Genomic DNA, 72,089 nt, shown 5'->3' on the forward strand with positions numbered 1-72,089 from the left:
ATGATGATAATGATGAAGATGATGATGATGATGATGATGATGATGATGATGATGATGATGATGATGATGATGATGATGATGATGATGATGATGATGATGATGATGATGATGATGGTGATGATGATGATGATGGTAGTGATGATAAGGAGGAGGAGGGAGGTGATGATGATGAGGAGGAGGAGGAGGAGGAGGAGGGGGAGGAGGAGGAGGATAAGACTAAACAAAATTTTAAACTCTGCTGATAGTATCAACCGAGTTTTAAATTTTGTTTAACCTTATTTTATTATTATTATTATTATTATTATTATTATTATTATTATTATCATTATTATTATTATTATTATTATTATAATTATTATTATTACAAATTAAAGGAGGAGAAACTGGGAGGAGGAGTCGCCTGTCTTCTCAGAGTTTTCATCTTCTACTCAAAGAGCCGATCCTCAACCCGATCGAGGCAAACCAAGAAGAAGATTCGCTTTCTCTAACGAACGAGATAATAGACGTGGACCCCTATCTTTTGCCAATTTAAGGTAAGATGTCTATTTTTAACCGAGTATTGTGCTATTCCATTTAAAATCCACACTCCCCTGTGGAAGATTTATCTAAAGTCTTCCCCAAAGAGAGTATGCATTTTGAACAGAATAGACAATTAGGTAACTTCCATTTTAAATACTCCTCCAGTTGTGGAAAATGATTAACTCTAACCAATTATATTTGAAAAACATACTCCCCCTGTGGAAGATATTTCCTAAATCTTCCACAGGAGTAGTGTGGATTTCAACTGGAATAGCCCATTATGTCCGTATCGTATGATCGGTATATTGCTATTTTTAACATAATGTGTTATGTTCACGTTTGAAATGACATCATTTATTCATGTGCAACATTGGCGTAACCAGCCTTCCGTAATCGAAGGGCATCAGGGGAAAATGAAGGTGGCGAAATCTGACCCTTCTTTATTGACGAATATCTAAACTGTCCGTTTTTAAAGGATTCAAAATGGAATTCGGTCCTGGCTACAGGGCGGCTTAAACTGGCGGTCCTTTCCCTCTCTTGTTCCACCTATCTGAGACCCATGTCAAATGGGAAAACGCGGTAAATCACACATTATTTGCAGAATCTCTGCTCGTTTCCCGTCATTTTGTAGATTTTAAGCTTTTTACTTACGATTTTGTGGTGATTCTAGCGATTTTAGCTTTTTTGAGCGATTTCGCTCATTTTACCGCGTTTTCCCTTGGGGCCTATATGTGTACGTCTAATGACACACGTGAGCGGATTGCCCCAGATAAAATCTTTTAATACATCAAATTATATTCAGGATCAGTGAGCTAATGAAGGCAGTTGAATCCCAGGATTAACATATATTCACTTCCTGACCAAACTGACGAATATAGGTTTGATAATGTACTCTGTTGACATCAAGAAATGTATGCCAGGGCGGGGTGGGGAAATGACAAACTTCTTTAATGAGTGAGGTTGTAAGTTAATGTTATTTCATTAGATCAAGAGCAACGGCTGTCTTTGATTTAAAAAAAAAGGTGTACAAGTCAACATGTCAAAGAAGAAATGGCAAGTCTGATAAAAATATTGGGTGAATGAAGAGGTTGGATGTCACCATCCAGCTCCTTAACCGCAACCAATTTCTTGTGGCCACATTCCGGAGCCACGTCATGAGTGTTGCGCCTTTATCCAAGAAAGCCATCACTTTAGGTCAACATGCAAGATGCTTCAACGGACCCTTTACAGGTAAATGTTCACCCTTTTAGTCAAATGTTAATTCTGGCATTCTGACAACTCATTTCTCCTCCCTAGTGATTTTACCATTTTGAAACAACTGCTGATTAAAAAGTTCAAAGAACCTCATTTATGTCCAAATTAATTCCAACGAATCATTATTTTGCACTGAATGATGGTTGCATGGGTGACCAAGGGATTAGCGACAGAAAGGTGATGGAAACCAAACAATTAAATCAATCATTTAACATTGATATCGAAAATGTTTTGTACATTAGATGTACGCGGGATATTGAAAAGTGCAACTTTTTTTAAAGCACCATTTTTTGGCAAATGTAATTATTTTTTTACCAAAACAGGGAGAATGGATAACGTTGGGAGTGTAGGGAACTGATTTTCCAAATCACCGAAATGAATGTCAAGTTATGCAAAGTTGTTTTGACATTTTGGGGGAGAGTTATTTTATTTGAACCCTGTATTTGATGGTGTGATGGTATAATGGTAGTATTTTTCCCTTTGTAATTATTTCTGTTGCTTGTTTCTTATGTGTTGCAATTGCCAATAATGCACAATATATAAATTATGCTAAGAGATAATTTCATATTTGGAAAGTTGAATATCACAAGAGACCTCAAATATGTATACGTCTAATGACACACGTGAGCGGATTGCCCCAGATAAAATCTTTTAATACACCAAATTATATTCAGGATGAGTGAGCTAATGAAGGCAGTTGAATCCTAGGATTAACACATATTCGCTTCTTGACCAACCTGACGAATATAGGTTTGATAATGTACTCTGTTGACATCAAGAAAAGTATGTCAGGGCGGGGTGGGGAATGAAATGACAAGCCTTCTTTAATGAGTGACGTTGTAAGTTAATATTATTTCCTTACAGAAAATTGATTTCAATTCCAATCCAATTCATTTCTTCTTTGCTCACAATTATTTCAATTCCAGTTCAATTGAATTCATGTCCAAGCCAAATATTTTTTTATTTCCAATTCAATTTCAATGCATTGAAATGACAATCACTCAACATTCATTTCAATTCAATTTAAATTTCAATGCATTGAATTAACATTAGTGGTAATGCTGTGTCCGGCAGTAAAATTCGTAGTAGTTAGTGGTAATCGCTTCTGACCCACTTATTGTTACATAAAGCCATAGTGTCTTTGTCGTCTAAACTTAAGTTGGGCTTCCCAAAATAATATGATATTAAAGGCAAAAGCTGATGAATACGGCAACGATATAACTCCAGCGATATATCTTGGCCCTGACACGAAGTACATTTCGCAAAACAATTGGATATTCTGTCGGTCCGTGTCACGTCACTTCCGGTTGATGATGTTCGAGTGAAAACAAGTCCCTGATTCGATTTTTGTTGATGATTTCTGTCATTGGTGTTATGTAAATTTCGATCGCAAATATTCAGTAGAATCAAACAACCGTTTCTAAGTCTTCAGAGTGAAAGAAACTTACTTGATTTACCGTTTATATACTGACAAACTTAAAATTAAATTCCATGGTCGAGTGTCGTTTTTTCCCGAAATTGAATGCCACTCCAGCAACATCGCTATGTAGCCTCCTTCACAGCCGGTTTCTGTTGTTCACAACAAACCGTGAGCCACATGCAGTTTGGGCCCGAGACTAGAGATAGCCCGGATGTTCGACCGACAGAATTATCTGCTAATATCTTACATTGAACAGTATTCCCGGGCAGATACTCAGCATAGTGGCGTATGTGAGTATGCTAAGCCCTTTTGCCCTCCATTTTTCAGATATATGAGTAGATCCCTTTTTTTAAACATTGGATCGATCTTTAATACTCTGCATGCTAGCCATAGGTTTCAACATAAAAAGTCCAAGTTTTGAGATATTTTCTCAAAATATCACAAGCTGTCTTAAGAACAATTGAACCAATACTAGGCTTGTTTGTACTCATTTTAATGCATTTTTCATGCTGATTCCAAATATTGTCATGAAAATTTACATTTCTGAAATTTTTGAATTTTTAAAAAAATTTTGAAACTTGTCGTCTGCAGTCGACACCCGCGTGAAGAGAGTTAAGACCCCCCTTATCAGCGTGGTCTGTAACAATTTCAATTCAGAATTCGACGTTTCTTACAGATAATAAGTAACCCCGGATAATATTCTACTTTTACTGTTTTAGTTAATATGTTGTTATTGGTTTTCATTGTTGTTCATTAATTGTTTTCCATCCTTCAACAGCTGTCTATAATATCGAATTGATTAATTCGAATTAAACAATTCATTGATGTTAGCACTGGGTAGTAGCCATTACTGCCAGTAGACAGGAAGTCTAGAAAGTTGACCTCAACGCTGTAGGTGGTCTTCCTGTACTTTTGAATGGGACAGCAGTAACCTTGGACATGTTTTAGACCAAAATTTAGGATTTTTCAGATTTTTTTCCAAGTTTGTGAGAGCATAACAAGACTATCCGTCGATGGATTTTTATTTCCGTCGGTAGATATTTTTAAAATTAAGTTTTTCATAACATATTAAAAAGGCTGAGACCCTTGATGTATACTAAATTAGCTAGGTAAGTTTTGAGTAACCTTGATGAAAATTATCAAAAAAGTGCCTATTCAATTGTGTGGGTACGGTCCATCACCTGTCACTTGGTAGTCTTGTAACATGTCTAATGGCGCTGCCCATGGCCACTTGATGAATTGTTTAATTCGAATTAATCAATTCGATATTATAGACTGAACAGTGAATACAAGTCCTCAGATCGAAATGAAGAGATCACGATATATTTGATGGTTGTAATGGTATAATGACAGTATTTTCCCCTTTGTATTATTTCTGTTGCTTGTTTCTTATGTGTTGCAATTGCCTATATAAATTATGCCGAGAGATAATTTCATATTTGGAAAATTGAATATCACAAGAGACCTCAAATTTGTGTACGTCTAATGACACACGTGAGCGGATTGCCCCAGATAAAATCTTTTAATACACCAAATTATATTCAGGATGAGTGAGCTAATGAAGGCAGTTGAATCCCAGGATTAACATATATTCGCTTCCTGACCAACCTGATGGATATAGGTTTGATAATGTACTCTGTTGACATCAAGAAATGTATGTCAGGGCGGGGGTGGGGAAATGACAAACTCTTCTTTAATGAAGAAAATATAATTAGTAGCAGTGAGGTTGTAGATAATGTTATTTCACTCCAGAAAATTGATTTCAAATTCCAATCTAATTCAATTCTTCATTGATCACAATAATTTCACATTGCTGACAATAATCAATTTATGCCCAAGCCAAATATTTTTATTTCATTAAAATGAAAATCACCCAAAATTTATTTTCAATTCGATTCAAATTTCAATGCATTGAATTAACATTAAGGAGAATGTCGGCAACTGAGGGTGTTCTATACATCAAACATACTAGAAATTTCGCCCACATGAAAAGAAAAGATCCGTCTATTTTATCTCAGATTACATTGTATTTCTCCTTTTTTATAAATAATTGGAAAGATCTTTTTGCATCCCCATTTTCCCCTGAGAACAAGTTTTTTTGACTCACGCATTTCCAAAGAACAGATCTTTTTGCCTTCAATAAGCAAAATCGGGCGGGGAACCTCTGCCAAAAAAAATTGATGTACCCCCGGGTAATAGACTACTTTTGCTATGTTTTAGTTATGTTGTTATTGGTTGTTTTCATTGCTATTCATTATTGTTTTCCATCCTTCAACACTGAATAAAAAAAGTCCCATAACAAGCTTGCATATTAGACATGCAGACACATTTTCATAGATGTTTTTAGGTTTAAAGCTTTTTTACTGTTTCCGGCGTATCAAATCTTTATTTTTTTTGGTTCTGAAGTCACCAACATAAAGCCGGAAAAGGTATCAATATAATACTAGTACGTTGTTGCCCTCATTTGTAAGTGACATTCAGGGGCGTAGCCAGCTTTCTTGGTCAGGGGGGGCAAAATAAATTTTTGGGGGCACAGACGAAAAAAATTGCAGTTGCATCATACAATACATAGAGACTGTATGTCTTCGAGCTTCCCGAAAAGGGCCTTATTGGGATGATGTGCGCGCGTAGCGCTAAAAAATGGTATTTTACACTATTTTCGCCCATTATCCGGCTAAAAAGGGCCTAATTGTTACAATGTGCGCGCGTAGCGCGGAAAATTTTTGTATTTTATACTATTTTGGCCCTGAATTTTGCTAGAAAAGGACTCCTTGCCCTTTTCTTTTCCTTTGCCCTCCTGATTTTCTCTTTCATTTTTTTTTGTCAGAGGGCACTTTTTCTTTCATTTTTTTACGCTACTCGTGACATTCCAGTGTACAATCATGCTGAGTTTGAAGAAGCTACATTTTACCATGCATGCATGTCACAGAGCCAGAGTGTCACAGAACGAAAGTTATAAGAACGGAGGCAGAACGTATTGAATGATCCTCATACTATTACAATGTGTATTCTCAATCGTCTGGAGAAAGTTCAAATCGTAATCAACCAGAAAATTTATTTTTGACAAGATTGAATCACCTCACCGACATTTAAACCAAAAGTTTTGATCTTCAACTCAGTTGATGGCCAGGTTTTAGGCTCAACTTCGATGATTTCATGTGGCCAAAAATCGAGTTTTTTTGTTTACCAAATTAAATTAATCCCAATCTGGGACATATTTAAATATAATACGGGATTGTTGTTGGGGTTTAGGTGTGTTGGGGGAATTGTTGTAAGTCTTACTGACAGTAAGACCAACTTTGTTGAACAGTTTTATGCATTTACTTTATAACTAACTTATTATTGCAGATCCTATATGACTCTCGAAGGAGCAAAATTACCGGAGAAAGATTTTACTGAGGACTTTACTGAAGCCAGTGGTAAACTTATGATAATTAAACATTGTATCACTTATAAAACAATTGGATCGTATGACATTGTACATCCTAGAAATATCGATGACAGAGGAACTAGGAAAACAAGAAAGAGGAATTAAACAGTGCGATCCAATTGGTATTTTTGTTATTGCTTTTGTTATTATTTTTGTTGTTGTTGCTGTTGTTATCGTTGCTGTTGTTGTAGTCGTCGTCGTTGTTGTTGTTGTTGTTATTGTTGTTGTAATTTCCCTGGGTGTACATTTATAACCTTAAGAATGATGCTCACCGACATCACCTGGCTAATAATTACTTGGTGCATCAGAGATACTAAAATCAATACCCGGGATCGATACACGTGAATGTGCTATGCACGAGTTTGATATGAGACGAAAATCTTTGGATACCGGGGTAGAAAATGATGAATATCTCCCGTAAATGATTTCGTCTAAAGAAGCCAGATGTGGTTCCTTGCAATTGAATATGTGTTTTGAATAGATATGATAGTCGTTAGCTAGCGTCTTGAGAAAGAAGCGTGCGTCTTGAACTCAAAAACTGACAATAATTCTGATTTTATATGTGCCGACTATATATAGCGCAGTGTATAGGCCAATCGTGGAGATAGTCTAAAAGCAGATGACATATGGCGTACCATGGTCACTCACACACTAGCGAGGTCAGTCACCCATGGTCACCGGGCTATTGTCAGTAGCCTTAGTCAGATGTCCTTCGGCCCATTATGCGACTCCAAACTATTAAACAGGTCGGAACAAAATGGCCATGCGTGGCGGTGGATTCAACCTACCATGGCGATTTCTGCCATGAAGATATCGGGGCGATGACACTGTGTGATGTTCATGGGGTTTTTTCCTTCGGACATTCTTCATGCATCAAAGTAAATCTAAATTATTCAGATAGCGATCTATATCTTGAAGCTTATCCGTAGTTTCCGGCCGTTAATGACCAGTAGACATTCCCATAGGCATAGCTGGATATCAGGCGGTCTTTGATGACCTTGACGTGGTTAATAAACTTATCCTCAAACCAGGGATGATTATTCAGAAGCACAGACATAATATCATCATAAAATACTGCTTCGACTCAATTACTTTTGCTACATGCTATCATCAGGAGACCAACATTTTTTAAAGTGTCCTATCACCAACAAGAATCATTATTATGTTTTGATGATCCAAGTGTGTAAAAATATTGGATCAAAAACAAATATAATGATAAAATTGGATGCTTTATACGCCCAATTATTGGTCTCGATCAATTCTGTATCAAAGTAGAACAGCGTGCGACCCCTAGGGGTAACAAAGACCTCGCAGTCAGTTCTGTATTGTTGTTTAATGGTTTATAGAATGATGTGGCTCGTAGTGGTCAGCGACAATCCCCTTTTTTGTAATTAAGTAAAACGTGTATTTGTGCAAATGATGCTCAATCAAATATATTTTGTAAATTCAACAGAAGCCAATGACTCCGATTCTGACCATTCAACAAATATGGCTACCAATTCCAAAACCAAAGACAAGTTAGGGGCAGATTCGGTTGAATGTTTTGAAGCAGAGCCGATAAAACCTAAAATATGTGTAAGTATGTTGTTTCTTGTCAAAAATGTTCAACAATTTCGTTTGGTTTTTACCACTACGCCGAAAAGTAGACCCACGTTAAGTTTGAAATATGTGACCTGCTTGGTCTATATTGTGCGTGTTAAATAAAGTAGACAAAGTATAGGACTTCAATTAATAAGTTGTGATGCTTCTGGCGAGATGTCACAGTGCGATTCTCAAAATAAAATATATTGATATTAATCCGCGATGACATAAGGCCCGCCGATTACGAGCTGATCAAACTATAGACATCTGGAAGCTTGTGTTTCAATCCCGGTGTTCAATACCACAGGTTTCAATGGAAAAAGAGGTAATTTCAAGCACGATTTTCTCATACATGCATGGAACGCTCACAGTGAAAAGACATTATTATCAATTAAGAGTAGAAGGCTGAATCCTCAAATGACCAAAAAAATTGGATGACCGTGAGAGACTTTTTTTTCTTTGTTTTAAAGCATTGAAGTGCAAGGGCCATACTTTTACAGTGCGCCCTCCTTTTTGGTGAATTGGAGTCCACTGGTTGAGTGCGAAAATCGATATACAGCGGATGAATTTGGGGGGAATTTTTCATCAAAACTGTAAAATAATGGTAGAAAACATGCCATTTCTGCATATTACTCGGAAATTTGCACATTTTTGTCTATACAGCTTTGTATTTTTTAGTGATTTTTAAGCACTTTTTTCAGATGCCATGCAAGAAAATAGTCCCTCTCTTTTTGAAAGCACTGCCCAGCTCTAATCAGTGGTATTTAGCACATGGCTGATTAGATAGGGTATATAGGGTTTTAATATCTTATTTTGTCATAAACATGATAAATATCTTTTCAACTTTGCTCATAACGTTAAAATACCAAGTTATAATGGAGAAAAGAAAAGATAAACATACGATTGTTATATATTTCTTATAGTAGGTTATTATTATTGGCATAACCAAAATAGATTTGACAACATGTGAATTTTATTATTGGGAAATTTACTTAAGAAAGAAATAAACATGAACATATTAAGATAATAGTGAATACATACACGAGACATTTTTGAGCTGCAACATTATTGTCATTTTATAGCTCATTGAAAACAAGAAATGTCTTTAAAAAAGACAATGCCTCCAAGATACCAGTGGGCACCTTTTGTTATTAGTTAAGGAGACACTTATAATTCTAGCTTTAAGGTAACGCTATTGGATATAGATTTTTGTCTGATTGAAATATGTGAGTCCATTCTCTCCTGATTACAAGACTGAAAATTTTATTTTAATCGGATATTCGGTTACCAAAATATATGGCCTGTCAAAATGGCGCGAAACCAAGAAGTTGGCAACAAATTTCTTTTATTTTTGTTATGCAATGATGTCAGGTAGGCCTTATTTTCTAATTATATATGCAAAAATTGTACAAAGTAGAATGTTCAGATCGGCTACAAAATAAGATATAAAACCCATGAATGCCTTTTTTCCATGCAAATTTCCATTTGCATAATTAATTAGGGCCCTAATCAACTTTTCTAATAGGCCTAAGTGGCCCAAATTAATTATGCAAATTGAAATTTGCCAAAACGCAACCGTAATTTTGTAGTAGGTCTACAGTGTGTGTTCTACCCATGTACCATGCCTCAGTAGGCCTACTATAGCTCTTTTAATTGTAGGCCTATCTGAAATCTTTACTTTGCATAATTCATACATGTAATTAGAAAATCATCTGGCAACTGGACTTGCCAAAAATCTAGAAAATAAAAAGAAAGTTGTTGCCAATTTTTTTTTTTTTTTTCGCACCATTTTGACAGGCCATATCTCAAGAACCGAATGTAATCTACAGGGCATAAGCTTTAACATATTATTTAAATAGCAAGAAAATCTAAATTTGTGCATTAGCCAATAGGACCACGGTCACCTAAAGCCATCTTGCAATCTTGCAGATAATTCTGATGTATGAAATAAGACCTTCAAACTTTCAGATATGAAGAGTTCCAGATGCAGGCAGCCGTTTCTGTTTTTAAATGCATATATGCCCAAGTTGTATCAAGAGTCATTTCTCGTGGATTTTTTGACTGAAAATTACGATTGTAACGTTTCAGAGTAACAAATTTTCGTATCAGATTTTTCATGCTTGTTTATTATATTTTGTATTCAGGACTAAAATAATATTAATATTATTATATTTAGGGGGTCTTTTTATAGGCCATTACTCTTTTGTATGTGTAATTGAATACAAAATTAAAAACATTATTGTTTTGTTTTGTTTCCTTCATTTGTGCTTTGTCTTGCATCGAAAGGGCCAATATCAACACCTTGTTTGTAAGAAGTATTGTGTGGGGAAAGATGATTATTTTATTTTTATTTTTATCCTAACAAACAAAAAGCAAATTTCTCAGTCAAAGTCTTGAAACGGTCATGGGTATGCATGCAAAAATATTGCAACAGTACTCAGTAGAACATAAAACACAACCACGCATGGGAATTTGGGAAGCAAATACTTTAAAACGAATTATTCCGAATTATATCAACGCAATAAAATTGCAATACGTTAGTACATGTATTTGAACAGCAATGCCCGGGCAGCAATGAAGCCGGCCATAGGCGCGGCTAGGCGTATCATACCATACATTGCAGTTCAAATGCATCGGATCATGATTGTGGCCTAGTCGAGCCTAGCATGCATGCCAGTCGGTCTGCTGACTCGCCGCGGCACAAAAATACCTCCAATTTTGCACAAAACAATCCATGATGTCAAATTATCATATCCAAAGTGTCGCCATGAACGTCAGCTTCAACTTCTCCAGCCAAAGTTTTGCATTAATAATCAGGTTTCATGTAATCATGAAATTAAACCTTGTTTGATGTGTATTCCCATTGCCACAGCATAACGGTTTTCCAACTTGTCTTCAACGATAAAGCTGCTGATCACACCGAAGGCATTGAGGTGGTGTGGCTGCTGATGAGCGCTGAGGCTACAACCTATAATTAAAGACCGAATTTTAAAAAAAGACTAGTTTGCGTCTGACGTCATGACAAAGGCGCGCCGTGATTGGTTGCTGACCTGCGCAGTATGGCATTTTTGGTTTGGTTTACAGGACGGCATACGCAAGCTAGTCTTTTTTAATTCGGTCTTCAATTATACAACATATGAGTTTGAAAATATTCTAATGCATAATTCATTAACTTGATAGACCCACGCCATTGGCGCCACGTGCTATGTGTTTCTAGAATCCCTATAGAATAAGATTAATTTTAATGCTAATTTATTGCACATGCTGAGGAAGCGTGATTACCTTTTTGAACATTCGGAAATGGCGATAGGCGAATTTATGTATGGCGCAGAGAGGTGGGGATATATATTGGGCTCTCAATATTGGGCGGAAATTAGAGTACTTGTCAGAATATAAATTTGTATAATCGGCCTACATGCCGCGCAATGTGCGGCATTTTAGGTGTCAATTTCAAAGCAAACTACCTCCTGCGGAGGCAGGAGGCAGAAAAATACGGTGTTTTATCCGTTGACATGCAACTTACATTTCCGGCTTAAAGCATGCAACAAGATACATTCCAAAATCGGGTGAATCCATAAGCTTCCATGAGGCTTATGTGGGTGCATGTTCATGGGAATTAAGGAGTGGGCAATGTTTAAGCTTATGAGTGCGTGTAGGTGGCGAATTCTCCAATGTCCATATGGATTCAATTCCTATGTAAATTAATTCTCTGTCTTAAAAACCCCTCCCATGTAAATCTGTGTGATCATGTCAGTGCCCAGACTGTATAAAATTGTATAACATTTCTTATCTCATTTTTTTTTTCAGCCGAGAGAACATTTTGTATACATCGTACGGCGGGTGATGCGCATTATACGAGTGATGCTATGTATGATCAGGTCTTCTAAAGAATATACTGTTGCTAACTTTATGGCGCAGTTACATTTCTTCAATGCTATGGTAGTTGATGACGAGCCCTCATCGTTCCGCAAGGAACGTTTCTCCAGATCAATATCCGTAAGCAGATTTTTTTAGTTCCCTATTTCTCCATTACCTAGGCACAGCATCTTTTTTGGTCCTGTAGCGCTATCGGGTGCCCGAAGAGGTACCGGTGACACTTTTTATCGTACGCTGATCATTTGTACAGTGCATTTGTTTTTTATTTGGCGGAAAAACAATAACACTATGCAACTGTTAATTATTATGCTTGATCCAATTTATTACATCTCCAGGGAGTGGTGTTAAGAGACCTAATCTGGCACCGATAGTTCTACAAGACCAACTTGGATGCCTATACTGCACTGCGCACAGAAAGTATACGAATACTTATCGTAAAACAAACCCATATTTAGGTAATTTTTCTCATCTTGCACATTATGACACTGTATTGAATCCAATGCGACCTCTAGAAGCAAAGTTACAAGCATGTGAATGGACGAAGGTCCAATTTTAAAAGTGACAAGGAGAAAATATTCTAATCGAGAGCATGCGACGACGTTGAAAAGCCGTTGTAGACAATATTGTGGTCACACAAAATATTGATGGAAGCAAATGAACTGAAACAAAAGGAACTAAAGGAACTAAAGGAACTAAAGGAAACTGAAACAAAAGAATTAAAAACTACAATAAAAGTTGTGAAAAAGAAACAAGCAAGAGAAAAAATAATTGCTTCAAATAAAGCTTGCCTGAAGAAAATGTGTTGTCTCTTTGTTGCGCTGTTTGGTTGGAATATGTTTTCCTTGTATAGGCCAAAGTGTCACTTTTAAAATGGGGCCTTCGTATATTCATACGCTTGTAACTTTGCTTCTAGAGGTCGCATTCGATTCAATACAGCGTCATAATGTGCAGGATGAGATTAAATTATGATTTTGTGCATCTGTGTGTGTTCGGATACTTTCTGTGCGCAGTATATTTTTAAATGTTTGCTTGACACTTCTTTCTTTTCAAATGTCATTTGTTTAATTTTTACCAAACGGAACAAGCATTCTTTTTGCCGAAAGAATCGTTTTCATTTTTACAGTCGCGATAACATCATTATTTTGTTAAGTTTCTTGCAAACAAATCCAAGTAAAGTTTGGGTAATGATGTTAAACAAACCTAAAATGACGTTTCGTGCTACATCGTAGGATTTTCTCAAATTAACTGACCAATTCTCCTAATTCTCCTCGTCTGTTTCCTGTTAGAGCTTGACGTTGATGGTGCTGTTTTGGGCTATAGGAGCTGGTCATAGATATGTGGCAGGCAATGATTTCCTTCATCTCAGTTTAGGGAGTGATCGTTATTTACGACAAGGGGATGGGCATTTTGAGGGGGGAATCCAAAATTTTGTTTGGGTCTTGAAGGGGAATGCGAAATATTTCCTTGAACCAGGAGGGGGATTATTATATTTTAAATGGAGAAATTTGGGAAAACAAGGGGGAATCCGAAAAATTTAAGCGGACGCGAGGGGGGAACGCGGATTTTAGTCGATATTTTTTCTAAAACGCCCATTCCCCCCACCGTAAATAACGATCCCTTAGTGTATTGGTCCCTTTTGCCGTATCCAAATTACTTCTTTTATCTGTTTTGGAGCTTCACGTTGGTGGTGCTGTTTGGGCTTTAGGAGCTGGTCATAGATATGCGACAGGAAGTGATTTCCTTCATCTCGGTTTAGTGTGTTGGCCCCCTTTTGTCGTATCCGAAGCGCTTCTTTTATGTGTTTTATGTTTTTGGAATACGGAAAAAGGAGACCAAACCACAAAAAAATTCCATTTTGTCTCTTTAATCTGATTGATTTCGCAGAAGCTGCACGTTCCAACCTGGCTTCGGGAGAATAGCCAGGAAGGCGCCTTTTGACCGGACACCAGACGAGATTATTCGTATGTACACCGTGATGAAGAACATGAAGGCTTTCGAAAGGTTCTCACATAGAATGCGAATGGAGATAAGCAAAACTGCCAGATACAGTTGGTAAACGATACTTGTATTTATGTTACTTTTACGTTATGAGTTCGGTAAATGCCAGAGGATGATTTAAGTACTATACCCAACAGCCACTGGGGGTTAACTTGCGGTTAGCATAGCTGTGTGAGTGAATATGACACCACTGCTCGCCCGCTGCATAGACGTGCATGGTTAAATTTGAACTTGGACAGATATATTTAAGTACAATAAAACACATTCAAAATGTTGGTCGATTTCACATTTTATGTTATCTACAGAAGGTGTGATTTATCCTTCATGCATACATCACTTTTATTCTGAAATCGACCAAGTAATAATGACACACACACAATTCTAAAATAACATCTTTTGCACAGAATTCAATGGGATTTGAAAAGTAAAGTAGCAGTTGAAACTCTGGTGATAACACTTTTACAGTGCATGATGGGGCGTCCTTAAATCATCCTCTGGGTAAATGCCAAATAGCTATTCGTGTCTTTGTTAAAGGAAATCTCCGGCAATCACAACATTAAGCCTTATTATGTTAGAAATCACATGGTTTTTTTTTTTTTAAACGCCTCATATTGACCATAAAAAGGAATAAAAACAACCGACTCTCAACACGCGATATTCAAAATTACTGCGCCGAAATTGTCTAAGGCTGTCTGTGCTCAATTGTCGTCAGCCTTCATTGTATTACTGGGACGTCATTGCCCCAGACAATTTCGGTGCCGGGGAATTTTGAATATCGCGTGTTGAGAGACGCCTGTTTTATTCGTTTTATGGTTAATATGAGCACTGCAAAACAACAGCGCAACACTTGGACACTTAATGGTCTAAGGTTTGTACAGCAAATGTATAGGGGTGTTAATTTATAAACACTTAAACACGTACGTAAAATATAAGAAGATGTTAATGTTTTTAACACAAGATAGTGTTAAAAAGCACACTTTTGGGAAAAGGTAAAATTTGAGGAAAAATTGAGGGCGTCAGTCTGAAGCAAATTAAGTTGGAAATCACAGAATTGAAAATACATATCTATACCAATGTATCGTCCCAAAACATTTGAAATAACGGTTTTGGTTTCTTACAATTATCATTTATCATCAGCTGTGAGAAAGGCCGAGTAATACTGCGGCAGGGTCATGTGGGACACAACTTTTATTTCATTTATTCGGGCTCTGTGTTCGTGCAAGTTGATGTAGAAGATGACAACACAGGTGTACTTACAGCAGGAACTACACTAGTTATGGAGAAAGGTGCATGTTTTGGGGTAAGTAGCACCAGGCACTATGAACCACAATGGCCTCATCCCAATGGCACAGTTCAATAACCTCAATTAAACACTCAGAGTGCAAAATTTGACCTCAAATTGCAGAGTTTGAGTTTTTGTACCCAAACTTTCTAACGTCATTCAATGAATGTACAAATGTATTGGGGTTAAAGAACTGTGCCCTGATAGATGAACATGTTGTGGATCCTAGTGAGGGGTGACACTAAAATTCACGGTTTTTATAACATACGCAAATCTATAACAAATCCCGTTGGTTCGCGAGCGAGAACTTGGACACATGAATGCTATTTTCAGTGTCGCAGCTTCCAGTGTTGATATTCCTTGGTTTCACTCACCGTCTGTGACAATGCACTTATAATTATAAAAAATTTTACTCTTTAAGTTGCTCCATGTAGAATGTACTTGTGTCAAATACAGACACAAGCAAATACGTACCCAGGAGTTGGTAATCTACTTATTTTAAATAATCAACGAGGTTCGTTCTGGTTTCGTTTTGTTATATTATTTTTTAATAACTTATCTGAAATCGATTGAAACAATTGCAACACCCTTTGCATGGTTTCGGACTTTTGGTACACTCTCAAAAATTTGCCCAGCGTTGGTTAAGGAGATTACAGCCCTAAGTTGGGTAATGTTTTGTCCAATGTTGGGTAATGTTTTACCTAATATTGGGTTTGGCTAAGGAATTTACACAACATTGGGCAAAACATTACACAACATTGGGCAAAACATTACACAACTTTGTGCTGTAATTCCTTAACCAACGTTGGGCAAACTGTTCTGAGAGTGTAGATGCAAATAATAATATTAAACATAACCCAAAATTGCAATGTTGTTGAATCGGTTTGTTTACTAAAACCGTTTTCATTCACATTGAGCAAATACGAGTATTTAATATTGTACTGTATTATTTTGTGCTTCCTTGAGGTACTCAAACCGTGCAGACGGATGACGTTACGAAACAAAAACGAAGGTGATTTACTCACGTTTTAGTGACGTTTCACCACTACACTAGTGGCTTCATCAGACTGGCAACTCATCACATCTGACTGCTTGCTTTTATAGGCAACAGGATGCACCGTAGAGGGCGTGATGAGTTGGTCAAAGATGTTGTCGAGTGCGTAGGCCCCTCGTCCTCGTGGTTATGTTTGTTTATTCCATTGAATTTCATTTACAAACAGTTTGTGTAACGCTGTTTTTTGTACTTTGTTTTTCGTTGTCTGCTTAACTACTTCCTGTTTGTTAACCTGTTGTTTATTATTTTCTTCTTCTTTATCATTTACCCTCCTTCCAGGAATTAGCTCTTCTGGTACCAGGTGGAAAGCGCACAGCTTCAATAATATGTCGTGAAACTACAGAGCTTTTCGAAATTGAAAAAGAAACTTTCCTTGAAGTTTGCCCGGACATATTTGAGAGAGAACTAAGTGAAAAGATGGACGCTGTTTTGTAAGTGAATTATCTGGGCGTATTGGGCTATTCCATTTAAAATCCACACCACCCCTGTGGAAGATTTTGGAAATATCTGACACAGGGGGAGTATTAATTTCAAATGGAATGAATACATTAGGCAGCTCCATTTGAATTCCATACACCCTCTGAGAAAGATTCAACCTGAATCTTCCACAAAGGGAGGATGACTTTCAAATGGAACTGCTAATGTGTTGATTTCATATGAAATTTATACTCCCCCTGTGGGAGATATTTCCAAAATCTTCCACAGGGGTGGTGTGGATTTTAAATGGAATAGCCCATTACAGGTATTATCAGACAGTTTCTGTCAAATGTATTGGTCCAAATGCTTCACCTCAATAGGTGGAAAGTGTACACTATCCAAATTATACATACGTTAACAAAGTCATATGTAAAGGACATCCTGGATGTGGAAAGTCCACACTACCTCGTCATACATAGTTAACAAAGTCGTATCTATATGACATCCTGGATGTGGAAAGTGTACACTATCCTAATCATACATAAGTTAACAAAGTCATATGTATAGGACATCCTGGATGTGGGAAGTGCACACTACCTCGTCAAACGTAACTTAACAAAGTCGTGTGTAAAGGACATCCTGAATGTGGAAAGTGTACGCTATCCTAATCATAGGCCTACATAAGTTAACAAAGTCATATGTATAGGACATCCTGGATGTGGAAAGCGTACGCTATCATCATCATACATAAGTTAACAAAGTCATATGTAAAGGACACCCTGGATGTGGAAAGTGTACGCTCTCCTCATCATACATAAGTTAACAAAGTCGTGTGTAAATGACATTCTGGATGTGGAAAGTGTACGCTATCATCATCATACATAAGTTAACAAAGTCATATGTATAGGACATCCTGGATGTGGAAAGTGTACACTATCATCATCATACATAAGTTTAAAAAGTCATATGTAAAGTACATCCTGGATGTGGAAAGTGTACGCTATCATCATCATACATAAGTTAACAAAGTCACATGTATATGACATCCTGGATGTGGAAAGTGTACGCTATCATCATCATACATAAGTTAACAAAGTCATATGTATATGACATCCTGGATGTGGAAAGTGTACGCTATCATCATCATACATAAGTTAACAAAGTCACATGTATATGACATCCTGGATGTGGAAAATGTACGCTATCCTCATCATACATAAGTTAAGAAAGTCATAGGTAGGCCTATATGACATCCTGGATGTGGAAAGTGTACACTATCCTAATCATACATAAGTTAACAAAGTCTTATGTATATGACATCCTGGATGTGGAAAGTGTACGCTATCGTCATCATACATAAGTTAACAAAGTCATATATATGACATCCTGGATGTGGAAAGTGCACACTATCGTCATCATACACAAGTTAACAAAGTCATATGTATAGGACATCCTGGATGTGGAAAGTGTACGCTACCTCGTCATACATAAGTTAACAAAGTCACATGTATATAACATCCTGGATGTGGAAAGTGTACACCACCCAAATCATACATAAGTTAAGAAAGTCATATAGGTATAGGACTATAGGACATCCTGGATGTGGAAAGTGTACGCTATCCTAATCATACATAAGTTAACAAAGTCATATGTATATGACATTCTGGATGTGGAAAATTTACACGCCATCCTAATCATACATAAGCTAACAAAGTCATTTATATGTAAAGGACATTCTGGATGTGGAGAGTATACGCTATCCTCATCATACATAAGTTTTTTTTATCTTTCAATTCATCATATAAGTTAACAAAGTCATATGCACATGACATCCTGTGGAAAGTGTACACTGCCCTCGTCATAGGCTACATTAGTAAACAAAGTCATATAAAGGACATAGGCCTCTAGATGTGGAGCGTATACGCTATCCTCATCATGCGTAAGTTAACAAAGTCATAAAAAATTATGTAAAGCTGAGACGAATATACCTATTCGTCTCAGCTGTAAAGGACATCCTGGATGTGGAAAGTATGTCCACAGAATGTTTTCACTGTTGTCATTTATATAATTATGTGGAGAGTTAAACGCATTTCATATAAGAAGCTCCTATGTTTTATAGAAACAATGACTATACTTTTAATGTATGTCCCTATCTTATAGGCAACACGAATTCTTCCAACAATGGCCGAAAGACCGACTAGAAAGACTATGCTTTGAATCTCGTATTGAGGAAGTTATGCATGGACGCGTCATCGACCCAGATACAGCCAATACGGATACATTATATTTTGTGCTAAGGGTTTGTATTATTGTTTGTCTGTTTTGACTATTTCGTTGTCTTGGATTTTAAGGTTAAAAACTACGACGTATTTTAAAGTGTTGCGATTTGGTAGTGAGCTTTGGCAAAATTGCATTGATCATTTCATAGCGAGTGTGTAGAAGAATTCAAATAGCACAGATATACTTTTGTAGGTCCTGTGGTTCTTGAGTTATGTTGTAAAGAGGACTGAAACAACAACACTTTGTTCCGAATATAATTCTAACCATGTTCTATGGGCGCGACAGACCCAGATTTTCAGCTGATTTTGTCAAAAGTATAGTATTAACTTATTTGCAAATTGGCACATATTTGGATGATTGGAAGGTTATTCAGACCTTTGAAAAAAATCCTGCCCTGCCCGAAAGGTCCAAGTGTCTGTAAAACAGGGGTTATTCCGTCGCCTTATTAATACTTTTTAAGGCACATTTTATTGTTAAAAAGAGTAAGACTTTGAAGCAAACGTTTGGGTTTGTTTCATTTGAAAGAAAAAAGATCACGTCTTAGAAGTTAATAGCGCCCTCCTATCATATGATTTGTTTTAACACAAATATTATTTGTGATGGCAGCAAATAAAAACACGCGCTTTTCTCACTTTTAGATCACGAATCATTTGAATAGAAGTTGGGAATAATTCTGTAATATCCTTCACGCGGGCCTCCACGCTATACATTTTACCACTCTGTTTTACGGAATAAAATTCAATACAACGTAGAGCAGGGTGTGAACAGTCCGACCAATATGGTATTTTTTATCGGACGCGGCGCGATCCCGGGGGCGCGATTAGTGACTTTCGCGGTCTGGTAACTAAAACAACAGGCCCTACAAATAGGTTTTAAGAATATTATGGAATTGCAGCTGATAAATATTATTTATCATTTATTAATTTATTACTGATTGCAATAATTATTGATTGTTTTAATCAATTGATTACCTTTTTGTACGGTACTGTTTTCTCTCCATGTACACGCAGGGTAAGATAACCATTTTGAAAGCATTCAGCCCTCGCCAGAAACTAGCAAATTTGAATATCAAGAAGAGAGATAAACTTCCCCACACTACGCCTGACGACAGATGCTTCATGAAAATTGCAGAATTGAAAGAAGGAGAAAAGACGGTAATTGGTTATTTTAAGGGATATTCTCTTAAATTGGCCGATTGATGATGGGAATCAATATAAATAGATTGAAAAATAGATTGAAATGTGTTTTTTTTTTCACTCGAACGCTCTTTGTAGACTGATTTCACTATTTAATCAAGTGTTACTCCTAATGTACTGCCAAATGACACGTGTTGCATATGTTTGGAATGAGATTTCAAACTGTTTTGTGAACATTTTCAATCTTTTTTTAACTGGGAAGGATTTGTCCCTAATTTGGGACGGCAAAAGATTGAAAAACAATGAAAATCAATCCTTTCTACTGAAATTCAATCGACAAAGATTTGCCCCTAACTTTATTTGCTAAAAGATTGTAAAAGATTTAGAATCACTCCTTTGATTGAGAAAAAAAGTTCAAATCACCCGACTGAATATACAGTAAAAAACGATTTTGCCCTAATTCGGGACGGCGATATCATGAATACATGAATAGATATAACTCATGTATAACTTATGTAAAATTTATGGCGACCTTACCCATCCATATATTCAAATATTAATCGTCCTTTGCCTCCATATCATCCAGGAATTGACAGCTCTAAGGACGGGTGACGTCAGCACAGATCCTGGCGTTATGCTGGTCAGTAACGGAGTGCGACTTATGAGGATGTCCAAGCAGAAATTGGAACGATTCGCACCCAGAGGACTTGTGGAACGTTTGCGACGCCAATACAAACCTATTTTGGTGTAAGTGCACACATCTTAACAAATTGTTTTTAGCTGGATAAAAATGTTCTCAGCCTCCGCTTGCAAAATTATTTTAAACAAAGAATAGTTTGACATATCTCAGGTGCTTTGTATAGTTTGACATATCTCAGGTGCTTTGTTAAATGGGTAACAAGGCAAAAAAGGTCCGTTGAGCCGTGTTGATCTTGACCTATTTCAATTGTAATGTTACCTATGTAACAAAACATCCAAAGATGTGCAAATATTTCTAAATGTGTACAGGCTTTCACACGAAATACAATAATTTTTTGAGACCAGTTTGATTAAAATTGGAGCATGATTGTAAACACAAAATGGGAGCCCAAAATTTGACCGTTTCCGTAAGGAAATGAATGTCGCGTTGGAGACTTATGATGAGTGATTGTATTGCCAACTTTGACACTGTTTGAAAAGTCACCCCATTTTGGATATAATAACCAATGTAGTAGGCTCTGTTCCACTATTTCAATATTCCGGGACATTTGATATGATTTTATTGAGCTTTTAATGAGATACATGCATGTAAAACGGATACCGTAAAACCCCGTCTACAAGCATATAGAGTGCTTCTGATGAAAGCTAAATTAATCCAGGTGCCATTGTGGAGTTTGAGCAAATAAATTACAGATTCAAGCATATACAAACAAGTATTATTGTAAGACCAATCTATTGTATTGAAACGCTTGTTTCATATTAATTGAGCTTTCATCAAAAACGCTATATATGCTTGTAGACGGGGTTTGACGGTATTTTGTGCAATTCATATTGGTCATATTTTCCGACATTTTAGTATTTTGTTTCATATAAAAAATTAACAAACAACTCTGAATAGGGAATAGATTGGTTAGTAACACCTAAGAAAATTATTAATTCAGCTCAAAATATATCCTTAAACAAGTTGTTTGGAATTGGCATTATTTTTATAACTTAATATCCATAAGGTCAGTTTATTCGTTAACCTGACACCTTTTTCCTCAATATTTTATTAGTTTTCACCACGTTTTTTGATGAAGTATAGTTATTAATTTACATTTGGATTTGAAGGTTTAAATAATACCCTAAATTGAGTTGCATAAGATAATAATCAGGGCCCTACATAATTCATCAAAGATTAAGGTGGGTGTACACGCTCAGAAATAAATGAAGGTGGAGACTGAGGATGAAAATGTGATTTTCCAAAATAGTTAAGGGGTACTACACCCTGTGGTAAATTTGTGACTATTTTTGCATTTTTCTCAAAAATAATAACACACTGATAACAAAAGTTATGTATATTATTGGGGCAAGGAATCCAATTACTACACTGAAATATCAGTGACTCAAGACAAGCGGTTCAGTATATATATGATAGGAAATGAGGTACATCCTAGCGGTACCTTATTTCTGATCATAAATAACAAACCGCTCGTCTTGGGTCACTGAAATTCCAGTGTAGTAATTGGATGCCTTGCCCCTATAATATACATAACTTTGGTTACCACTGTGTTATTAGTTTTTGAGACAAATGCAACTAGAGTCAACAGACGCTGAATACAAGCCGCAATTTGACCCCTATAACTTGACCCCTGGGTTACGGACGGGGTCAACTGCTCTTGCATTGTGCTTAGGATGTCATAAGAAATATTCCTGGTGAATTTCAGCTTAATCGGAACTTATACATGGATTTTGATTTTTTTTAATTTTTGATTGACCTTTTGACCCCCTTATTGACCTTTGACCTCAATGAAAGAAAAACCTTATGTACACCGACAAAATGCATTGTTCCAATTTTAATTAAAAAATTCTACTATGTTTAGTTGTCGAGATAAAAATTCTTAAAGTTATTTAGCTAAAAGCAGGAAGTGACCCCTTAATGACCTTTGACCCCAAAAATAAAAATACCATACATACATCAGGTAACACTGATTCATGTATGATGGTTATATTACTCTGGTCTGTCTACATTTTGAGACAAAATTTTTGAACATTTTGATAATTTTGGTTTTGACCGGAAGTAACCCTTAATGACCTTTGACCCCAAAACTGTAGGCATCCTAAAAACCCTGGCTAGTAGCAATGCATGTGTGCTAATGGCGACTCTCTGCTATGTAATTTGTAAAGACAGTGATTTTTTGAATATTTTTTACACTTTGACCGGAAATGACCCCTTAATGACCTTTGACCTCTTATCTGAGCACACCCTATAGACACCGACTAAAGTCAAGTCACATGATATAACCATGGCCCCATCGCATGAAATGTGTGGAAGGAGTAGCATTTTTTGTGAAATCACATTTTTGACCATTATAGCTAGGTCAAAGGTCACAGCGAGATCAAAGTCAAATGGAAGGTTTGGCCTAGCCCAGTGGTCATTTGGGTCAACTTTGGTTGAAATCTGTCAATCCCTTGCGAAGCTAGATGCAGTTGATTGGTTGCCAGAAGAAAGAAAGAAGAAGAAAGAAGAAGAATTGGAAGAAGACAGAACAAGCCGACATTCGTCGTCGGCTTGTAAAAATAGACACAAATTTATCGAGGGGTGTAGTACCCCCTTAACCTATTATAGACTTCATATGTAGTGGAAATGTGTGTATTGATGAAACCTTTAGTTTTCATGCAAAAAAAGCGATTTTATAATGTGGTTGCAACGGTCGCCATATTGTCTTTTTGAGGCTGCGTACAGTCTTATTGGTCAGTCCTATAATAATCAGATGTGGTAGGTATGTGTCTGGAATGTCATTCTAAACTTCTTCGGAGCTGATTTAGGTTCAAAGCAGTGCATTGTGATGCGTAAAAATGCCGTAAAATCAACAGTTTTGGGGAAAATATGAAATTTGGGTGGTTTTCATGGTTTATTTCGAAATTGGCTCATAGTAATCGAAAGAACATGTCAATGACATAATTATTTACCAAATCGTGCCAAATTTGCCATATAAAAACATACTATTAACTGTGATATTAATTTTAAAAATTAAAATCAACATTTGCATAACAAATTAATGCCAAATTAATGTCTATTTGGCATTTATATTTGAATTTGTTAAAAATCGCCCCTTGAAAAACAAGAAGAAAAAAAAGAAACGTACTTTGTGTCAAAAGTGGATTTTTTATACTTTTAAACAACATTTTCATTGAAAATAGATGTACAATTGGATGTAGTCGCCTTAATATACATATTGGGAGCGAGTCCCACCGTAGCAAAATAAACATCTGAAAAAGGTAACTAACCCCCTTAAATAATGGCCATTATTCCAAAGGGGGCTATTGTATTACAAATCTGTCAAATGCGTTGGAAGCAACATTTATTTCTGCGCATTTTGACACCTCATTTGATACGATAGCCCAGAAAACAATAAAACACCGGTCAATTTAATGTAGTGAGGTCCAGATTTGAAAGTTGCACTTTTGACTTACATACAAATTTTTACAATACAAAAACACTCAGATATCATTACCATTACACTGAATGCAAAATCAATATAATTTACTGCAACTTTCAAATCTTGGGCTACATTGATTTAAATGTACGCTGTGACGTCAAAATTGCTACAAACGAGGTGTCAAAATGTGCAGAAATAAATTCTGCTTCCAGCGCATTTTACAGATTTGTAATACAATTACCCGTTTTTGAATAATGGTCAATATTTAAGGGGGGTCAGTTACTTGTTTTTTAGATGTTTATGTTGACAGTATTCTGTCTCGTTTTGATTTTCTGTCGCTTGCGAACAAATGGCAGAATGAGTTCAAATAAAAAGCAAATAATAGCTTTATTTCTGAAGCATTTTAATCTGGAAATAACTCAAAATGATGATGATATTTGCACTTTTTGGCTATTTTCATTTTCATTTTCCCCTTAAAGTCATCATAACATGTTTAAAAACGTCAGAATAGATTAAAAATACTCAGAGGCCAAAGTTTGGAAACGTATAATCATTTCTTCTCATCATTAAAAGCTTTATTTCTAAAGTATTTTAATCTGGAAATAACTCGAAGTAATGATGATATTTGCACTTGTTGGCTATTTTCATCTTCAGTTTCCCCATAAAGTCATCATAACATTTTTTTACACGTTAGAATAGATTAAAAATACACAGAGGCCAAAGTTTGAAAACGTATAATTATTTCTTCTCATCATTCAGCATTATTATATACATTTACGGTTCGTATGATTCCTTCTCTGAGGTACAGTTTCTCCACTAAGAAATGAAGGTTCTAAATAGAACCTTTTTTGTCCTCTCAGGAGAACCCTCCCTCTTGAACCTCTAAAAAGGTTCTTTAATTTTGGAGAATCCTTAAAGGTTCTCCAAAGAACCGAAAACGGTTCTGAATCACATTTTTGAGGCCATTTTCGACGGTTTTGGAACCATTTTTGGTTCATTTAGAACCTCTAAGGGCTCTCCTAAGAGGACAATGTTAGAAACTTTTTAGAACCTTTATTTCTTAGAGCATCATAGAGCTTATTATTATTATTATCATCATCAATAATAGTATTGTTTTCATATTTGCAGGGTTCCTAAAGAAGATGATCTGCTTCTGCGTTATCAATCTGACGTCGACTGGCAGAAATTTAAATCAAATATATGCGCCTCATTAAACAAAGAGCTCAGAAGACTGGCAATAACTGACCAATAGGATCTGCTATTAGATACTCTATTGAGGCCCTGCATGCTTTTATCGATTGGCTCCAAAAACAGGATTTGAACCGGTGTCCTTCACCGTAATCATGGCGCAGTGCAGTCAATTCAATCAAATGTTGTCATCAACCTTTTCATAGTGCGCTTCTCATCAGTCGACCCAATGACTCCAGAAAATGCATCTAAAGTTGGACTATCGGTGATGTCCCATTCTCTTCATTGACAGAGAGAGGTTCTTCTATAGTCGTATTCTACTGATCAATCGAGAATTCAAGTCCTGGCGCTGCTGTGTCCAGCCGACCGGTTCAGCGCTCGACCATGAGATCCTACTTTCTGGAAGCTGTCGAAATTCAAATAATGAAAGTTTGCTGGATAAAATTCTCTATACATTGGAACAACCTACCACAAATCATCATTAATCTACACACTGAGATCAATCCCAAAGTCTTAAACAACCAATCTATACCGAAGACTGATGACGTGACTATGAGGCCGATTATAAAACTTTAAACGCACACCCACTCGACCGCATCAATTTCACTATGGACCACAATGGCCTCATTCCAATGCCATAGTTCAATAACCTTAATTAAAAAATCAGAGAGCAAAATTTGACCCCAAGTTGCGGAGTATGAGTTTGTGTACCCAAATTTTCAAAGGTCATTCAGTGAATTTGCAACTGTATTGGGGTTTGCAACTGTATTAGGGTTACAGAACTGTGCCTGATAGATGAGCATGTTGTGGTCCATAGTGTTTCACTACCAGTTTGGCAGAATATCGAATATCGATTCGTCGCGCGAAATCTCTTAAATGGTCGCACTGGGGATCAGATGGCAGGCAGGGAGCCAGAGAGCAGCACATCAATATTTAACGGTGATTCATCATGATAAGTGAGTGAGAGAGGGCAGTATACAAGGTTATTTAACGGTGCTGTGCCGCGGGGTCTGATTTTCGGGTTTTCGGCATTCTGCGGAGTGCCAGACAAATTATGGTTTGGACCCAGCTTGAACGACCTGTCTTTAAATCACAGCATTAAGACTACATATTGAATGTCCAGAAAATAGATAACACCCCTATAGACCTTTTTCCCTCTTTCCCATCATGCACTATTCCAGGGGGGTATGAGTGTCGCAAACTACATCATCTCCCCGGGGGAGTACAGAGTTAAGTTCATTACATTCTGGAATACGGACATTTCGGCTGGTGCCTTCATCACAAAAAAGGAATCCCGATAATCACGATAATGGCGCCGCGATCACTAATACCTTTCGGGGGCAAAAAACAACATTTTTATGCCTTATGGACATGGTGTCCTCACCAAAAAATGTTTCCTGCTATTGAAACCTAACTTTGTATACATTTTATAGACCTAATGGTGATGAACTAATGACGGAACACGCCGTGATATTTTGTCGGCGTCCGTTTCACTTTTTTTTCGGAGATGAAAATAAAATGTAAACACAATCTCTTACACAGATGTTCTGCGTCGCTCCGAAACTGCATCACTCGTGTATTCAATAATTGCATAATTAGTAACATCGATGGCCTTTACGATAATCCGCATATATGGAATCAGTATGCCCATATTAAGACAAAATAATTGCAAAGGTATGGCAAAGACCATCGGATGCACACGATCTATGAGGTTGATGAACTACGTCATACCCCCCTGGAATAGTGCATTGTGGGATAGAGGGGAAAAGGTCTATAGAGGAGTTCGGATTTTCGGATTTTGAGTCCAAAGGCAAGAAATCAGGCGGAAAAATATAGTTCAAAATCAGAAATCCTCAATTTGAGACATCATTTTGGAAATTTCCGTGATTTTTTTTATTCATTTTAATTTGATTTCCAAGCCTTTTCAAGTGACATTGTCAACTGGAATTCCAGTAGTTTTTAGAAAGCAGACTTGGAAATCCGGACATTTCTTTGTTTGAAAAGTTACTCCTCTATAGGGGGTGTGCACTTTAGGGGAATTAGGCTCCTTCATGTATTTAGTTAAAAAGCTATGATTTATTGACCACTTTGCAACCAAAATAGATTGTTCCGTGTAGGCCTACTGTGATTTAGCATTGTCATAGCATTCCTTAAATCTGCATGAGGAAAATGCATAGTCAGTAATATTATATAGACCAATCAAGTTGAAATAATATGCGTTTTTTGTTGTTGTTTTTTCAAAGTATGAATATGAAATATTATTTTTGCATACCTTAGTGATATTGCCTACGTAAGTACCATTGTAATTTTATATTGAAAAGTCAAAAGTACTCAGAATTCTAAAAATAATAAGAGTTAATGCTTGATTTATTAGTGAAATACCTTGTTTTCGTTATTTAACTCCAGTCGAATTTTTTTTTTTTCGGCTGTCAGGTAGCCATCTTTATTATTCATAAAACAGCGCTACGTCAACATATTTATTTTTCATTGGCAAAGATTAATGTACAAGAAGAAGAAGAAGGAGGAGGAGGAGGAGGAGAAGGAGGAGGAGAAGAAGAAGAAGAAACCATTTAACCCTGGAATTATGGAAACTTTCGGGCCACATAACTTCTAAATTGTTGGTCTAAAGTATATAAAAGTATACATATTTAGAATGGCAAAGACTTGATAAGTTCATCTGTGAGGTCAAATTTGGGCCAAAATGCCATTTTGGCCCAAAATCCAGAAATAACGGTTTTGGCCCACTACTTTTCGTGCATCCTAACAAAAAAATTCTTGGGCCAAATTTTTTTTTTATTAATTTTTAAAAACTAGATCAAAAATATCTAGGACCCGCTTTTTCATTTTTTTGAATTTTGACCAATTTCACCAAAAATATTTGAAATTTGGGCCAAAATCAGGCTTTTTTTGAAAAATCAGCATTTTTTGACCATTTTTGGTGCAAATTTCTCAAAGTTGGTCAAAATTCAAAAAAATGAAAAAACGGGTCCTAGATATTTTGATCTAGTTTTTAAAAATTAATAAAAAACCCGTTATTTTTGGGATTTTAGGCCAAAAATGGCATTTAAACTTATCAAGTCTTTGCCATTCTAAATATGTATACTTTTATATACTTTAGACCAACAATTTAGAAGTTATGAGGCCCGAAAGTTTCCATAATTCAGGGTTCAACAACCTTAAGGGAACTGGAATGAGCGTTTCGACAGTATTTTTTGTGGGACATGAGAGCACATCAGATATATCAATTGCATTCTGAATACGAAGAATGTCTTTCTGCTATCAAATAATTTTCATTTTTTTTAAATTCACGATATAATACAAATTTTATGACAAATTAATACAATTTGATATTTTTCACATTTTTGATATATAACAGTCCTCGAAGTAAATTGTATAAATCTAATGAAATATTCTTGAAGTGTATGTAGCTGGGAGGAAAAGCCGACGATCAATTGAAAATTTTGACCTTTCATATTGAAGATATGGATTTTTTTTCCCAAAAAGACCTAATTTTTTTTGGTGTTTTGGGAAAAAATCCAAATCTTCAATACGAAAGGTCAACATTTTCAATTGATCGTCGGCTTTTCATCCCACCTACATACACTTTAAGTATAAATCATTAGATTTATAAAGTTTACTTCGAGTACTGTTAAATATCAAAAATATCAATTTTTAATCATTTGCCATAAAATGTGTATTACATTGCGAATTTCAAAAATTCAAAATTATTTGATATCAGAAGGACATTCTTCGTATTCAGAATGCAATTCGATATGTCTGATGTGCTCTCATGTCCCACAATAAATACTGTCCAAACGTTCATACCCCATCTCTTATGTTCTTGCCTTCGTTTTCTTTTCTCTCTCCCCCTAGTTATTTGTCTTTATTTTTTAAACAGGTAGTCATTTTGACCAGTGCGCTCACAGCTCCTGCACTCTCCATGATGCATTCAATTCTAATCTAAAAATAAACTGAATCATAATTGATTATGATTTGCGCTAAAAAAAATATACAGTAGAGCACGTATACATAATAATACCGTAAACGTTCGCCTAATGGCGCTATGGAGCTCATGGAAATGAGAGAGCGCCATCCCTGTAAAAGCCGACTATTATCACTGATCATTAAGGGTACGTGACACATACAATTATGAACAAGATCGAACAAACTTGTTCATGATAATGCGGTAATCATTCACCTGGTACGTTGTGGCCCAGTGAGCAGAGCATTAGACTATAGTGCGAGGATAAATAGAACTTGTGGAGAAGATTGATGGTTCGAATCTCATGCAGTAATGATGTCTGTCAATGTGTTTTTTTCTGATTTGAGGAAATTTTATTCTCTATTTTCTTGATTTTATCTTTAACATTGTTTATATAATTTTATTATTTTATCTTGTATGTGTCTTTTTTCATGGTTCTTTGTTTTTATCGTTTCATTTTAGAGTAACTCAATCCATTCAATCAAATGTTGTAATATAGGCATTTGTTATGTGTGTGAGACGAACTGTCGCGTGCGACAAGTCTTTCAATTCGCGCGAGTGTCCTTGCATATGCATCAGTGGTCATAAGAGGTATACCATTTTATTCGAAAGGAGGGGGGTCCCAAATATACGGGGGTCATAAAGTCTTGGAAAGAATAATAGGAGGGGTCATCAAATGTTTTATGACCAAAATGTAGGGAGTCACACGATGACCACAGAAAGTGTGTTATTTTATTCAAAAAGACTGATTTCAATACAGTTTTGGGGTTTGGGATCATAAAATTTTTGTTGCCGAAATAGGGGGTGCGCAATTTTATTGACGCAGACGTTTTGTAAATTTGGGACCCCCCTTCCGAAAAAAAAATGATAGCCCTCTAAGAGGATTCAAAAGATAACCTCTGCCCCAATAATCCCTAGCTATATTTGTTTGAAACTGTTCCACGGATGATGTATCATAATAGGCTCAGTCTTCAAATGATATAAATAAATTTGAATGAGTGAACGAACAAAATCATACAACGACCAACTGAATAGAGGCTGTGCATATGACGTATCATCCCGTAAATATGGCGGACTACTCAAATGCATTCAACAAAAGCATGCATGATTGCATCTACCGCGACAGTTCGTCTCACACATAACAAAATGCACTACGATCAAATAGGTTGATGACAACATTTGATTGAATGGACTGCACTGCACCATGATTACGGGGAAGAAACACGGTTCAAATCCTTTGTTTGGAGCCAATCGATAAACGCAAGGCCTCTATAGCTGTCATTGAATACTGGCTAGGATTCCACAACACAATGAGAACATGTTATAAGGCACTTTGGAAGGCACACAATACCCCAATGGCTTTCCATATTATGTGCACTCAACAACTATTCAGTATCGAAGCCCGGTATCGAAGTTACGTAATGTTACTATGTCAACGGGATCATGCGCTTAAGTAATGAACCACGATCGAAACAATCAGTACACAAAAGGCATACCAAAATAGCGTGATCGTAATGATCGCCATACGAACAGTGCTTGGTTCCGATACCATCACGCAGTTACGTAACTACTTCGTGGTCTGATAATTATATGATCAATGGTCTGATCTACTTGGGTTCGATCCTTAAAAAAAAAAAAAAAATAGCTGATCATTTATAATGCATAAATGAATAAAGTAATGTAGTTACACAATTTGAAACATTGAGGCCGTTCTATTTTTCAAAGGTCATTTAACTGTTAAATGTAGTGGAATATATCACGCATTGATAGGTAGCAGGTGGAGCAAATTTTGTCAGCGGTTTTTGTTGCCGTTTGTTCGCAGTGCCTATTTATCTAAAAAAATAAGAAAATTAAAATTAAATTTTAAAAAAAATCACAATATTCGTTCGTAAAATGGGGACAAAATCCAAAAACATTTCTTGACCCTTCTTCACATAAAAGTGGGGTCAGAAATCAAGATTCGAACAAGTACCATTCACCATTCAAGGCGCACCCTCTACCGACTGAGCTAACGGGTCAGACAATAGAAGGGTGTAATTTTGAACTGAAGAATATTAAAAAATATGAAGAAATTACAATGTTATAAAAAGATTTACCAAAATGAGTTAGGTATAACGTATGAAGCGATTTACAAATTAAGTCCAATGGCACTTTGAGAAAGAATACCTGAAGAAACCCAAAACATTTGCTGCTCTAGCAACTAACCTAGTGACCTAAAGTATTGGGTCATGTCACGATATTTTTTCTGAGGCATTATGTCCAGGTTGCTCAATTTAACATACACGTATCCTTAATGCTGTTGAGATTTTACCAGGATGGCGCTCTCACATTTCTAAGAATCCAAAAGCGCCATTAGGCGAACGTTTACGGTAGGACGTTTATTTCTATCTTCATCATGTTCATTGTCTGATTATATTCCTCAAACATTTCTCCTCATTGTAGATATTAATCAAACTGCGTCCATGTTTCCCCTGAATTTTCCCCTTGATAATAACAATACAATCTAATATCATACTGCAGTTTACTGTCCGTTTTCCTATACACAATACACAGAGCTCTTACAATTGACGCGTGACCTTTACAAGTAGTGTATTGCCTAGTTAACGTCACTGTGTGAAAAATAACCGGCCAATATTTAAAGTATTCTCTGAAATTCTAGAAAATATAGTTTTGTAACATGTCCTAAATTTTTAGCTAATTTTGGTGTTTGGAAATATTCGCACTTTTGTGTTTTAGGAAGGATATGTAAACGACAGATAACACCAAAAAATATGAAGAAATTTTTTCCAAACCGTGTTAAGTCTACAAAACATTATGCTTCTCATTTTCAAGAACGCTGGTTAACAATAAGCACACTATTGTCTCATTTCGTAAACAAAAGCCCACACAATATTTTTACCTTGCGTTCGCTTTATAATCGTTCACCCAACTGAAACTATAATACCAGCTCATTGCTCATTGCACAGGTAAAACAGAAACATATGTAGTGTGGATTTAACCAGAGAAGATCTGATTTAACATAGTTGAGCTGTTTTCAATGAGTGTTATCTTGGTTTAATAGCTTTTAAGGGGGGGTTAAGTCCTGCAAATCTTTGAATGCTGCACTTTGGGTTTACACGAAATTAGGGTTAGGGTTAGGGTTAGGGTTAGTTTAGGGTTAGGATTAGGGTTAGGATTAGGGTTAGGGTTATGATTAGGGTTATGATTATTAGGAATAGGCTTAGGGTTAGGGTTAGGATTAGGGTTAGAGTTAGGATTAGATTACACGAAATAATTACATGAAGGATCAACCGTACTTTGAGAGATACGTTGATGATCAATTCTGCAAATGATTTTTAAATACCGTATATATTGTTTTCCGTATATCCCAGATTCAGAATCCCTTCCATAGCCAGGAGAGTCACTCAACATAAATGACCATACGGAAAGACCCATTTTCTTGGGTCTTACAGCTCTCAATGACCCCTGAATATTGACCAAAACAGAGCACTGGAAGATCCTTGATTTTGATAATTTCCTCTGTAAAAGACCCCTAAATTTCTCATTCCTCAATTCTGTTTTTTGTTTTGTTTTGTTTGTTTTTTGGTTAATTCAAGCGATTTTCAACGCAGCTGAAAAAAAACCGTGTGTATGTTCGCAGCTTCAAACCCACTTTACCAATACACCGTCAGCTCCCAAAGACCCACGACCTCGAATTTTCGGGGAGCATACCCACAAAAAATTATAATGTGCCCCCACCCGCCCGTGTTGCAGAGGACGTCTTCGTCGATACGTCACACACCGACATCGCCCGGTTAATAATTAGAAACCTCGGTCGAGGTTTTCCAAAGTTTAAAAAATAACGGTTACTTGATGAAATAACGGTTAGTTAATGAAAAAATAAGAAGTGAAATTTAGCAGCGCGACAAGGTTTAATAGAGTTCTATTGAATTCGCTATTGTATCCGCTATTGTATTCTATTCATAAAAAACTACTGCCACACACAGGAAAGATTTTTTAAACTTTGGCCACTTTTTACGTTTTGAAACGTTTTTTGGTAGATTACATTATACAGCCAGAGACACTGAAATGAATACCCGGGATCGATACACGTAAATGTGATATTCAGACGATAAATCTTTGGATACCGGGGTGCAAAATGATGAATATCTCCCTAAATGATTTCGTATAAAGAAACCAGATTTGGTTCCTTGCACTTGAACATATAGGCCTATGTTCAACGGATATTATCGTCGTTAGCTAGCGTCTTGAGAAAGAACCATTGCGTCTTGAACTGGAAAAACTGACAGAAATATTCTGATTTTCTGATGTGGGCGATCACTCTCATGGCGTATACACACAGAGGTCACACACAGCGTAGTGTGAGCACTCACTCACATGGCGTATACAAGCTCACTTACACAAAGAAGCCAATTACCGAGCTTGTCAGTAGCCTTAGTCGGGAGATCCCTCGGCTCATTAATGCGTCTCAAAGGTCGGAACAAAATGGCCATGCGTGGCTGTGGATTCAACCTACCATGGCGATTTCTGCCATGAAGAGAGCGCACCACCATTAAATGCGCCATTGAAATACACAGGGAAAGACGCACTTTTGGATCGCGCTCAGCAGTTCAAAAACGTATTTCAGCTATCAAGTTTGGTATCAAATTAAAGCTAATCATGTATAGAATATTATTCTTTCAACGGAACATATTGCTAACCGTCGACTTTTTTCGCTATTTTGCCGCAAAGAAAAAGTATGCAAATTCAACCTTTATAAATCACTCAATTTTCGAAACCGGACATTGTCCAAATTCGCGCCAAAACTCCATCTCTGAAATAAAACATTGGGACTTTTTCTCATATTTTGTCATGTAGACACTTGTCGGAAGCAAATGAGCTGAAAATGGGCAAATTTTGACTATACGTTTTGAAAATAAAGCCACAACAAGCTCAAATAAGCGGTGGACTATTTTAGCCGAATTTCACTGGTACATAAATCGTGGAGTGATTTGGTGGTGCGCCCTCTTATAAACGTCACTAGTTATCAAAATCCAATTTTTTACCTTTTAAAGTAAACTAGAGACAGTTTCTAGTCATTTTGCAAGATTTCATCCCTCTGCGACATTCCGTTCGGAAGAAATGATGTTCTAAAAATTAGCTCTGAGTCACCAAAAGACCCAAATTTCAACATGTTCTTCAACACCCAGAGTTTTGCAGATGTTGGACAGAAAATTGAATGTTTGATGCTAAAAGATACTTTCTAATTTGAATTTTTTAGTTGTGAAAAGTAAAAAATGTGTGTTTTCATGTTTTGAATATCTTCGATATAGGCCTATTTACATAATTATGTCAAAGTACCCCCCCTTCCCTTTCTCTGTCTTAAAAACAAGGCCTACTGATATTGGCAATTGAAGCAAAAATACAAGGTTTTATGCGTTATTCTGATCTGGTATAAATCTACAGCAAAAACACTCACGAAAGTGATTTTTCATGCTTTTCTTAACGTCACAGACTTGTATTTTTGGATATATCTAAAAAAATATGTTCCTAAAATTAATCACAAAAGTCATTTAATGCGTTTGCGAATGAAAAAAAATGATTTATTAAAATTTTTGGCCGTCTTTTATTCGCTTTTTGTACAGAAGCGCGTACAGCCCAACAAACATTGAAAGCCTCTTATAAACGTCACTAGTTATCAAAATCCAATTTTTTACCTTTTAAAGTAAACTAGAGACAGTTTCTAGTCATTTTGCAAGATTTCATCCCTCTGCGACATTCCGTTCGGAAGAAATGATGTTCTAAAAATCAGCTCGGAGTCACCAAAAGACCCAAATTTCAACATGTTCTTCAACACCCAGAGTTTTGCAGATGTTGGACAGAAAATTGAATGTTTGATGCTAAAAGATACTTTCTAATTTGAATTTTTAGTTGTGAAAAGTAAAAAATGTGTGTTTGCATGTTTTGAATATCTTCGATATAGGCCTATTTACATAATTAGGTCAAAGTCTCCCCCCCCCCTTCTCTTTCTCTGTCTTAAAAACAAGGCCTACTGATATTGGCAATTGAAGCAAAAATACAAGGTTTTATGCGTTATTCTGATCTGGTATAAATCTACAGCAAAAACACTCACGAAAGTGATTTTTCATGCTTTTCTTAACGTCACAGACTTGTATTTTTGGATATATCTAAAAAAATATGTTCCTAAAATTAATCACAAAAGTCATTTAAAGCGTTTGCGAATGAAAAAAAATGATTTATTAAAATTTTTGGCCGTCTTTTATTCGCTTTTTGTACAGAAGCGCGTACAGCCCAACAAACATTGAAAGCCTCTTATAAACGTCACTAGTTATCAAAATCCAATTTTTTACCTTTTAAAGTAAACTAGAGACAGTTTCTAGTCATTTTGCAAGATTTCATCCCTCTGCGACATTCCGTTCGGAAGAAATGATGTTCTAAAAATCAGCTCAGAGTCACCAAAAGACCCAAATTTCAACATGTTCTTCAACACCCAGAGTTTTGCAGATGTTGGACAGAAAATTGAATGTTTGATGCTAAAAGATACTTTCTAATTTGAATTTTTTAGTTGTGAAAAGTACAAAATGTGTGTTTTCATGTTTTGAATATCTTCGATATAGGCCTATTTACATAATTATGTCAAAGTACCCCCCCCCCCCTTCTCTTTCTCTGTCTTAAAAACAAGGCCTACTGATATTGGCAATTGAAGCAAAAATACAAGGTTTTATGCGTTATTCTGATCTGGTATAAATCTACAGCAAAAACACTCACGAAAGTGATTTTTCATGCTTTTCTTAACGTCACAGACTTGTATTTTTGGATATATCTAAAAAAATATGTTCCTAAAATTAATCACAAAAGTCATTTAAAGCGTTTGCGAATGAAAAAAAAAGATTTATTAAAATTTTTGGCCGTCTTTTATTCGCTTTTTGTACAGAAGCGCGTACAGCCCAACAAACATTGAAAGCCTCTTATAAGAGAGCGCACCACCATTAAATGCGCCATTGAAATACACAGGGAAAGACGCACTTTTGGATCGCGCTCAGCAGTTCAAAAACGTATTTCAGCTATCAAGTTTGGTATCAAATTAAAGCTAATCATGTATAGAATATTATTCTTTCAACGGAACATATTGCTAACCGTCGACTTTTTTCGCTATTTTGCCGCAAAGAAAAAGTATGCAAATTTAACCTTAAAAATTACTCAATTTTCGAAACCGGACATTGTCCAAATTCGCGCCAAAACTCCATCTCTGAAATAAAACATTGGGACTTTTTCTCATATTTTGTCATGTAGACACTTGTCGGAAGCAAATGAGCTGAAAATGGGCAAATTTTGACTATACGTTTTGAAAATAAAGCCACAACAAGCTCAAATAAGCGGTGGACTATTTTAGCCGAATTTCACTGGTACATAAATCGTGGAGTGATTTGGTGGTGCGCCCTCTGAAGATATCGGGGCGATGACACTGTGCGTCATCGTCACTCATTGAACAATAGTCATGATAGTAATGACATACGCGCACTCGCGATGATGACGTATTATCGGTTGCATTCCCAAAGGATTTCGGGAATAACCAAAATGATCAAAATCATATGGTGAGTATAAGGTTTGATCTTTCCCTAGAAGAAAACATCAAAACGTACTCATATGTTTACCGACCTAGAGTACCAAGTAATTTCAAATAAAATAATATGGTGCTATTAATAATTTTCTGTCATTCCTCTGTTATCTAAATAATTATTCTAGCGAAAAAGTTCACACTAATCATGGTTGACTAAAATGCCCTGTTGTAATTATTGTATTGGTCTATTGTTTGACCTTAAAATAAATGTGGGTATATTTGTGGAATTCACAAATGGCTATAAAAAAAACCACAAATTAAATTTCTGCCTTTCTTAATGAACACGTATTATAGTATCCTACCGTTACTATACTGCTAAAAGTTATTGGAAAAGACTATATTAAAACCAATAATCAAAATATTATGCGTCTTCAAAGTAATAGCACGGTGTGCTGTGCTGTTTACAAGGGTTGGGCCACTAGCCAGTCGGGCAGGTAACTCATAAAGTTACCAGCCCGACAGAAGTGTAACAGCCCGACATTTGCTCAAGTTAGAGTACCCTTAAAAAAGCACAATTTAGCCTACATGATTAAATAGTTGATAGTTAATTAATTACAAACATCGAAGCAGCATCGACGGTCGATCCAAAGATATAACAACTTTGGTTCTGGTGCCTAATGACAGCCTTCTGTGCATGACGGTATCGGTATCGGTAACTGACACACATGGTTGTACACTTTCCAAATTCAGAATGGTCTTGTACCAAACACTTTTTATTGTTTACATACATTTACAGCAGCATTAAGCCTCCAGCATACTTTCCTGCCGCTTGTCGCTGCGGCAAGCGGCAGGGCGTTTCAACCAATGACAAGCCTTGATTGTGTCCGTTTGTCTGCAATACGCGTGCGCCACGCCGCTCAGCGGCAAGCGGCAGGGTAGTATGAAACCAGCATTATATTCAATTTGTGCGACAAAACGTAAAATATCAAGCAGAAAGGTAGGCCCTATTCGCCAGCGAAGTGTTCGAAATGATCGCAACCCAGGGGGTCGCAACACAAAGTGTATGGCACTTCGCTGGCGAATAGGCTACATGTTTTTGCACCAGTGGCGTAGCATGGGGTTGTGTCACCCGGCAGGTACCTGTCACCCGGGGCTAAGGATATATAATGGCGCCACCTCCCCCCCCAAGAAAGTCTTGAAACAATTCCGCGCGTGCGCGAGAAAATTTGCACAAATACCACTAATTAATTTTGGTTATAATGAAGTTGAATTTTGGTCTTAAAAGCAGGGCCAGATTTACCTTTTGGGGGCCCTGGGCCGAGGCCAAAATTTGGAGGCCCTAAACGCACCGTGAGGAAGCATTGTGGATTCAAGTGACTAAGGTTTTAGAAGCGCGCAAAAAAAAATTCACTTTTAGACTATTTTAGCCCAAATTGAAGCTAAATTTTGCCATAAAAAGTTATAACAGGGTACTGCGCGCGAAGCGTGCAAAATTTTGCCTTTTTGTACCCTATTTTGGCCCCAAACCTGGTGTTTTTCGGCTAAAATCATGAAAATGGAAGATACACACTGCACAGGGCAATTTTGGTGGCCCCCAAAATTTGGGGGCCCATCTGGCCCTTTGGTACATCCGGCCATGCTTAAAAGTATCTTTCAAATGACTATTTGTGCTAAAGCGCGCAAAAATTTTGACTTTCATCGCTTGGAGGGGCGCAGAATTGATGCTGAATTGGTCAATTCGGCGCCCCTTTTAAGGGCGCCGAATTATAAGCATCATTAGGTTATTCCATTCACATCCACACTCCCCTTAATTGTGGAAGGTCTCACTGCCATCTCCACTCCAATCACAATTTACAGAAATTGTTGCTCGCCTGGCAAACACAAAACGTTGTACATAACACGTTTAAGGGTGGTCTTAACCCTGGAATTATTGAAACTTTCGGGCTTCATAACTTCATAACTTCATAAATTATTAGTCTAAAGAATATAAAAGTATAAATTTTTAGACTGGAAATGACTTGCTGAATCATCTGTGAGGTCCAATTTGGGCCAAAATGCTCATTTTTGGAGAAAAAAAAAAAAAAAAACCGGGGTTTTGGCCCAAATTTTTTCGTGCAACGTAACAAAAAATTGTTTGGCCAAAAAATTTTTTATTAATTTTTAAAAACTAGATAAAAATATCTAGGGACAGTTTTTTAATTTTTTGAATTTTGACCAACTTTGAGAAATTTGCACCAAAAATGGTCAAAAATGCCAAATTAAAAAAAATCATAAAAAGCCTGATTTTCGCCCAAATTTCAAATATTTTTGATGAAGTTGGTCAAAATTCAAAAAAAATGAAAAAATGGTCTCTAGATATTTTATCTAGTTTTTAAAAATTAATAAAATAAAATTTTGGCCAAAGAAATTTTTATTTTACGTTGCACGAAAAAAAGTGGGCCAAAAAACCGTTTTTTGGGATTGTCTCCAAAAATGAGCATTTTGGCCCAAATTGGACCTCACAGATGAATTCATCAAGTCATTTCCATTCTAAAATGTATACTTTTATTCTTTAAACTAATAATTTAGCAGTTATGAGGCCCGAAAGTTTTCATAATTCCAGGGTTCAGACCAACCTTAAATGTCGGGCTATTGGCCTAAAATGGTATAAACGTTTTAATAGCATCCAAAAACATCTTTGAAAACTTGCTGCAAAACATTCTAACATAATGTTGCTTAGTCTTGACAAAATGTTTAGTAAAATTATTTGCCAAACACTACATTTTTAAATTATTGTTGAAGCGTAGTTTTTCTTCTTTTTTTTTCTCCCTTATAGCCGACATGTTAATATAACAACGTTTTGACCAAAACCAAAACATATCTATAGCACGCTTATAACGTTTAAAAACGTTTTTGTGTTTGATGGGAGTTTTATGTTACATTCCAGTTTAAACTTGTTAAAATTGAATAATGCAAAATTTTGCCTCAGATTAGTCAATTTTTCATTTTTTATGTTAATGGATGATCATGAATTACAATATAAAATTCATATAGCGCCAATCTACAAAAAGTCAATTGTTCAAAGGCCCGTAAGGTGGTATACTAGATAAATTTTGTGAGTAATTTTGCATTTTTCGCAAAAAAATAACTACACACTGGTAACAAAAGTTATGTATACTAGCGGGACACCCGCGCTACGCGCGGGTCCCCGCTAGGTGAGTAAATGGGAGCGTTCACTAAAACGGGAGGAATTACTGAACAGGTAGAATCATTGAAAAGGTAAATTTCATTTATCTGAGTCTGACCCTCGTTAAGCCTAAGTTTCCATTTTAGCTTCTTTCTTTCTTTTTAGTTTCTTCTACATGGGCCAATTTTGTTCCATTTTTAAAAAACATTTTGCTGCTAAGCTTGCAAATTTCCGTTACCATGTTTTTTATTTACTCAATCCGTTCCCATTATTTTCTAAATCTGTCCTTTCTTACATTTCCCTGTTGACTTCATTTTTTATTTGCTGCTTAGCTTGTGATTTCCCGTTTTCATGTTATTTATTTAGTTCTGTCCTCAGTTTAATAGCTTTTTTTAAATTTAAATCATCTAATTTTATTAGATTTTATTATTCTTTCCTTCTTTAGCCTATTTTATTCCCGTTTTCATTTTCTTACTGTGACTAACTATAGGCTAACCCACATACTCGTAGGCCTACCTGTTTGTCCTCATTTTGTTTTCTTTTTTAATTACAGTAGGCCTACCTCTTCATGTTGTTTGTACTTTTTAACACACATCTTTTCCCCGTATTTATTACGCCTACGGTCGGTCGTTCACCCGTATTATCATTCATTGCGAGACTCTGCGTCGTTTACGCGCGACATGGCGTAGTGCTGCGTTACTCGCGCGCTATCGCTGCGCTACGCGAGCGGCTTGGCATTAGATACGCCCGTACGACGCGCACGGGCTAGCTTGACAACTGACTCCCTTTTTTGTTTACCCAGCATAGCAACGTACCACATTTTCACTGCTTTTGAGGCCAATTCTTGACCGTTTTCAACCAAATAAAGTTTAAACACGTTCCCGTATATTCATCGATCTCCCGTATGAATTTGGCGACATTTGGATCGAAACTGACGGAGCCTTTCCATGATACATAGATAGATAGATACATAGATACATACAACATTTCCCTATTTATAGTAAGATTATAGGGGCAAGGAATCCAATTACTTCACTGACATTTCAGTGATTCAAGACAAGTGGTTCTTATAATTTTATATGTTAAGAAATGAGGTACATTCTAGCGGTACATCTTTTCTTATTATAACGTACCGCTTGTCTATCTTGAGTTACTGAAATTCCAGTGTAGTAACTGGATTCCTTGCCCCTATAATATACATAACTTTTGTTACTGTCAGTGTGTTATAATTTTTTGAGAAAAATGCAAAAATAGTCACAAATTTATCAAGGGGTGTAGTACCACCTTAAAGGCAACATAAGAATTAAATCTGATAGGCTTGTTAGAACAGATGGCATTTTAGCAACATCGTCTTGAAAATGCCAACAGTCTGAGCATTAATGGATGGGAAGTTTGTTCCATTCCTTTGGTCCAAAGCATGAGAAAAATCTGCCTGCATGCGAATGACACACTTTGGGTTCTGAGTTCAAGAAACTGAGGAGATGTTGATGTAGATGACCGGTTGTGGCTGAAGGCTTCACAGATGTAACAAAGGGAGTAGTTGATGGTGAGCTTTAAATTGAATTTTGTTAGTATTCCAAAATCTTCCTTATGTGAGCTGTTAACATGTTGATTTCAAATACCGTAAAACCTCGTCTACAAGCATATAGTGTGTTTTTGATGATAGCTAAATTAAAACGAGACAACCGTAAATATGCCAATACAATAGATTGGTCTTACAATAGTACTTGTTTGTATGTGTTTGTATCGTTAATTAATTTGTTCAAATTCCATAATATTATGATTTTGTCGATGGATGGGGCCAGGATTAATTTAGCTTTCAGCAACACCACTCTATATGCTTGTAGACGAGGTTTTACGGTAGATTAGCAATTTAACGTTTCCGATTCATTAGTCTGTGTTATGAAAAGAGGGTGATTTTCTTATAACGGTAGCACTGAGCGGATATGTCAGTTATGTCTCTCCTCATTTCGGATAAACAATATTTCCAGTTTGCTCTTCGATCGTCGTTCTGTAAATGATCAAGAAAAGAAAACAGGGAACGTTTTTATTACTGGTCTATCGATTCCGGTTTTTGTTTTTAATTAGAGGGCAGGGGATCAGATAGAGAGCGAGAGTGCAGCAGTGGCTTAGCCAAGACTTTTTCAGAGGGGGGCAAGGGGGGGAGGCAAATTCCAGGGGGGGAGGACTTTGACGAAAATGGTCAAATATGGTCTACGAATTACAAAAAAGCCAAGAGGGGGGCAAGACTGCTGACAGGAGGGGCGGCTGCTCCACCTTGCCCACCTGGCTACGCCACTGGAGGGCAGCATATCAATTATTTATCAGTGATTCAGCGTGATAAGTGGGCTACAGAGGGCAGTAGACAGTGATAGTTATTGGTGCAGCGCCGCTCCGATCTCATATAATTCAAGGTAATTCATGCGCAACATGAATTTAACAAAGAGACTAATCGATGCACTTAGTTGATTGGCTGCTTGGAGATTTCTGGCCCTGTGATTGCATCATGGACGTCTGAGATTGAATCTTGGACATGCATGATGCAGTCATGTCTACAGTAGAATTCATCTCGACCTTTGCAGGACTTAAACCCCATTAAAAGCTATTAAACCAAGATAACACTCATTGAAGCAGCTCAACTGATTAAATCAGATCTTCTCTGGTTGTGTACAAGTGTCTGTTTTCAATGTGCGACATCGCAATAAAGCTGGTATTACAGCTTCAGTTGGGTAACCGATTATAAAGGAAACGAAAGGAAACAATGGTATGTGTACCATTGTTCACGAAATGAGACAATGGCGTGCTTTTTGTAAACCAGCATTCTTGAAAATGAGCAACATAATGATTATTGACTTAACACGGTTTGGAAATAATTTCTTCATATTTTTGGTGTTATCTTTCGTTTACATATCCTTCCTAAAACACAAAAGTGCGACCCTCTCCAAACATCTAAATTAGCTAAAAATTTAGGACATGTTACAAAACTTTATTTTCTAGAGCCTATTTAGAATAATTTAAATGTAGCTTTTACCGTTTTTTTTGTGGCATCCTTCAGAAGTGAGCGGTCCTATACCAATATTTTCGGTCAAATCTCCATTCAATTAACACGGGGAGTTGGCTAGCTATGCCTTGCCCTCACTCATATTTTACAAAAGTGCGACCATTTCTGAACATCTAACCTAGCTGTAATTTTAGGTCATGTTAGAGAAATATATTTGCTAGAAGTTTTGGAGAATAAATAAAATATTGGCTGGTTATTTTTCACACAGTGATGTTAACTAGGCAAGTGTCCATTCTCCCAATATACATCATTTGTTGAGGTCACACGTCAATGGTGAGAGCACTGTGTATTGTGTATAGGAAAACGGACAGTAACTGCAGTATGGCAAGGTTAGGCCAGGGATACAAAGGGATAAGCATCCTAGGTTACATAACCAAACCGGAAGATGTATCCTATAGGTCTAGACAATAGGCGGATTAGCGCGGCCATTTTGTCTTCGACATGATTTTATTCACGTGTCCTTATACTTTAGTACACAAATATATAAGTTAACAGGTTTACAATATTAAAATTATATTTTGAATATACAATATATTCTGTAGTAAATCGATCAAATGACGGTGATTGTTCAGGTATTATATGCTTGATAAAATTAAACTGTCTGACCAGCTAGTATTCTCCTCCGCCGTCAGTGTGATTCCAGACACACCACGTAGGGGAGAGCGGGGAGTGTTCGCCCTAGGGGCAGGTTCGCCCACCCCTTTGTTTCTCAGCACTACGGCTATCGGTGAATTTGGTGATGGCAAAATTAGGTGACATAGGTCATTATAAACTTCTCATATTAGCTACGCAACATATAGGGACGTGCTCATCGAACTGCAGCCAAAACAAAAAAATTACACCAAAACGTAATTTTTTCTTGCATTAATAATGTTGTATTATCATTGATACATAAATACAGATGGTTTTAATGGAAATCTATATTGGGAACATATGGGATTTGTCAAAGATTTAATGCAGTTATAAACTCCTTATTCGATTTGTATTTTGCATACCCTGAAGAAAATACAAAAATGTGCACAAGGGGCACGTTCGCCCTTTTGAGGATGGGGCATGTTCGCCCTATATCTTCCCCGGGCGGACTTACCCCAAACTGGAGGGCGGACCTGCCCCATCAGCGTATTATACAAAATATTTATAATTGTACCATTAAACAAGGTAAAACTACTGAAAAGCATGTTTTTTAAAGTTATGTGGTACCAGTATTACTCATACCACCGTTTATGTCCTAATCCATAATCTCCCCGAAGTTGTAAACATGATACGTTTAAGCTCAATTTGGACCCCTACATTTTACCCTGACCCGACCCCTGCAACAAATTTAGTGACTCCCCAGAAGAGAACGAATGCCCTGTATACTCTTGCTAAATATTTGCATTTAATATGTTATTGTTATGCAATGTTTAAACCTTTTTTGTGATTAGGGTGAACTTACCCCATCATATGGGCGAACCTGCCCCAATATGGGGCAAGTTCGCCACTTTAAAAAACTTTTTTGTTTGCTCCATCCTGTTGCTATTGTAAGGCCTATAGTTCTGGGATTGTGGCCATATATAGCTAAGACATAGGGCTTTCACATGGGCTAATCAGGTCATCCCTAACCTTAAAATTGACATCGCTAGGCTGGTCAGAAAAATATAGGGCGAACACTCCCCGCTCTCCCCTACCGTGTTGCGAACGTGGAGGAGACTAAAGCTGTATTGACGAACACGCATGTGTTAAAAATGATGTAGCCTAGGTCGAACAATAGCGTGACGTAGTTTCCGGCATTGTTCCTATGCACTTTCACCCTCCTGGTTAGGCGTAATTGTCTTAGGCGTCTTTAGAAGCTATCCGCCATCTATCAATAAGAGTGTAGCGCAGTGCTTTCCAATCTGCAACTTTTGATTTCGTTCCTAACTGCGTTCCTTCCTCGTGTTCCTTGGGTTTTAGCGGCCATCGTTTCTTTAATTCTCAACTGATTTCAACAAACGAGATCATAAATCAGAGCTAAAGGGTACAGGTATTTTACAGCCGGTTTAAATTTTGACATATTTGTCAGTTTGTTAGGATATACAGAGGTGACAGTAGGCCTAGGCCTAATTAATAATACTGTCTGGTTTATTTTTTACTTACTTGTTCTGCTGAATCCATGAACGACACCATTTGAAAATCTTCTAATGGGATCTGTCAAACAGTCAAAAGGTAACAGTAATAGTAACAATGAATTAAATATTACACTCATATATAGAAATTGTTCGTTGGCATTACTCAGTAAGTTGATGTAAGTCGTTGCGTCAACTTTCCGGGTAATGCCAACGCGTACAATTTTGAGTAACGCTGACTCGATATCATTATGTTGGTCGCACTCATTTGCACTTACTTTATTGAGTTGTTACAACTCAGAAAATGAAACTAGGTTAGCTTAATTTTCTAGAGGTGTGCTATAGTATACAAAATTTTGCACTGATTACAAAAATAAATATTGCTAATTGTGCAGAAAATGATCCAATTACGTGAATTAAGTAACAAAGTACAAAATGGGAATAACTTAACTCAAAACAATAAGTACCAGTAACTTAATATGAACGAGTTACATCAACTTACATGTTGAGTTACAATAACTCAACTAATTGGTTCTTTGTACCTTGTTTATTTTTCTAAGTTCCCTGAACTTGAATTCAGAAGTTGGCATTACTTAAAAAGTTGACGCAACGACTTGCATCACCTTTTTAAGTAATGCCAACAAAGTTGATTAGTTGGCGGAACTTTTTGAGCTTTTTCAGCATTTTTAAGTTCGGATAACTAAAATGAATTTTGTTTTGGCAACTTTTACACTATTTTTGAGTTGTCCAAACTTACTCCTTTTGAATTGCGCCAACAAGGCGAACAAGTCATTTCTATGAGTGTACCAAAAGGGTGTTAATAAAATGTCAATGGAGCATGGTTCTTTACCTACACTCTAAAATTTTTGGACGCCTGATGTTAAAAGAATGAACACCATCACCATTTACACACATTTAAACAACTTTTTTGTGACAGCTCTTGAACACCATAATATGTTCCACTATTGAACACTGTTGTTTCAAATATGAACGGCAGTGTTCACGGTGGTGTTCCAAATATGAACGGCAGTGTTCATGGTAGTGTTCTAGGTTTTTTCTCTTGAACACTGCATGTTCAAACCTAGTACACCACCTTGAACACCTGCAACCGTGAACAATTTGCATTTTAACCAACTGTGGAAGTCCTCGGTTCCAGATGTGTCCCCATTTTATAGGCGGGTTTAGGGTAGGCCTATTTTAGGTTAGGGTTAGGGTTAGCATTAGTTTAAAGATAGGGTTTGGTTATAAGGTTAGCGTCAGCGTGAGGATTAGAGTCAGTGTTATGTTTAAGATATGGCTATATGTGACGTGTCATGTCAAAAGGAGACACTTTTGGGCAGGATCATTAATGGAGAAATAGCTAAAAATCTGCCGGTGGGTGATTTTTTCACAATTTAGGTTTGTTGCGAATTTGTGATGTTATTAATGCTTAAAATATTGTTTCAGACCGGAATATAACTGGCATCTTGTAGTTTTTGAGACATTTTTCAAGTTAATTCCTACTCTCAACATTGTCAATAATATTTTTAAAGGCCGATATCTCAATTTCCAATTTTATAATACTATAACTTTCGAACTCAATATCTTCGCTTAGGAATGTCCAATTTCATTGGGGAAAACGGCGTTGTGGAGCAAAATGTCTCTATATTTAAGATATGTAAAAACCTTAAAATTTATAACCTGCCCAAAAGTGTCTCCTTTTGACATGACACGTCACATATGTTTAGGGTAAGAATTAGGGCTTATGTCACAGTGTAGGGTAGAGTGAAGTTTAGAATTAGAGTATATTCGTAGGGTTAAGGGTAGACGAGGTATTGTTGGTCGAAGCAACCTAAAAATCGATTTTCATTATCTAGGTCAATATATTATTGAAAAATAACACCTTGATGTTTTGCAAAAGTTCATTCTACAAATCGTATACTTTGTAAACGTGCTTAATTTATTGTTGTTAATGAGTTATGTAAGTTTTACAAAAGTGTTGTTGTTTCAGTCCTCTTTACAACGTAACTCAAGAACCGCAGCACCTATAAAAGTATATCTGTGATATTTTAATTCTTCTACACACTCGCTATGAATTGAGCAATGCAGTTTTTGCCAAAGCTCACTACCAAATCACAACAGTTTAAAATAATTAATAACCTTAATTGGGGTTTCGGACTAATGACTCTTCAAACTATCGACTGAACCACACCCCACCCCACCCGTATTATGTCCCGCCCCCCCCCCCCCATCTCCTATTATACATTTCCTACCTGTTCTTGGTATCCCCTCTTCAATGGGATTGCCGGTATTCTACCATTAGCTAACTTGATGGACCCACATGCTACAATACATCGGAACGACGGTTTTGACTTGGATTGATTGCCACAAGCACATCCTATAGAAACGAAATAACAATCAATTAGGGATTGTGCAATAGGAAAAAAGAGCAAGGTACACCAACTTGATGTGGGGAAACAAGTAAAATACCGGTACAGACTATAGACAGTATGAAGGGGGGACAAAAACCGCAAATATAGGCATTAGAAGTAGGCAAAGTTCGATAGCCAAAAATTACCAGTTCCAATGCCCACAGAAGTGTTAAATCTGCAAAAACAACAAGGATCAATGGGTATACAAAAGTGCACTATATAGAACAAGTGATGAAAATCACTGTGCAAATAACCAATGTAGGCACAAAAACAAGCAAAGTTCGATGGCCAAGAATTGCCAATTCCAGAGCCCGCAGAAGTGTCAGTAAAAAGTACACTGGAACTTGGAAGTGATGAAAATCACTGTGTAGGCTACATAGCAGACAAACAAAACCAACCAGACAAAATATAACCGACGTTTCGAGCAGATAACTGCTCTTCTTCAGGGACAGACAACTAAATATATAGGCAAACAACAAAAACTACATACTGTAGTTTTAAAAACAAATTCAAGTCAAAAACTTCAAATAGTTCAAATAGAACTCAGTAGCAAACAAGACAGTAAACTCATAGCAAAATAAGCTGTGTCCTAACCCTAACCCGCCAGGGGCTTTTTGGCGACGGGAAGGGAAAGAGGGAAGGAATAAAGAGAGAAAAGAAAGGAAGAAGTTGTTTGCTCTGGGTGGGATTCTAACCCGAGACACCTCGCATGCCAAGCACGGGATCGGCGACACTTTGCCCGCCAGGGGCTTTTTGGCGACGGGAAGGGAAAGAAGGAAGGAATAAAGAGAGAAAAAAAAGAAAGAAGTTGTTTGCTCTGGGTGGGATTCGAACCGAGACACCTCGCATGGCCAGCGAAACCGTGCCTATATATCACTTAGGGCGATTGCGTCATCACACCACGTGAGATGCACGCTCGAACAGCGCATTTATGAAGTAGTATTTTGTACTACAAAATAATGTGATGATATTTTTTTGCCAAGCGAACGAATCTGCAAGAAATATTTTGCACATAGACATTATTTAGCCAGTGAGCCACAGCTTCCCAGCAAACACAAAAACGTTTTAAAAACGTTTTAAATAAGTTATATTTTGGCTTTTGGTTTAGGTAAAAACGTTTTAATAACATTAAAATGTCGGGTTATATAAAGGTCATGATAACGTTTTAAAACGTTTTGTATGAAAACACACTACAACAATATTTTTAAATGTTTAAAAAAAATGTTATTGTAAACTATTTGTGCAAACATTTTTGCCAAATATTGTGTCAACATTTATATAACATTATGTGAAAATATTTGAACCAAGGAAACACAGAAATGTTCTTAAAATGTTTTTTTCAAAACCTTTTAATAACATTTAAATGTCGGGTTATATATAGGTAATGAAAACGTTTTTAAAACGTTATTGAAAATATTTTGGGCAAACATTTTTCGCAAAATATTTGTTCAACCCCAAAATAACATTCTGTTTAGAATGTTTTGTATCAAGTTTTCAAGAATGTTTTTGGAATGTTATTGAAACGTTTTTATACCCTTTATATAACCCGACATTTATACGTTTTCTGTAGAACATTTTTGTTTGCTGAGCAGTAGATTATCAAAAAATGTTTTTTAAGGTTATGCAAACGTTTTATACTCTTAATATACCGTTTATATAACCCGACATTTAAACGTTTTCTGACAACCTTTTATAACCTTTTGCGAATGATGTCGAAAACGTTTTGTGTTTGCTGGGTTTCCTGTGGTATAGACCTACAAATCTAAACTGTTTTGAGAAAAGTTTGGGGGCGAGTCTGTAGATCATGTAGATGCCCTTTTTGAAAAATTGTCTTATCCTATACTTAATGCGAGCATAGCTAGCAGGAAAATTTGCATATTTGAATATGTTCCTAACGTTTTCTTACACCTTTTAAAGGCGTAATAGAGAAACGGTGTCCAAAAACCAAAAATCTTTGGCCCTCGCCGTTAATTCACCACTCCTAGAGTACACATAATTATCAGGTGGTGGTCGCCGTGCATTCTCTAAATTCAGTAAATTTTCATCGTCAACCGTGTAATTGAATGGGATTATTTTGACATTTTAAAACGCTTGAAATATCACAAACAAATAGGCCTATGTTAATAAATAATAAAAAAAAAATACAAGTTAAAACCGTTGGTGTTCGATAATGAACCCCACAAAACTAACCGAGTATATGGGAAAATGCCATACGGCCGGGCCGTTTCACATGCAAGTTGCCGGCTCTATCATGCCACTCGCCGGTCGCCGCCTGATAATCATTGCACCACCCCTTATTCGGTCAACAACAATACATAAAGTAAGTAAATAAAGTAAGTAAGTAAATAAATAAATAAATGAATAAATAAGTTAATAAAATAAATAAATAAATAAATAAGTAAATAAATAAATAAATAAATAAATAAATAAATAAATAAATAAATAAATAAATAAATAAATAAATAAATAAATAAATAAATAAATAAATAAATAAATAAATAAACATAAAAAAAACTCCAACAAATAAACAAATCAATCAATCAATCAATCAATCCTAGGATACATTAGTCTGAACTTCTTTTTATCGATTTAAAGGGCATTTCGTGATCCACAGCCTCATCCCACCACTTTTCACACAAAAAATTACACCACTGCCGGGCACCACTGATGGAAACCTCTGGCTACATAATGTGTATGTGTGAGGATATCCAGTCCCGGGAAAGACTGCTTTACTCTCACATTTGCATTTGCTTGCATACAAGGATGACATTCATTTTCCTCTTCCTTCATCCGATTGAGTCCCTAATTAGCCCCATGAGAACTACTTGCCGATTGGCCAAATTGAAAACTGTGTCCAATTTTGAACCAGTCAAGGAGGATATTAATAAGATCATCTGCAAATGCAAGTTTGACCATAAATAATTTAAGCCTTTGATGAGCATTTCAAGTTATCAACCAATCAGAAATGCTGTTAGATGACCAGTAGTGTCCAGGGGGTTCGTGATTTATTTCATCATGTGCGTGAAAGAAAGTTGTATTTGCAATGGCTGCCTTAAGTTCGATTTTGAAATTGCATTTGTAGAAAAATCCAAAAACCTGACATTAGGGCATTAGGTTTTCAGATTGCTCCTCGTGGGATTAAAGCTGCTCCTGTCATCATCTCAGGTCCTGCAACCCACAGACTTGACACCTTTATAGTGATTCAAATTTTAAATCATAAAAGGCAGCTATTGCACATATGATTTTAATAACATTAACGGCAGACGACAAGTTTCAATTTTTTTAATTCAAAAATTTAGAATTGTACATTAAAAAAGGTTGGTAAAAAAAATAAACATTCTAAGCAGTCTCAAAAACTCTTGAAAACATTAACAGTAATAATAACATAATAGGCTTAATACCGTAAAGGTTCGCCTAATGGCGCACTTGGGCTCATTTGCCTTTGGGTAATTTTAAGTACAAATAGAGAGCTCCCTCTGAAAATCCCAACAAGAATAAAGGGCACCCTTGTTTGCTGGGGCTTTTGTTTTATGAGAGGGCACCTTTAGGTTGTGGTTAAAATTCAACTTTTGGCAAGCCCATAGCGCCATTAGGTGAACAGGCCTAATACGGTACAGGCCTAATAGAATACTCTAAACACTAACAGTGCATCAATGCCTTTGACAAAAATAAATACACACAAATATTTTACTTACTTCCCCTTTGCTGGTTAGCAAAAATTAGCGACTATGATTGCTATCTTACTGCTGATAGCAAGATTTTGAAGATAATTGCTATCTACTGCTGATAGCAAGATTTTGAAGATAATTGCTATATATCTACTGCTGATAGCAAGATTTTGAAGATAATTGCTATATATCTACTGCTGATAGCAAGATTTTGAAGATAATTGCTATCTACTGCTGATAGCAAGATTTTGAAGGTAATTGCTATCTACTACTGATAGCAAGATTTTGAAGATAATTGCTATCTACTGCTGATAGTAAGATTTTGAAGGTAATTGCTATCTACTGATGATAGCAAGATTTGAAGATAATTGCTATCTACTACTGATAGCAAGATTTTGAAGATAATTGCTATCTACTGCTGATAGCAAGATTTTGAAGATAATTGCTATCTACTGCTGATATCAAGATTTTGAAGATAATTGCTATCTACTGCTGTAGCAAGATTTTGAAAGTAATTGCTATCTACTGCTGATATCAAGATTTTGAAGATGATTGCTATCTACTGCTGATAGCAAGATTTTGGAGGTAATTGCTATCTACTGCTGATAGCAAGATTGTGAAGATACTTGCTATCTACTGTTGATAGCAAGATTTTGAAGATAATTGCTATTTACTGTTGATAGCAAGATTTTGAAGATAATTGCTATCTACTGTTGATAGCAAGATTTTGAAGATAATTGCTATCTACTGTTGATAGCAAGATTTTGAAGCTAATTGCTATCTACTGCTGATAGCAAGATTTTGAAAGTAATTGCTATCTACTGCTGATAGCAAGATTTTGAAAGTAATTGCTATCTACTGCTGATAGCAAGATTTTGAAGATAATTGCTATCTACTGATGATAGCAAGATTTTGAAGATAATTGCTATCTACTGATGATAGCAAGATTTTGAAGATAATTGCTATCTACTGCTGATAGCAAGATTTTGAAGATGATTGCTATCTACTACTGATAGCAAGATTTTGAAGATAATTGCTATCTACTGCTGATAGCAAGATTTTGAAGATAATTGCTATCTACTGCTGATAGCAAGATTTTGAAGATAATTGCTATCTACTGCTGATAGCAAGATTTTGAAGATAATTCAATGCCTTTGACAAAAATACACGGAAATATTTTACTTACTTCCCCTTTGCTGGTTAGCAAAGGTTAGCGACTGTAAGCAGAAGATGCATATAATAACCATTGTAATTGACCTCCGATGTATAAGAACAAAGGATCCCATTGTTTCAATCAACATCCTCAAAAGTTTAACCACTCCACTAACACACAGATTGTTTCCACGGTTTGCTAGCCATTGGCTGTAGAATGCGAAATGGAAAAGCACGTCAGACGGTTTAATATCAGCTCGTATTCCAGGTCTGTCAAATTCTGTTTTTTAATACCAACTTGAGTCGTGCTTTTACAATACATTATTTACTTACTGCTTATTCATCAAACGACTTGTATTCGCTTGTATTATGAGCGAAAAATGGCAAAGTTGAATGACCTCTGTTTAATATTAATAGCTCAAACGTTGACCTGAAGTCGTGGGGTATGAGTTTTTATACCCAACATTTCTAACGGTCGTTCTATGAATTAACACACGCACTATGGACCACAATAGCCTCATCTCAATGGTATAGTCCAATAACCTCAATTTAACAATCAGTGCACAAATTTGACCTCAAGTTGCAGAGTATGAGTTTTTGTACCCAAAGTTTAAAGTTCATTCAATGAATGTACAAATGTGTTGGGATTAAAGAACTGTGTCCTGATAGATGCGCATGTTATGGATCCTAGTGACGTATTGGGTTTAAGGGATCTGGAATGAGCGTTTTGAGCGTTTCGACAGTATTTTTTTGTGGGACATGAGAGCGCATCAGACATATCGAATTGCATTCTGAATACGAAGAATGTCTTTCTGATATCGAATAATTTTGATTTTTTGAAATTCACGATATAATACAAATTTTATGACAAATTATAAAAATTTGATATTTTTCAATCTAATGATATATTCTTAAAGTGTATGTAGCTGGGAGGAAAAGCCGACGATCAATTGAAAATTTTGACCATTCATATGGAAGATATGGATTTTTTCCCCAAGGACCTATTTTTTTTTGTTTGTTTTTTTGTTGGTGTTTTGGGAAAAAGTTTACTTCGAGGACTGTTAAATATCAAAAATATCAATTTTTAATCGTTTGTCATAAAATGTGTATTACATTGCGAATTTCAAAAAATCAAAATGATTTGATATCAGAAGGACATTCTTCGTATTCAGATGTGTCTGATGTGCTTTAATGTCCCACAATAAATACTGTCCAAACGTTCATACCCCATCCCTTAAAGAACAGATAAGAATGTTTGAAATGCTAGCGTTGGTTGCATGTGTAATGATAATAACATGTACATCTGGGTTGTTTGATAAGTTTTTTGTTTTCGCATTTCATGTATTTATGTTTTTGTTTTCATGTATTTATGCGCTTAGTGGCTGTTTTGTGCTCTATAAATATCATGTAGTATTGGATTAAATGCTCTGCAGACCGATATAACAAACAAGAAATGAAGGTGTATAATGGTTTAAAATGAAAGGAGAATTTGCATAATTCATTAATCTATATTTCATTCGGAAAACGAGAATTTGTATAATTCATTCTACATTTCATTCAAATAGACTACATTAACAGTAACAACCACATGACAATATTGAATCATCAATGAGCAAGTACTCAGGAAACCGGATGGCTGAATCACGTATGGCTCAAATTAAGTTTTAGAAACAATCGCGAATAAAGTTTTGTGAATAGTATAGACATCAAAGCTACTTTCTAAACTGAACAACACTCACATCGATGATTCTTTAGTGTTTCTAGATGTTGACAATGCCCTATTTGTCCTTTGTGATGGAGTTTTTAGAAGAGAATCATTATATTATATTCTGGAAAGTTTCTAAATGGTTTATGATATGAAAAAAAGGAAATAAACAAACGTCATTGCTTGAGTTTTGAAGATTAACAAAATGCATAAACAAATGCTCTGTTAGACATTATCACGATTTTATACCAATCCGCAGAGGGGAAATCAACAGCAGTTGGTTAATATACGCCATTCTTAAACACTTGAGAACGTTCCTGCAATCTTATTGGTTCTTACCCAGCTTTACCCGTGTGATATTATACAAATACTGTCTATGAGTGTGATGGTCGAAATATAATCACGAGTTGAAAGATGGATTGTTCCATTCCACGAGCCGGAACGGCGAGTGGAATGAAACAATACATCTTTCACCGAGTGATTATATTTCGACCATTACACAAATTTAAGACAGTTAATATTTGTTTTATATCACTCATGCATAAATTCTATTACTAAAATACTATTTAAGGTAGGAAATACATTTGTTTCATCAACATAACACCGTGTTTCCACCCCATAACTAAATCGGCGAGTCTAAGAGTCGGCGCACGGCTTGGCGCAGGCGCACTACGGCAGAGCACTGTGATGGTAAAGACTATCACACGGAGAGGGTGATGGTAAAAATGATAAATGGCAATCAACCAATGAACTGTCTAGAATTTATGTATGAGTGATATAAGACACGATATCACACGGGACAGAGAGTGTGCGTCGACGCGATACGCGTACTCGCTATTTGGACCAATCGGAGGCGCACAGCAATAACGGGACTGATCGATTTTAAGCCCTAGGTAATTCCTTGCAAAATGTAGGATTTAATTTGATTAAAATTTGTATGATATTTTTATTTGAATTGGAAGTGTTTAAGGGATCTAAAATGAGCGTTTATTGCGTTTCGATAGTATTTTTTGTGGCACATGAGAGCACCTCAGACCTATCGAATTGTATTCTGAATACGAAGCATGTCTTTCTGATATCAAATAATTTTCATTTTTGAAAATCACAATATAATACAAATTTTATGACAAATTATAAAAATTTGATATTTTTCGAATTTTTGATATATAACAGTCCTCGAAGTAAACTATATAAATCTAATGATATATTCTTAAAGTGTATGTAGCAGGGAGGAAAAGCCGACGGTCAATTGAAATTTTGACCTTTCATATTGAAGATATGGATTTTTTCCCAAAAAGACCTAATTTTTTTGGTGTTTTGGGAAAAAATCCATATCTTCAATACGAAAGGTCAAAATTTTCAATTTAAGTATAAATCATCAGATTTATAAAGTTTACTTCAAGTACTGTTAAATATCAAAAATATCAATTTTTAATGATTTGCCATAAAATGTGTATTAATTGCGAATGTCAAAAATTCAAAATTATTTGATATCAGAATGACATTCTTCGTATTCAGAATGCAATTCGATATGTCTGATGTGCTCTAATGTCCCAAAATAAATACTGTCCAAACGTTCATACCCCAGCCCTTAAGAATGAGAATAAAGGTATTGTTTTTAGCCGCTGTCGTGCATTATTTTGGGGTTGAAAAAATATTTTGCGAAAAATGTTTGCCCAAAATATTTTCAATAACGTTTTAAATACGTTTTCATGACCTTTATATAACCCGACATTTAAATGTTATTAAAAGGTTTTGAAAAAAACATTTTAAGAACATTTCTGTGTTTGCTGGGTTCAAACATTTTAACATAATGTTATTTAAGTATTGACACAATATTTGGCAAAAATGTTTGCAAAAATAGTTTACAATAACATTTTTTGAAAACATTTAAAAATATTGTTGTAGTGTGTTTTCATACAAAACGTTTTAAAACGTTATCATGACCTTTATATAACCCGACATTTTAATGTTATTAAAACGTTTTTACCTAAACCAAAAGCCAAAATATAACTTATTTAAAACGTTCTTAAAACGTTTTTGTGTTTGCTGGGTAGATACACTCCAGGGGCTAAAAACAATACCTTTATTCTCTAATTACATGGTTTCAAAATAAAACAGAAATTTAAACAGTGAATAACTAATAAAAAATACATGGTTTCAGAACATGAAATTCAAACAGTGACATAACTAACGTATTCTCGAAAAACAGTTGTTATGGTACCTGCCGTGTACAGAACTAAAGCTAACAGGTGCTTAAAATAAACTGCTATCCGCCTTTCAAATAATCATAATGGACTGTAGAAAATATAGTGAGAGAACACTGGGCTCCAAAACATTCTCATCTATTAGTGCACAGTTCTTTATCCCAATACATTTGCACATTCATTGAATGACCTTTGAAAATTTGAGTACAAAAACTCATACTCTGCAACTTGAGGTCAAATTTTACACTATGATTGTTTAATTGAGGTTATTGAACTATGCCTTTGGGATGAGGCCATAGTGGTCCATAGTGGACCATATTCTGTAAAGTTCGTTTGAACATCTGTGAATGATTGCTATATTATGGACAGAACTGATGCTTTAAAATACAAAGTATCAAATTATTTGAAGATTGATTTTATATAAAACTATAACTCCTGTATATTCAAGAAGACCCCATGTTCAGGGGCGTAGCAAGCGGTGGACAGGGTGGACGAAATCCAAGGGCCCCGAGGGTTCAGAGGCCCAAGCAAAAGCAGATATGGGATAAGGCTGATAAAGGGCCCGCAGTATTTGATTCTTTGTCATATTATTTGTTATATTAAAAAAAATTAAGATAACAATTTCTTAGAAATAATACCGTATTGTGACAATGTTGTATTGAAATTTTTTTCTTTTGTTTTACTCACTTCACCATGTTGATTCAACTATAACATTACATTATTCAAATAACTACATAAACACACATACCCCACCCTCCCCACACTTCCCCACCCACCACATCCTTCACAATACAAACTCACACCTACGTACACCCCCCCACCACACACACAATGTGTCCACTGTTCTTTGTTATTGTAAAGGCGTTATAAAATTAAAATAATTATGACATAATATATTCATTACAAAAGGTGTGATAAACTAGTACGCATGCATTTATACCTTTTCTCAGAATCGGCCGGTCACACTTGATAGTGTTGAGGAAGTACTTTAAAAACATCATAAATTGCCACCATTCATAAGTATTGCCTATACGATATCTGACGTCATAAGTTTGTGGGAATCTGGCTTTGGTCAAAGCAAATAACATCAGAATAAAATATTAAATGAAAAATGAAATTTTAAGAATCGTCAATAAACCAATCAGAGTGTCCATACAATTTGTCACTTCAAATATGACGGCTTCAACACACTATTAGTTCATTACTAATTTAAACCTAAATTTAAACGGACTAAATTACAGGTTATTCTAGCACTATATAAAACAACTGTACAGCTGTATATACTGCAATTTATTTTTCCTACTGTTTTACTATAATGGGTATTGTACTGGCAATAAGTCACTTATTTTCTGTATGTTACGTTCTTTGCTTTGTATTTTCACCCGTGGTTTTAGCCGATTATAATGGTAAGTTGAATTTCTTTACTTCTTTATTTCCATTTGATATTTCATATCAACTTTCAAATCATTTTTAATTTTGATTCCAAAATGTTTAAGCCAGGTTATAGTCGAATGTCTTGCAGGGGAGTTTCTGTTTCGACAGATTAAATGCAGCAGTTAATTTGCCGCCAACGTCGTCCACTACAGCGGCAGAAAACGACAGGAATTGACAAAGCCCTTGGAAAAAATTAAAATCAAGGGCCAAGAACTGAAATCGCTGCGGCGAACTGAAAACACGACGGAAAATCGCCCGTAAAAACGCTGGACTATAACCTGGGGTTTTGACATAGCTGCATCAATGGATTGGCGGGGAATCCACAAGAAAAAAAGTATCCGAACACTTAAAAGAAAAGCCATTTCTTAAAGCCACTATAGCTTAATTACAAAATACAGTGGTCGATAGATTCAAATGCGTATAGGGGAATAAAGTCAGTCACGTCGTGCTGAATGAGATTAATTTTGCAATTTAGTTTTAGTGTCTATTGTTTTAAGTATTCGGATACTAATTGTGCGCAGTATATATATATCATATTGGAAATCACACATCCCGTCAATCATTCGTTCATTTCATACGGTAAAAGAGGCATCTTTTAAATCCGTTTCTTTTTTGTGCTGATTTCATTAGGGGTCAAATTTGAAAAACTCTGAAGAGGTAACCAAACAAGATCAGTTGTATTAAAAAAAGAAATACACATGCCACAGTGGTTTAAGCTTTTGAATAAACACTCTCTAACTAAACCTTAGGATATTGAAATGTGACACTATTGTGGATATCTACTGCTGATAGCAAGATTTTGACGATAATTGCTATCTACTGCTGATAGCAAGATTTTGAAGATAATTGCTATCTACTGCTGATAGCAAGATTTTGAAGGTAATTGCTATCTACTGCTGATAGCAAGATTTTGACGATGATTGCTATCTACTGCATGCTGATAGCAGGATTTTGACGATAATTGCTATCTACTGCTGATAGCAAGATTTTGACGATGATTATTATCTACTACTGATAGCAAGATTTTGAAGGTAATTGCTATCTACTGCTGATAGCAAGATTTTGATGATATTTGCTATCTACTGCTGATAGCAAGATTGTGAAGATGGTTGCTATCTACTCCTGATAGTAAGTTTTTGAAGGTAATTGCTATCTACTGCTGATAGCAAGATTTTGATGATATTTGCCATCTACTGCTGATAGCAAGATTTTGAAGATGATTGCTATCTACTGCTGATAGCAAGATTTTGAAGGTTGCTGCTATCTACTGCATATAGCAAGGTTATGAAAATAATTGCTTTCTGCTCCTGATAGTAATTTGAGGGTAATTGCTATCTACTATGGCAATGCCAAGTTTGTGAGTGTAACTGCCATCTATACTGTTGATAGCAAGATTTTGAAGATGATTGCTATCTACTGCTGATAGCAAGATTTTGAAGATGATTGCTATCTACTGCTGATAGCAAGATTTTGAAAATAATTGCTATCTACTGCTGATAGCAAGATTTTGAAGGTATTGCTATCTACTACTGATAGCAAGTTTGTGAGGGTAATTGCCATCTACTGCTGATAGCAAGATTTTGATGATATTTGCTATCTACTGCTGACAGCAAGATTTTGAAGATAATTGCTATCTACTGCTGATAGTAAGATTTTGAAGATAATTGCTATCTACTGCTGATAGTAAGCTTTTTGAAGGTAATTGCTATCTAGAGCTGATAGCAAAATTTTGAAGATGATTGCTATCTATACTGCTGATAGCAAGATTTTGTAGGTATTGCTTTCTACTGCTGATAGCAAGATTTTGTAGGTATTGATATCTACTGCTGATAGCAAGATTTTGAAGGTAATTGCTAATCCAAAGGTTCTCTAATCCGAATATAGAATAAGGGTTAGGATTAGGATTTAGGGTTAGCGAGCCTTATTCTATATTCGGACTAGAGAACCTTATTTATTATTCGGACTAGCGAACCTTTTTCAGAATTCAGACTAGCGAATGGTAAATTACGTGTTCGGACTAGCGAACCTTCGGACTAAGGAACCTTCGGACCATGGAACCTTCGGACTAGAGAGTTATCGCCCTACGTTTCGGCAAAATGACACATTGTTTGTTCTTTTCAACCGCTTTGAGACAATTCATGCCGATTGTTCCTCTCCCCCTTCAAGCCGGATTGGCACTATTGATTACAACTTCTATTTTCTAATTTTATTATCTTTTCAGCATGCAACTGCAGAACTAGTACAGTTACACTACCAGTATCATTAAGATGTGTTGTTGTATGTGGCTCAATTACATTAGCAGACGGAAGAGTACCCGCAATACCACTCAAAAGAAGTTATGAGGATCATACGCAGGTGAGAACATAAGCATATACGTTAACAAACACTCCCCCGTCTATATACCCAGTAAGGTAAAGGAGTCGAACCTGTATTTACAGGATGGATTGTCCATCTCTCATTCGTTAGCGATTAGGCCAGACACCACCGTGAAATATTGCTGTTGGGGGATCGCCACACCTCTCCCACAGTCTGTTACCTCCCCAGCATTTAAGAATGTCGGTACCCATTTATACACCTAGGTCATGTAGGTGGAGTAGAGTAATCGAGATAAAGTGCCTTACTCAAGAGCATAACACGATGGCGTCACCGGGGCTCGAACTCGCAACCTTCCGATTATGAGTCGGAGCCCGTTTCGCTTGGCCACCGTGCTCCCTTAAAGTAGGCCAACGCATGATTGCCGAGAACGTAAAATTTTTCGATAATGCCGAAGTAGCCAATAGGATAGTAGGATATATAGGGCGGTTTTAAGGGAGTAGTTTCCGATTATTTCAGGAGTAACAAGGACAGTTGCTCGTCGTGCATTCTGGTCTTCATTGTATATTATTAGTGTGTTGCATGTTGTCAAGTCCTCGGAATTAAAGCCATAATGTATGATATCTGTCAAATTTTAATGGTGTTATTCTTTACCCATAATGCTGAAATAATATCAGTAATACCTGCCAGAGAGGGTTTCTGTCCATTTTAAGCTGAAATAACAAGGTAAAGTGAAAGAAACCACTGTCTATTTTTGGCTGTTTAACATAGAGTTCTATGAGGGATTTAAAGTCACGACCCCCGGGGTCACGACTTTATGTCGAAATTGCTCTGTTGATCTACAGACACAACATGTTTGGCTGTTTCCATTTAACTGTTAGTTGGGACATGTGTAGGCCTAAAAGTTACAAATATGCCAAAAAATCAGGTTTTAAAAAACTAACCAATTTCATATCGTACATTATGACTTAAACCAATGCATCGCACATCGACACACGTACAATAATTAAAAGGATAGTCACGCACAATGGAATAGTGTTGTTTTACCACTTGCTGCATGCAATAACTATGATAACGTATTACCGTAAAGATTCGCCTTAAGGCGCGAGGCGCACTTTGGCTCCTTTGCCTTGGGTTAAATTCCATGTGCAACCTCTGAAATCCCAACAAAAATGACGTTCTTTGCTCTAATTTGCTGGTGGAAATTCTACAGGGGGGAAGGCATTTTTAGGCTGTACCTGATATTCCACTTATGTCAAGGACCCCATAGCGCTATTAGGCGAACCTTTACGGTATAATATGAACATTTGACCTGAATTTAAAATCAACAAGCAAATAACTCTCAGTAAAAGGCTAATATATAGTATAAAAGTTCAACTTTACATCAAAAGTTGCTGAACGCTTGTTAATGTCCTAAACGCACAAATTGTGATATAGCACTAACTCGATATTTTCTCTTGTTTCAGTTGAAAATTTCTGGATCCCAAATGCTGACATTCCTAGCATTAAGAGGTGAGAAAAATGTTTATAACTCATCTTCAACGGTTACACTGCAAGAACGGTGTTTAGAAATTAAACACTTTTCTAAACACAATTTCGCCTCCAAGTTTGTAAACACGTTTAGAAGCTTAACATCGTGTGTCTTGAAATTTCTGAACATTTCTAAACATCTGACATCCATATTCTAAACACAACGTTTCTAAACACATTCTTGCCTTCACTTACTAAACACTGTTTTTGCAGTGAATCTATCGTTTTTGGTAAACACTTTCGCGTTTATAACTTATCTTCAACGGTTACACTGCAAGAACGGTGTTTAGAAATTAAACACTTTTCTAAACACAATTTTGCCTTCACTCTGTTAACACGTTTAGAAGCTTAACATCGTGTGTCAAATTTCTGAACATTGGTCAGTGATGGTGTTCAATTTCTAAACATCTGACGTCCATATTCTAAACACAACGTTTCTAAACACATTCTTGCCTTCACTTACTAAACACTGTTTTTGCAGTATATCTGTCGTTTTTGGTAAACACTTTCGCGACGTATATCTTAGAACCCATGCACTCTCTAAATGTACACCGAGTGGAAAGAGTGAAAAAAGAGTGAAATGGAGGAAAAAGAGTGAAAGAGTGAAATGGAGGAAAACCCCTTTTTGAGTGGAAAAATTTCATTTTAAAAGGATTGAAAAAAAGTAGTCTGTATGCTCTCAAAAGAGTGACTTGCCTATTAAATTGTACTTTCTTTCATTTTCGAGTGTTTTCCACTCAAAAACGACTTATAAACTCCTTGACAGGGTGGAAATTCACTATTGGCCCATTCCATGTCAACTCCAGGGATGTGCACCGCAGCACCTCTTCAATTTTTTTTCTCTTTCTGTGTGGTGGTAGATATTGATGAGAAAGTAAAATCCTGAAAATTTGAGCTTCATACTCTATTTCGTTTTCCCGTGGCATCAATTTGAAATTTAGGGGGGTTAGCGTCAAAAATGTGTCGCAACGCGAAAGACGACGTTTGGAGGTCCATAAATGTATAAAGGGAACCCTTTAAAACTTTGAAAAGTATGTATCCTGGGGTACTTTTTGGTGTAGAATTCAAATCTGCTATCAGAAAACTTGTAACTCTTTTACTTTAAAAGATATAGGGCCCTCAAAATGCAACTTCGTCCAACCAGGACCAACTTGGTCAGAACTCAAAAGTAAAAATAATTTTAGCGTCAATTTTTTTTGCCAATCAGAGCCCTTTGGTAGGACATTACTCTTATCAATATTGAGCATATTAGAATACATTTAGCTGAGATGCACTTTTTTACATTTTGACCATGAAAACCAATGTCAGAAAACCACTTCAGGTATGTTGAAGATATTTTTGGACAACATTTTGCATGTATATGATTACATCTAACTAATAGAGTTGTACACATTTTTGATTTTGCATGTATATTGAACCAATATGTTCATCAAGAAATGTCTCAGAAATGTTGTCCAAGAACATATCTTCAACATACCTGAAGTTGATGGTGGGGCAAATTGTCTGACATTGGTTTTCAGGGGGGCCAAAATGTAAAAAAAGTGGTTTTGCATGGGTAATATCTCAGCTAAATGTATTCTAATATGCTCAATAAGAGTAATGTCCTACCAAAGGGCTCTGACTGGCAAAAAAATGGACAATAAAATTATTTTTACTTTTGGAGTTCTGACCCCCCAAAGTTGGTCCTGGTTGGACGAAGTTGCATTTTGAGGGCCCTATATCTTTTAAAGTAAAGGAGTTACAAGTTTTCTGATAGCAGATTTGAATTCTACACCAAAAAGTACCCCAGGATACATACTTTTCAAAGTTTTAAAGGGTTCCTTTTATACATTTATGGACCTCCAAACATTGTCTTTCGCGTTGCGACACATTTTTACGCTGACCCCTAAATTTCAAATTGATGCCACAGGAAAACGAAATGGAGTATGAAGCTCAAATTTTCATAACTTTACTTTCTCATCAATATCTACCACCACACAGAAAAAGAAAAAATTGAAGAGGTGCTGCGGTGCACATCCTGAGTTGACATGGAATGGGCCTATTTTACATTTTAGAGAACACAAGCCAATCAATTCTACCTTTTGCCCCCGGGAGGGGGGGGCACTTCAATATGAAATGGATATAGGTGTAGGGCTGGCACTTTCGCACTAAGGGGCATTCGGTGAGAGTAAAAAATATGGGGTCATTGGGTGAGAGCATGATTTTTTGCATTCGGTGAGAGCAAAATGTAAAAAATATGGGGTCATTGGGTGAAAATATGACCTTTTTTTAATGGAATCTTTGGGTGAGAGCCGACAGCACCACAAAAACCTCGAAAATCGAATTTCTAGTTCTAAATGGCTTCAAATTTCAAAATAAGTTACAAAATCAGTGAAAAATGAAAGTTGCTGTTCAAATTGAACTTCAAAGGGTCTTTGGGTGACAGATCAAATGGAAAAATTAGGGGGTCTTCGGGTGACAGAGCATGTATTCGTAAAAAAATTGGGTCTTTGGGTGACAGCGATGCTGAAAAAGGGGGTCTTAACAGACATTCTTAACAGTCACCTCCAAAGTTGGAGTGCCCCCCGGGCCTTTTGCACTATTGTACTGCCCAATGGTGTACTAAAGAGGAAGACTAAGCCTGAAGTGCTCAAGTTTTTATATCAACGAGCTAGGCCTACTATATAGGCCTACACGCATTGTAGGCGTTGGAATGAATTATTCTTCGTTTTACCTCATTTGTTTGGCTCGAAATATAAAATAAGGACAAGTGAAAACTAACATTTAAATAAGAATCTATTCTTTATGTAAATCGCATATTATTGCTTTAATTCTTTTGCAAAATAATTATGCAGTTTGGGCATGCAAATTCATTTCCGCCATCAACTAGACACACTGAAGTGTTTATAGTCTCGTTCTTATACATGCAATTAATATTATATGTAACCATAGTAGATAAGACAACCTATTAATAGGCCTACATGTATGGTGTAACCGATTTGTTTAATAAGCCATTATGCAAACAACATAAGGGCCATTCAAAGTGAATCGATCAAAACAGTATTTTAGGTGTTTGAGAGAAAATATCTCAATTGTGTCACAACAAACAAAAAAACCTTTGCAATTACTACTCTATTAAGGGTACTACACCCCTCGATAAATTTGTGTCTATTTTTGCATTTTTCTCAAAAAATATTTAAACACTGGTAGCAAAAGTTATGTATATTATTGGGGCAAGAAATCCAATTACTACACTGAAATTTCAGTGACTTAAGACAAGCGGTTCAGTAATGATAGGAAACGAGGTACATCCTAGCGGTACCTTATTTCTGATCATAAATAACAAACCGCTTGTCTTGGGTCACTGAAATTCCAGTGTAGTAATTGGATTCCTTGCCCCTATAGGCCTAATATACATAACTTTTTGTTACCACTGTGTTATTAGTTTTTGAGAAAAATGCAAAAATAGACACAAATTTATCGAGGGGTGTAGTACCCCCTTAAGGAAAGCACCAAAATGAATAAAACTTGTTATCAGTTTTGAAGTAAATAAACATTTCCATTTTGCTTGACGAAACCAAGTGAATATTTACTCACTGATGTTATGTGAGCAAATATGTGACCATCCAGCACAACTGAGCCCTGAAGTCGCCAATCATCATTTTTGAGATATTCAACCAAAATATTCTGCTTGAAATTAGCTTTAAAATGATGTATATCATGTCTATAGTACTTGTTTCCTATTGTTTATTGTTAAGTTCAATGGAGCATATCTCAATAGTGGCACTGGCGACATCCGGGCTCAGTTGTGGAGGATGGTCACATATTCACTTTGTCAAGAAATACACCACATTTCGCCATAATTCATTCTAGAAACGCTTGCTGTTAGAAAAAGAAAAATTTTAATGCTAAATTATTGCACATTCTAGGGAAGCGTGGTTACCGTTTTGAAATAACCGAGTGAGAGGGTTTTCAAGAAAATATTTTTCCTGTCAAAACTGAAGCATCCTCTGTATAAAAGAAAATATGAATATTAACTGCACATCATATATAACGATTCGTGATACCTAATTGTGGCACATTTGAGGTCGTTTATGAGGCAGAGAATTTTATTTCAATTTTATATACGCCAAAATATTTTTTAATTGAGCAAGAATAAGGATAGAAAAAACGTTGAAAATTCTATGTATAAATAACATTAGACCCGGCAAAAGATTACTGTTTCGTTTTTATGGTAATCTAATCTTTTATTTCCCGAAGAAACATTTGGGGTCTAAAATGGATTTTTTATGTAATTGATAAAACATCGAACGTGTATACAAGAAAAATGGTAGGTTCCTCTATAGTATTTTACTGACCATGGAAATGTACTGACACCGTGCGAGCACATGTCAAAATCGATATAATGTATTGTCCATATAGACGCGCATTTATCATGTTTATTGACTGATTAACAACAATTGAGCGCTATTAATACACATTAATTTTTAGGAAATAAAATTCCAAAATATGGTACGTTTTCTGCTTTTGCTTGTCACGTGGTAGGCCTATATTGAAGTTGCGAGTATATCTTCAAATAAGTTTCAAATGGATTCCATCAAGACACGTAGCCGAGTGGTCTAAGGCGCTCGGCTCATAGAGCATATCCAAAGCGGCGTGGTACGCCGTGAGTTCGAACCCCGCCTCTGCCAAACTTTAATAGAATTAAAATTAAATTTTTTAACTTTTTTTGAATTTCATATTGGGGAAATGTGACTGGGAGAATTTATGTATGGCGTGGAGTGGTGTGGTCAAGAAAAATGGAAACATTTATTTTAATCAACAAACCTAATGAATCTGTTCAACGAAGTTTTGAAGTACCTGCCAAAAGTTTTACAGACAAGTACGTCTTCATGTTGAAAGAAGACGTCATGATATTCAAAAATCATTAGAGAATGAATTTGGAGAAAACCTTCTGATAATTACAAACACTCGCTGAGCAGCAAGACCTTCCCTTTAAGCTTTTAATCCGATAAGCTGATTATCTATTTGTTTTCGTGAATTGGAAGACATTCTTTGATGTATTACTGAGCTCAATCATCTGAAATTACTGGAGCGTGAGCCACCCAGGCTGGTGGCTCAGCATAGTATTTTATTAACAGAAGGTTTTCTCCCAATTCGTTTCCTAATGTTGACATGAACACGTGATACCACTTTTGAAATCATTTACGTTACCATAATTTGGATGTATGTTATGACTAGAGAAAATAGGGTTTTCACTGTATCTCTTTCACAATTAGTAAACTCAAACTTCCGAGTCGTAATTTTTAGGCAAATAATGAAATAAATTCACGACAAAGTAAAATGACTTAAAAAGTGCAAATATAAGGTTGCAAGTATTTCAAACTGTTGCGATTTGGTAGTTCAGAACATCTTAAGAATGGTAGTGAGCTTTGGCAAAAATTGCATAGGCCTAATCATTTCATAGCGAGTGTGTAGAAGAATTCAAATATCACAGATATACTTTTGGAGGTCCTGTGATATAACAACAATAAATCAAGCAAGTTTTCAAACTATATGACTTGTAGAATGGACATTTGTAAAACATCAAAGTGTTATTTTTCAATAATATATTGATTTAGATAATTCGACCAACAATACCGTGTCTACAATTAAAGAGTGTCAAAAGTCATATTATTTACTTTATTTAGTTGACTATTGAACCATAGCGATACAAACATTTCCTGAAGCACTTGTTATTGTTTTTTAAAAGACGCGATAACGTAAATGACTTTCCTACATACATACATTTCGGAATTTCCTGAAGCACTTGTTATTGTTTTTTAAAAGACTTTGTAAAAAACGCGATAACGTAAATGACTTTCCTACATACATACATTTCGGAATTTATATAGCGCATTTTTCCAGAGGATTAAAAGCGCTGTAATTTCGGTGCGTGGTGAATCATCACAATCAGATCGCAACAACTAGGCTGGTTGCAGCCGAACCTGGCGCAAACCTATCCGCACTTAGATTGTAACATCCACCCATTTTCTGCAGCTCCACAAATTCCATTGGGTGAAGGAAGTTTTTGATAACCAAACAACTAATCACCGATTTTGAAAGCAGGAGGAAACCGGAGATCCCGGAGAAAACCTGCGAGAGCGAGCATGCATCAGGATAAACCAAGTGCACATACAGGCCTTAGGCACGGCCGGGGCTTGAACCTGGGACCTCAGTGGTGCAAAGCGAGGGAACTACCGCTGCGCCAACTCGCTCCCCCATAGAGAAGTAAACTTAAATATGTGTCGTTTATTATCATTTTCATGAAAAAACAAACCGTTGATCCAATTTCTTCCACATTTTATGACAGTTTGTACAATGTTTACCAACTTTTCATGAAAAAACAAACTGCTGATCCAATTTCTTCCACATTTTATGACAAAGTTTGTACAATATTTACCAACTTTTCATGAAAAAACAAACTGCTGGTCCAATTTCTTCCACATTTTATGACAGTTTGTACAATGTTTACCAACTTTTCATGAAAAAACAAACCGCTGATCCCATTTCTTCCACATTTTATGACAAAGTTTGTACAATATTTACCAACTTTTCATGAAAAAACAAACTGCTGGTCCAATTTCTTCCACATTTTATGACAGTTTGTACAATATTTACCAACTTTTCATGAAAAAACAAACCGCTGATCCCATTTCTTCCACATTTTATGACAAAGTTTGTACAATATTTACCAACTTTTCATGAAAAAACAAACTGCTGGTCCCATTTCTTCCACATTTTATGACAAAGTTTGTACAATATTTACCAACTTTTCATGAAAAAACAAACCGCTGATCCGATTTCTTCCACATTTTATGACAGTTTGTACAATGTTTACCAACTTTTCATGAAAAAACAAACCGTTGATCCAATTTCTTCCACATTTTATGACAGTTTGTACAATGTTTACCAACTTTTCATGAAAAAACAAACCGCTGATCCCATTTCTTCCGGGCATTTCTTCCACATTTTATGACAGTTTGTACAATGTTTACCAACTTTTCATGAAAAAACAAACTGCTGATCCAATTTCTTCCACATTTTATGACAGTTTGTACAATGTTTACCAACTTTTCATGAAAAAACAAACTGCTGATCCAATTTCTTCCACATTTTATGACAGTTTGTACAATGTTTACCAACTTTTCATGAAAAAACAAACTGCTGATCCAATTTCAAACGCTATTTGTTAAAAGTATCCTCTGACATTATGTTACGAACACTAAGCATTATGAAATTGAATACAGTGTGTCAAATTTTGCACAGGTGGTGTTCTAATGTTGAACACTTTTTTTTGCAGTGTATACATTTAGGTATACGCCTACATGTCAAATTAAAAACAAACCCGAACCCAAGTCTGAAGGGTGTAATGAAAATGGCAACCCGCGATGGGGGGCGGGGAGGGGGGGGGTAGGTCATACAAAATTCATCTGGAGATAGGAGGGACAGAAGATTATAATCCCGTATAATAACACGCTAATTTTTCTAGGTTTGGACCGTGGATTTTCCCATGGACCTCAAGCGTGCGTCTCTTTTAAGAGAAAATACGGACTAACCTAGGTAAACAAACAAACAGACAGACAAAATGGTTTTCATAATCATGGAATCCATATAAATTGAAATTGCAGGCTATCACGGGAGCAAATTTTTAAAATTCACCTCATTTACCAGAAAACCCAATTGGGGATTTGGGCTACTAAATCGCTGGTCGGGCAATATGCTTTTCAATGGAAAATTGCCCTGGATGACAACAATGAGTTTGACATTTTCGGAGCATGAAGTGAAAAAGGGTAAAATAAAAACGGAAATTCTGACAAAACTATAATATATAGACCCACACGATGTGCATTACACTAGGTGGGAAATATCTTTCTTTAGCAAACTATATTAGTTTGAGACGCTAAAAAACCAATTCCGTAAAAAGCTCGCGGGCGAACTCAAGGCCTATAAAAATCAAAAATATCACACTAAAAGACACAATTTGATGCTTAATTTTAACACCAGGATTTTTTAATAAAATATATATCCAAGCACCGAGTTTTTAACTGACATTACTGAAGAAAAAAATATTGCTTTATATTTGACCGAGAAAATTAATTTCATAGCAAAAAGGTGTATCTCTGAATTGTGCTGATTTTAACATGTATCGATCGACTTTTAGCGCGACTAAGCATTTCTAAAGAATCGGTTGTCCAGGTGGCTGACTGAATGGTGTATAAGTAGGGATAACCATCAAAATTTCATGTTGTCCCAATTGCTACAAAAGATTGTTTTCTGGATAGAACTCATCAACAGAAGTATTTTGGTGGTTAAATGGTCAAAATCGGTCAAAAACTTTTCGAATTATGAATTTTAAAGTTTCCCATTCTGACCGGTCATTGGAACGAAATAAAATGACATGGTCCAAAAATAGCAATTGGGAGCAAAATTGGCATAAACATATATTTACCTTTATATATTTCTTTATTTTAACATATATGCAAACATGAAACAAGCATATTGTGAAAGTATCAAAGGGTTTCTTATGAAATGGCACTTTACTAGTCAATGGCATAAAGTATTTTGTCAAACCGAGGCATTGAAATCATGCATTTAGAGAACATTTGCCAAAAATCATCCAAGATGGCTGATATGGCACAAAATCAAAATTGCACTTAGTCTAGGTGAACTTTTTAAAAAAAACCAAAAATTTCAATGTTATTGGGTTTAATATGACCAATTAGTAGGTGTATGCAAACAAAATCTTAAAGTGTCATTGAAGGTCATTGACTCGTTCACAACAATATAGGTATGCACTTCACTCATCATGCTCATGTGTGACCTCTAACAAAAGGTGCTGGTTCCCGTAGTATTCTTCATTCAAACCAATTCAATGCATGACCTCGGAGTCACCTGCATGACTTTCGCGGGCTATTTTGAAACAGTTATGGTTGCACATTCAGGTATTTCTTTTGAAAGTTCTAAACAAGGTATAGCCAGCAGCAAGTTGTAGATGGTATAGGCCTAAATATAAGAAAACGTTTAGGGTTGAAATCAGGTGAAAAATACATCGAATGAGCACGAAACTTCACATTTATGTTCAGAAAGGTGTCTTCTTAGCATGATTCGAAAGGAGTATGGAAATTCCAAAGGGAAGCTGGTGATTTAATTTGTAACTCGAGATCTACTTGTTCATATTTTTTTCCTTTTTACAGAGGGTATGATAGAGGTATTACTGTCAACTCTGCCAAATTACAGCTCAGTAGGCCACATTTTTCACCTGATATTATTAATCTGAATATTTTGTGCCATTCTTGAGCAGTGCTGAACTCAGCCACTGGCAATTAAACGCACTGTGGCGATGGACCAATTTTGACTCGCACTTATAGGAAAATGAAATAAGTTGTGTTGCTGTAATTTGCAAGATAGTTACAAAATATAATTGGCATTCACTTTCTTAATTTTTACAGAAAAATATTGATAAATAAAAGAATGAGATCAATTTAGAAATGTCTGTGCAAGCAGTGCACAGTTGAGCTCCTTGCATGTCTATGGGAGCGTTCTAATCAAGTTGATGGTTCATTGGTCATCCCTAGTATAAGAGAAAGACTACTAAAACAGCCTGAAGTGCTCAAGTTTTCAGTGGCGTGCGCAAAGGGGTCATTGTCGGTCATTTGGGGAAATCAGTCATTTCCCCCGAAATGACTGGTTTCGTCCGCACCTTACACTCCTAATCAGACTCCATTCGGGGGAACTGAACACCCCCCCCCCTTTTTTCAATGACGCCACTGCAAGTTTTTTATATTAAATCCTGAGATCCGCGAGCTACTAAACACGCATTGTTTATTTATTTATTTATTTATTTCATTCTTATTTAACCTGGGTTGACCTTTCAATGCACTGGCATTGTTCTCCCAAGGTGCCCAGGTTGTTGCGTCTCTTTTAAGAGAAAATACGGACTAAGGGACCGATCGTTATTTACGGCAGGGGGGGGAATGGGTGTTTTGGCAAAAATATCGACAAAAAATTTCGCGTTCCCCCCTCGCGTCCGCTCAAAATTTTCGCGTTCCCCTTGTTTTCCCAATTTTCTCCATTTAAAATTTAACAATCCCCCTCCTGTTTCAACTAAAATTTCAGGTTCCCCCCTCAAGACCACAACAAAATTTCGCGTTCCCCCCTAAATTTACCCATTCCCCCCCCCTGCCATAAATAACGATCACTCCCTAACCTAGGTAAACAAACAAACAGACAGACAAAAT

At 36.2% G+C, this 72,089-nt stretch overlaps 2 protein-coding genes across 2 annotated transcripts; one reads left to right on the top strand and one right to left on the bottom strand.

Moving 5' to 3' along the window:
• Window positions 1–8,084: 8,084 nt before the first annotated feature.
• Window positions 8,085–26,559, top strand: LOC140154270 (cyclic nucleotide-binding domain-containing protein 2-like). Its single transcript, XM_072176856.1, has 9 exons — window positions 8,085–8,198; window positions 12,012–12,200; window positions 13,965–14,132; window positions 15,216–15,378; window positions 16,694–16,845; window positions 18,992–19,130; window positions 20,122–20,265; window positions 20,834–20,994; window positions 25,497–26,559. The coding sequence occupies exons 2-9, from the start codon at window positions 12,151–12,153 to the stop codon at window positions 25,618–25,620; spliced, it is 1,101 nt and encodes a 366-aa protein (XP_072032957.1). The 5' UTR covers window positions 8,085–8,198; window positions 12,012–12,150; the 3' UTR covers window positions 25,621–26,559.
• Window positions 26,560–41,459: 14,900 nt separating this feature from the next.
• On the bottom strand, window positions 41,460–52,845 carry LOC140154271 (uncharacterized). The gene is made up of 4 exons (XM_072176857.1): window positions 52,676–52,845; window positions 47,663–47,787; window positions 45,442–45,492; window positions 41,460–42,276 (listed from the first exon to the last, which is right to left on the bottom strand). Exons 1-4 carry the CDS (start codon window positions 52,788–52,790, stop codon window positions 42,166–42,168), a joined length of 402 nt encoding a protein of 133 aa, XP_072032958.1. The 5' UTR covers window positions 52,791–52,845; the 3' UTR covers window positions 41,460–42,165.
• Between the last annotated feature and the right edge of the window lie 19,244 nt (window positions 52,846–72,089).

This window comes from Amphiura filiformis, chromosome 6 (assembly GCF_039555335.1).
Source record: "Amphiura filiformis chromosome 6, Afil_fr2py, whole genome shotgun sequence".
In the NCBI taxonomy this organism is placed as follows: domain Eukaryota; kingdom Metazoa; phylum Echinodermata; class Ophiuroidea; order Amphilepidida; family Amphiuridae; genus Amphiura; species Amphiura filiformis.

Coding starts and splice junctions, on each gene's coding strand:
- LOC140154270 (XM_072176856.1), top strand. CDS start 12,151: ATGACGAGCCCTCATCGTTCCGCAAGGAACGTTTCTCCAGATCAATAT. Junction 16,846..18,991: donor GAAAAGATGGACGCTGTTTT/GTAAGTGAATTA, acceptor CCTATCTTATAG/GCAACACGAATTCTTCCAAC. Junction 20,266..20,833: donor TGAAAGAAGGAGAAAAGACG/GTAATTGGTTAT, acceptor CATATCATCCAG/GAATTGACAGCTCTAAGGAC.
- LOC140154271 (XM_072176857.1), bottom strand. CDS start 52,790: ATGTTGATTGAAACAATGGGATCCTTTGTTCTTATACATCGGAGGTCA. Junction 45,493..47,662: donor AGAGGGGATACCAAGAACAG/GTAGGAAATGTA, acceptor ACTGTTTGACAG/ATCCCATTAGAAGATTTTCA. Junction 42,277..45,441: donor TCATGGATTCAGCAGAACAA/GTAAGTAAAAAA, acceptor GATCATTTACAG/AACGACGATCGAAGAGCAAA.